This window comes from Erpetoichthys calabaricus, chromosome 1 (assembly GCF_900747795.2).
Source record: "Erpetoichthys calabaricus chromosome 1, fErpCal1.3, whole genome shotgun sequence".
NCBI classification, from domain to species: domain Eukaryota; kingdom Metazoa; phylum Chordata; class Cladistia; order Polypteriformes; family Polypteridae; genus Erpetoichthys; species Erpetoichthys calabaricus.
Genome location: NC_041394.2, coordinates 149996567 through 150068655, shown reverse-complemented (window position 1 = coordinate 150068655; position 72089 = coordinate 149996567). Strand labels below are relative to the sequence as shown.

The following is a 72089-nucleotide window of genomic DNA, read 5'->3' as shown; positions in this document are numbered from 1 at the left end:
GCTGCAGGCCAGTCAGAAAGCCAAAACTGTCCACTGTTGAAAGTACCTTCAATGGGCATGCGAGTGTCAGAACTGGACACTGAATAATGAAAGAAAGTCTTCTGGTGCATTGAATCCTTTTTTCTGTTACATCATGTAGACATGTGGGTATGTCGGCTTCATTTACCTGGGGAAGAGATTGCACCAGCAGGCACTGTGAGAAGTCAAGCTAGGGGAGAGAGAGTGTAATGCTTTGAGCAATGTTCTGCTGGAAAATCCTGGGTCAGGTCTTTCAAATGGATGTTTAATTGATGTGTATCACCTACATAAACATTGCTGCACCATTAATGGCAATGGTATTCCCCATGGCATCTTTTAGCCAGGGCGGCACGGTGGTGCAGTGGTAGCACTGCTGCCTCGCAGTTAGGAGACCCGGGTTCGCTTCCTGGGTCCTCCCTGTGTGGAGTTTGCATGTTCTCCCTGTGTCTGCATGGGTTTCCTCTGCGTGCTCCGGTTTCCTCCCACAGTCCAAAGACATGCAGGTTAGATGCATTGGCGATTCTAAACTGTCCCTAGTGTGTGCTGAGTGTGTGTGCGCCCCGCGGTGGGCTGGCGCCCTGCCTGGGGTTTGTTTCCTGCCTTGCACCCTGTGTTGGCTGGGATTGGCTCCAGCAGACCCCCATGACCCTGTAGTTAGGACATAGCGGGTTGGATAATGGATGGATGGATGGATGGATCTTTTAGCCAGATAATGCATCCTGGCCACACAGTACGAAATGTTTGGGAATGGTTTGAGGAACAAAATTTAGAGTTTAAGGTGTTGCTTTGGCCTCCAACTTCCCTGCATCACAGTCTAATCGAACATCTGTGTAATGTGTTGGAACAATAAAAAAAAGGATCTACTACTAAAGTCCTGGTACCAGACACCACAGGACACCTGCTGAGATCTTATAAAGTCCATGCCTTGTCTAGTCAGAGCTGTTTGGTGGAACAGCAGCAGTAAAAGCATATTAAGCAGGTGTCAATGTTTTGGCTCATCAGTATATATATAAAAACTGTATACAGTACACACACACACACACATACATATACACATACTGTACATATATATCATCTACTTTTTTACATGTACAGTATACATATACTGTATATAGTATGTGTGAGTGTATGTTCTATACACATATGCATAGACAGATATACATAAATAGATAAAACAGTTTATTAAATCATTAAACATTTCCTTCAAAGCTTTTTGAGTCCTCATTAATAACACTCTTTCTGGCCTCAATGTGCTTGTGCTTTCTTCCAGCCATTTTGCTCTTCTGTATATATCAATTTGATCTAATTTCAGTAATGATTACCGCATTTCTGCTTCCCACAACATGATTTTTTCCAAGCTGTTTCTGAACGAGAGCTGAACAGCACTGCTGTTAAGATGACACATCATTCTGTCAAAGAAAGATTTCCTAATATATCTTTTAATCTAGCCTTGTTGAAGAGACACTGGCTGAATTCCTCTGCATAACTCAGCCAGTTTTTCCTTCTTGCCATTTCTCTTTCCTAACCAGCTGATAACCAGCTACTGTATTTGTTTGTATGGATATGTATTTCAGCTCATGTATTTCACTCTCCCATTCAGTTGTTTACTTACTGTTTAAACTAATCAGCTGTTCCATTTCCCAAGATTTCTCCTATTTTCAACATCTACAGAAATGGCAAGTTCACAGGGTCTCAGACTACCACTAGATTCCAGTATGGAGGGGCTGGTCAGGACTGGGGTAAATACTATAGGTTATGTAGGTACTGGACATCACCATTTTTAAACAGGATATATGAGCTTTAATAAAATCTATTGTTGGACGCCCAAGAAGACCGGAGGAGGGCTTGTACCTCCTCCAGACCAGGAGGGGGCGACCGACCTGGTTCCTTTGGGGGCCACGGGTACGGAGCTGGGAAGCTCAACCCTGTAGGGGCCCGTGGTCACTGCCAGGGGGCACCCCAATACCTGGAGGACCCTGGACCTCAGCACTTCCGCCACACCCGGAAGTGCTGGGGGGAAGACGAGCAGGGACAACCGGAGTGCTTCCGGGGATGCAGCCGGCCCTTCCGCCACACTGGGGTGTGTTGGTGGGTGATTGCCGGAACACACCTGGAGCATATCCGGGTGCTTATAAAAAGGGACTGCCTCTCTTCATACAATGACTTGAGTCGGAAGAGAAGAAGGACGAGGTCTCTGGAGGAGAGAAGGAGGCGGCCTGAAGAAAAGGCATTGTGTGTTGGCCCAGAACTTTGGGGTACTGGGGTTTGTGAACATAATTGTATAAATGGAAGACCTCAATAAATGTGTGTGGGGTAATTCAAATGTGTCTGCCTGTCTGTGTCTGGGTCAAGTTCCACACTATCTTCTGTTAGAAAACCTTGCACAATTTTTGTTACTTTTTTCTGCATTCCTCTATGAATTGATTTTTGCTCTTTGATACCAGATAATATTCACCTTCACCACAAAGTAGTTAACCCAGACTGTTACCTGTTTACTCTGGAAAGAAGATTTAGCAGGTTGGCCAGCCAAAACCAGCCTTATAACTGCTAAATCATGTGCTTCAGAATGGTCAGATCAAACTTGTTTTTTTTATGTCCTTGGGGAAAGTGCCATGTTTAGAGTCATTTCACACAAACTGTTGTAACCATTATCTGCCGGTGTTTCTTGAATTACAGTAGTTAATCAGTTTTGGAGACTGTTTCAGACTCATGTGTTTGTTGAGATTTATATGATTGTACAGTATATTTTTGTTTTTATTTTTTCCATCTGTTTTTTATATGTGTATACTGTATATGGTACATTGCATGTTCTGGCAGGAATATTTACAGTGTTAATGGGACTGTAAATGAAGAGGGACATTGTTTTGACAATCCTGAGTTTGTTGCTATTGTCCCATTTGAGAAGTCAAGTGTGTAAGTTTGATTAGAATCTCTCTTATTTCCTATGGCTTATTGCAGTGCTCCCCAACCTTTTTGACAGCAAGGAACACTTAACTAGAAGCAAATTTTTCCAGAGACCGGTTTGGGGTGGAACGGGGGGTTGATTTTGTTGAGGATTCGGGGAGGGGTTATAGGGCAGTTTTATACACAATTTACATTACATTTCTATTATTATTAAGTTATAATATCGTAATAGAAATTATACAACTTACCATAATGCAGAATCAGTGGGAGCCCTGAGCTTGTGTTCCTGCAACCAGACGATCCCATTTGGGGACGATGGATGACAGTGACACACGACGTGTGTTGCTTATGTTCAGTCTACTCTGTAATCTCATTTTGGTTGCTGTCATTGCAGAAAACACTGCCTTACAAAGATAGGATGTTGGAAATGGAAGCAAACTTTTCAGTGCTTTTGTGGCAACCTCAGGATATTCCGCCTTGTCTTTAATCCAAAACGTATAGAGATTTGAAGTTGTCTCAAACATACTTTTAAGACCACCATCATTTGCAACCTCAAGCAGTTGTCCCTCTTCAAGCACAGACAAAGTTGATTCACCGGTCTTATTCACAAATGGGTCACAGATCCATTCCTTCCCATTTCGGGGGTCTTTTGTGATTGGGAATAATGCTCAAACTCTATTGAAAGCTGAGACAGGTGATCATACACCAGCTGGTAGAAAGAAGGCCCTGGCTTGGTATCTTTAACAACCTCTGCTAATGTTTGAAACATACCAAAAATCCCAATGTTCATTTGTCGGCCCCATAAAACAAGTTTGGCTTTGAATGCAGCCACTTTATCTGCCAACTTGAACAATGGGTATCTTCTGCCTCTGCCCCACGTGCTTCCTCAGATTTTTCTCCTCAGGCTCCTCCAGCACTCCTCCAGCCTGGCTGGGTACTGACTCTGCAGAGTGGGTAATGTTGGGGTGCCCTAGTGCCTAAATGCCAGTTCATATTGTGAGATTTCTGAACTCTTTTGGGATCCTCCCCACCCAATGGGAACATCACGCTGAAGTGCGTCCCGAAGCACGATTGCTTCACAGTAGAGCTGTGAGCCTGCTGTTGCCCCGGCAACAGATAAACAGTCTTAAACAGATGTGGTGATCGCACTTCGGGATGCTCTTTGGTGTGTTATCCCGTTTAGAGAGAGAGAGTGAGAGTTTAGAAACCTCACATTTTCTTGAATGAGTGCCGCATTAATAGGAATATTTCTTGAACGAGCATCACTGAACCACATAAAAACTGTCTTCAAATGCAGCAGTTCGCATACGTTTGCAACCCGAGATTTTTCTTCTTTTTTTGCATATAACAAAGACATATGCATTGCATTTGTCATTCCAACAGATTGCACATCACAAACATTAACATTGTTATCGTGTTTTCGTGTTTGCCATTTCTATAGGAGGGTGACAATGAGTTAAATTCCAATGGATGTTTTTCAAATATTGACAAGCAATAAGCAAAAGGTATCACTGAAAACCACCGAAAACAAAAACAGCAAAAAAAAAAAAAAAACAGTACGAGGAAAGTTTGAAGAAAGAAATTTTTTTACAATGTTTCTGTTTGGGGATCGTTGTGCAAATGTGCACAACTGAGCTGCGACCACAGATCTAACTGCTCTGTGGATGATTCATTCAAGCATTTCAAGGTCACTTCGTTGTAATGAAAGTATCTGCTGAATGTACTTCGTAGTAACGAGATTTCTATAGACTCGCGTCATATGAGGAAACTGTCAGGACCATCAAAATACTTTGTTATAATACTCTCTCACCTCGGTCTCTCTCCTCTCTCTGCAAAGCCCCGCCCGCCAAGCGTTCTGTAAAAGTCTGAGTGAGTCTCCATTGCCGGCAGTTCTCTTGCGGCCCGGCTGTCAGACGGCTATGGCCCAGTAGTGGGCCACGGACTGGGGGTTGGGGACTCCTGGCTTTTGTATTTATATTAGTACTGTTTATTGACAGAGCAAACATAATTTGAGACCAACCTTACATAGCTTGGTGATGATCCTCACACATTCCCAGGACATGCAGGTTAGGTGGGTTGGTGATGCTAAATCAGCCCCTGATCATGTTGATATAAAATTGCACTGTTTTTAATAATAAGAAGTTATTTGTTTGTATTTGAGGTCCTGTGCAAACAGGACTTAAGCAAAGGTACTGTGAAGTATAAAGCTAGCAATCTAGAAATTTGGAAGCCATGGCTTTCTTGAATCAAAGTAAAAGGGACAAAGTGTAAATATGACAGTTTTTTACGAAGCAGAATGGAAAGTAACACAGCTACTGTTTCTAGCAGGGATTACAATGAGACATGTAGAGGACAGCTGTGGTGGGCACAGAAGAGGTGGTGTCCCATTTAATTTAAAGAGGTGCAGATAGCAAAAACAATTTTTGCCAGCTAAACCATTTACTGTAAATAGCCATCACAAAACAGGCACATAGAAAAATCAGTGTCTGTTTGGTAGACATCCAAAAGCCAGAAGTAAAGGCTCTAAAAACCAAACCCGAAGATAATGAACAAATGACCAGAATACACTGTGCTTGGAGACAGAAAGCAGGGAGGAAGAGCATAATGCCTAACCAACAGGAATGAAGAATTAAAAGAAGAGAGGATTGTGATCAAATTGTGGGAGTAGGTGGAATAAACGGCAACCTGTCTTCACGCTAGGTAAAGGCTGACAGCGCCAGAAAGGTCAGGCCTAGTGGGTCTGTTGTTCATTTACCCTGCTTGCAACCCTCACTGTTGGGAATAGCAAGTGCCTTAAGTTTTTATAATCATAGGCATTTCTGTTTAAGTAGCAGTGTGATGGTAAATCAGCTTTCGTTCTTTCCATCTCCTTACCCATATACTAACAGCATTAATCATGCTCAAGACATTTCAAGTGGATACTCTACACAAGTAGAACATGACCTGAAAACAGAAATAAAAAAGGGAAAAGGGAGGCCAGAGGATTATACAAAAGCCTGTACATTTTATATCTCATGTGGCCAGGCCTTGCATTAGGCAAAGCCCTCTGAATACAGCTTGGATTTCATTTTATAATGAGATTTTTATTGAATTAAAAAAAGAAAGTTAATCTACAGAATGGAAATTTATTCAATTCTAGCAAAGGGCTTATATAATGCATGAGAGTACACAGAGCACACTCATCTAAGTGTTTTCCATATGAGTTCAGAACTTTGATATTGTTTTGAGTGCTTGTTGTGCGTTTCCCTTTCGCTTGAAGTAGATGTACTCAGCCTATTAGGATGCATTTACAGAACACTTCTACTGCAGATGACTGATATTTATTGCATTTTTCCACTTGCCCATTTATTTTTTATACAGCTTGATATATTCATGTTTCAGCAGCTCATGGGCTGTATCATTCCACTTTCAATGTTGCTAATGTACCCAATATAATAATGTGTATTATTCTATGCAATTGCTTTAATCTATCAGAGAATTATTTGATATTTAAAAATGTAATTAAATTCCTTAAGTTCAATTCAAATTATTCTTATTGAGCATATTTCCACTTATGGGCACTATACAATAATCATTTATATATATACTAGTCATTTAGCCTGTTACAATAACGGGCGCTAGAACAGTAGTGCATAAACATTAGTAGGAACAGTCTATATTAAATGGCAAGGGACTTTGACCTCATTCTTTTTGTTGGTCGTATTTTTCTTTCTTTCAGCCTTTCTTTTGTTGATGTTTACTTGCTGAGCGGACCGTTCTTTGTGGGCTGCCGCCGTGTATTGTGTGTCTTTAATTTTCTGTGACAGTAATACTGTCTTGTACATCCGCTGGCTTGTACGTCCGTAATACACCTTTAATTTTCTCTGGCGGTAATACAGGCGTGCGCGTCGGTACTATGCCTTTAATCTCCTCTGACAGTAATACTGGCTTGTATGTGGCTGTAATATGCGTCACTGTATTGTGTACCTTTAATTTCCTCTCGCAGTAATACTGGTTTGTATTTCCGTAAAACGCCTGTAACTTTCTCTGACAGTAATATCGCGCATCGCACCGTGCCCCGCGCATGCACACTTCACCAGAAGCCCCGCGCATGCGCACATCACCAGAAGACACACACACGGACATCTGGATGCACAAAGGGATTTTATTAAAGAGGATATATATATATATATATATATATATATATATATATATATATATATATATAAATAAAAGTCAGTGTACGTGTGTGTGTATGTATGTATGTATGTATGTATGTTCCAGCATCACATCCGAACGGCTGGAGCGATTTTCATGAAACTTGGTACACATGTTTCTCATTGGTTGACTTAAAATACTATAGGGTGAAATCAACCCTAACCCACCACCTTCTAGGTAGAGTGGGAGGTGATCTTGCGGTCATGTATGCATGTTATCATCCAGTTCACCCTCTGGTGGTTGTTCCGAGTGTCAACTTGGGGTGACTGGCAACATTCTTTATGTTTGAGCACCACCGTGCCCCTAATGCTTTTTAAATTAAATAGAGTTGGCCAGTTCCGAGCGTCAGCTAGATGATAACATACATACAAGATTGCAAGACAAGCACATTAGTGAGTCTTCATTGTTTGTTAATTTATGTTTATTTTTAAAGTTGTGCTTTTTTCAATTATATTTTTCTCAAACAATTAAAAAAAAAAACACTTTATTTTCCTCCCGGGTAACGCTGGGTATTTCAGCTAGTGACAAATACTAAATGAAAAAAATTCAAAATAAATACAAAATACATCACTGAAACAAAAAAGAAAAATATCAAGGTTGTGGCAATGCTGGGTGCAAAACATGAGTCAGATATAAATGTGATGCCCACCAGTCCAAAATCATATGGGATCAAGTCATATTTGCCAATCAATCTGCCTCACAAATCTAACAGATGAGGGAGATAAACAGGAGGAGACCCATAGAGACACAAGGAGAAAATGTAAAATGTATGCTGACAGTGCCTAGGACAGGATTTCACATCCATGCGGCGCTGAGACATAGCAGTGTCACACACTGTACCACCATTACTACACCATTACTACTTTAACTAATGGAATAACTGTATTTATTAAAATAGTATTCCTCATCATTAAAGACTACACGTTTTTTAAAAAATGTACACTTGAGACCATCTTGACATCTCTCTGCTGGTTACATTCCATCGCCTCATTAACTCTGATTGCACCTCAGGACCTGCACAGTTCCAAATCTCTCAAATTCCTAAAGTGTTTTTTGTGGCCATGCCAATGTGTGCTTGATATCTGGGATTTCAGCCATCAAGTTGTGCAGCCATCATGTTACCTGCTAACCTCAGGCACCAGTAAGCTGGAGTCCAAACATAAACTCACTAAGCTGTGATCCTTCTGACAAGCAGCACTGAGCTACTTGACAAATCCTGTAGTGACAGACGATTAAGAGACAGATTGGTATTGAAAGCTGTAGACTCCAACATCTGATGGAAATTTATTATTTATGACAGTAAGAATTTGCAAAGACAGTACAGACTGAAAACACATTTATGCACTTAAGTGCACTTGGATTCTTGTAAGGTAGAAAAAGCCTCAACAGAAGCATTTATATTATAAAGTATGCTAAGTGAAGGCAAGAGAACAATTAACTCCATAATGAAGAGCATAAATAAAATGTAATATTGAGCTGACACAGAAACTACAACTTACAATATCAGCATCACATTATGGAAATCTAGAATATGCTAGAACATGCCAGAAATGACCTCTAAATGACAGGAGACCAGGACCTTGTGAATAAAAGCCAGGTGCATGCTTAAACTCTGTGCTTCTAGCAGAGAAATGTTTGCGGCTCATCCGCATCCACTTTGTGTTGCAAGTTCCACTGTACCAAGATCCAGGCAATGCTGACTCATGTTGTGAAAGGACATGAAAATCCTGTGACTGATGAGAATGGTGTCCTTAGGTGATCTCAGATTAATCACAATGTGTTGCCATGTGCTCTAGCTCTTAAAGTGTCCGTTCCCTCAGATGGTTCTTACATTCTTTTCATTCTGATCTACCTAAAAAATTAGACAGCCTTGTTGTCTCAATCACTCCTAACCCATTAACAGCTGTGTTTGGTGTTCTCCTGGGATGGGCTTAAAGTGGAGAAAGGATACATTGATTGTAATTGCCTTTACTACATTGCTAGCATGTAGGCTTATCTTGCTCAACTGGAAGAATCTCAGCCCACCACTTTTAAGTCAATGGGTAACTGATGTTCTATACTATTTGAAATTGGAAAAATAAACTAATTCTCACTTAGAGGATCTATTCAAAACTTGTAAAATATGGCAAGATCTAACTAATCAAATCTTAGAATAAGCATTTACAGTATATTGGGGAAAAGGACATTCTTCCTTCTCTGTTATTTTTAAAGATTTGCTCTTGCTGTTGGCTCTCCTCTCTTTCTCTCAGGTGGGGGTTGACTTCTGGTTTGTTAAGTTGGCATGAGTATATGGAATGATGTTTTCCTCAAATAAAATCAATAAAAATAAGAGTTACACTTTTAGACTGTTATTATGCTATTTAAGGTCACGTTAAAGCAGGGGTCTCCAACTCCAGTAGAATTCACACTAAAACATGGCATACAGACAAAAAAAATCCAGATGCATAAATCTGTGCGTAAGCCAACTTCCATGTTCTTCTGCTACATAAATCCCGGTCAGCGTGAAAAGTAACGCACATGCACGCGCCTGCCGCCACTCCCCAACTCCTCCCAGAATTACGCCTCTTTGAATATGCAAATCAATATAAATAGCCCTTAAGCTCAGCATTCTGTGAAAAGACAATGGCAAAAGCACAGGGGAAACAGAAGAATTTCAGCGAATACCAAGTGGTGGCAAAGAAAAACGTACTATTTGTTGGTTTAAGCAGTGATATAAACAACAAAAGGAAGTTGATCGAGTGACAGAGTGGTGGAAAAACTCGAAAGTTCAAGTTCAGAAAGTCGCAAAGTGTCCGAAATAAATAAGAAGTGGTCATGCTACAACTTCCAGATAACCAGATAAGATTTTGCACCCTGGCCCCACCATATTGGTCCTCCTTCTTTATCGAATTACCCCACAGCACACAATAAGCTATAAAGATGTATACAAGCTGGATATGGCAGCCTAACAGAAGATATTGTGTCTCAAACACAAAATTTTAAAATAATAGTTGTTTCATATAACACATTACAGATGGCACATTGGACAGTGGGTGGTATGGTGGCGCAGCGATAGTGCTGCTGCCTTGCAGTAAAGAGGCCAGGGTTCGCATGCCAGGTCATACCTGCATGAACTTTGCACATTCTTCCTTTGTCTGTGTGAGCATCCTCTGGGTGCTCCAGCTTGTTTCCACAGTCCCAAGACATGCAGGTTAGGTGAACTGGTGGTCCTAAATTGGCCCTAGTGTGTGTTTGCCCTGCCATAGACTGACACCCTATCCAGGGCTTGTTCCTGCCTTGCACCCTATGCTAGCTGGGATTAGCTCCAGCAGACCCCCGCGACCCTGTTCAGGACTAAGCAGGATAGAAAATGACAGTGCTGCTGCCTCACATCTACAGAATGCTGGGTTTGAATCTTGGCCTGGGTATGACTTTTTATGGAGTTTAAATGTTCTTTCTAAAGATGAACATTTTATATAAATTTTGTGAGTGCTCATGTGCATGAAAGTGGCCTAGATGGATTGTTGCACTCTAAGGAGTCGGTTCTCACATTACATTCAAAGCTTCTATGACTGACACCAGCCTCCAGTGACCTTGAACTTGGATAAGTAGGTTACAAAATGGATAGATACATAATTAAAATCTTACTCACCCTCATACATTAGCAGCCTACTGTTGGTATGAAATTCGAAAGGGCTATTTTGTCCACTTTTCATTCCCTCATTTCAGCTGCAAGCCAAAAACATTACATACTGTATAAGATGACAGTTAGAACTAACAAATCCTTGTTGGGCAGTGTATGAATAAAATTACTTTATTTATTATGTATTTGGCAAGGTGAAGTGGAAGTTTGACTGTATTGCTTCTAGACATCTGCTAAGTAGCAATGGAATCTATTTCTTAACAGTGGTCTCAATGCAATGCAGAAACATTAACCCAGGTTTCTGTTTTTTTTTTTTGTTTATGAATAGTTTATAAAATAACTATTTTATCCTGACATGGAATTTTGATTTATATAAAACTCATGTGGCACTCAGCTACCTGTGACACTGAGACCTCTCTCTTTCATCACCTAATATTGCATGTCAACAGTTATTCAGTATTGCAGCACAAGTATATCTAGCAGTTGTGAATGGGATGATCAGAGATCCAGTAAATTGATATTACACCCATAAATAAAGAGAGCGAGTATGCTTTTTATATTCTGTATATGTGGTATTGAAAAAAAAAACTTTCAATGAATTTACACATTATAGGCAGCCATGAACATGATTTAATCATAACCAGGGGATAAGTGATAAGTATATGTGTTTAAATTCAGAAAAAAACAAAAATTCAAGTATCAAATATTCTTAATTCAAGGACTTGAATGTATATTTAGCTCAATCCATCAGAAATTATTGGCAATCACCTTCAGGCATTCATAGTTCTGCACTTCCTAAAACCAGCTTTCCCCAGCTTAGAAACACTGCAAAACTTGCACAAACCAGTGTGTTTCTTTGTGTCGGTCCCATGCCCAGATAAATGGGGAGGGTTACATCAGGAAGGGCATCCGTTGTAAAATTTTGCCAGATCAATATGCTGACAATAATACAGATTTCCATACCCGATCGGTCAAAGCCCAGGTTAACAACGGCCACCACCTGTACTGTTAGCCAACAGGGTGCTGGCGGAAATTGGGCTGCTGTTGGCTGAAGAAGGAGAAGAAGAGGTGGGAGACGTGTCCGGAGGCAGGAGGAGAGGAAGAAGGTAAAGAGAGTGGAACTTTGAATGTTGGCAATATGACTGGTAAGAGGAGAGAGTTAGCAGATACAGTATGATGGAGAAAAGAAAGGTTGATACATTGTGCGTGCAAGAGACTAAATGGAAGGGGAGTAAGGCCAGGTGGATCAGAGGTGGATTCAAATTGTTCTATCATGGTGTGGATGGTGGTCTGTAGGATGAAGTTGGAGATCAAGAAGAGGAGGAGAGTGAGGGCAGAGCCAAGGATCAAATGGTGGAAGTTGAAAAAGGAAGACTGCAGGGTTGAGTTTAGGGAGGTGGTAAGACAGGCACTGGGTGGCATTGAAGAGTTACAAGACAGCTGGGCAACTACAGCAGAAGTAGTAAGGGTGACAGCAAGAAGGGTGCTTGGTGTGACATCTGTACAGAGGAAGGAGGAAAAGGAAACCTGGTGGTGGAATGGGGAAGTATGGTAGAGTGTACAGAGGAAGAGAATGGCAAAGCAGAAGTGGGATAGTCAGAGAGATGCAGAAAACTGATAAGAGTACTAGGAGATAAGACGTAAGGTGAAGAGAAAGGTGGAAAAGGCTAAAGAAAAGGCGTCAGATGAGCTGTATGAGAGGCTGGACACTAAAAAGGGAGAAAAGGACCTGTACCGATTGGCTAGACAGAGGGACCGAGCTGGGAAAGATATGCAGCAGGTTAGGATGATAAAGGGTAAAGATGGAAGCATACTCACAATTGAGGATGGTGTGTTGAGCAGATGGAAAGAGTACTTTGAGAGGCTGATGAATGAAGAGAATGAGAGAGAAGGTTGGATGACGTGGAGATAATGAATCAGGAAGTGCACCGGATTAGCAGGGAGGAAGTAAGGACAGCTGTGAAGTGGATGAAGAATGGAAAGGGTGTTGGTCCAGATGATATACCTGTGGAAGCATGGAGGTGTTTAGGAGAGATGGCAGTGGAGTTTTTAACCAGATTGTTTAATGGAATTTTGGTAAGTGAGAGGATGTCCGAGGAGTGGAGAAGAAATGTACTGGTACCGATTTTTAACAATAAGGGAGATGTGAAGAGCTGTAGTAACTACAGGGGATAAAATTGATGAGCCACAGCATGAAGTTATGGAAAAGAGTAGTGGAAGCTAGGTTAAGAAGGGAGGTGATGATTAGTGAGCAGCTGTATGGTTTCATGCCAAGAAACAGCACCACAGATGTGGTGTTTGCTCTGAGGCTGTTGATGGAGAAGTATAGAGAAGGCCAGAAGGAGTTGCATTGCATCTTTGTGGACCTGGAGAAAGCATATAACAGGGTGCCTTGAGAGGAGCTGTGGTATTGTATGAGGAAGTCGGGGGTGGCAGAGAAGTACGAAAGAGTTGAACAGGATATGTACGAGGGAAGCGTGACATTGATGAGGTCTGCAGTAGGAGTGACAGATGCATTCAAAGTGGAGGTGGGATTACATCAGGGATTGGCTCTGAGCCATTTCTTATTTGCAATGGTGATGCGCAGAAGTCCCCATGGACTGATGTTTTCTGATGACATTGTGATCTGTATCGAGAGTAGGGAGCAGGTTGAGGAGACCCTGGAGTGGTGGAGATATTCCCTAGAGAGGAGAGGAATGAAGGTCAGAAGGAACAAGACAGAATACATATGTGTGAATGATAGGGAGGTCCATGGAATGGTGAAGATTCAGGGACTAGAGTTGGCAAAGGTGGAGGAGTTTAAATACTCCTCAGTACAGAGTAACAGGGATTGTGGAAGAGAAGTGAAAAAGAGAGTGCAGGCAGGGTGGAATGGGTAGAGAAGAGAGTCAGGAGTAATTTGTGACAGACGGGTATCAGCAAGATTGAAAGGGAAGGTCTACAGGACAGCAGTGAGACCAGCTATGTTATATGGGTTGGAGACGGTGGCACTGACCAGAAAGCAGGAGACAGAGCTTGAGGTAGCAGAGTAAAAGATAAGATTTGCATTGGGGGTGATGAGGATGGACAGGATTAGAAATGAGAACATTAGAGGGTCAACTCCGGTTGGATGGTTGGGAGACAAAGCCAGAGAGGCAAGATTGCATTGGTTTGGACAGGTGCAGAGGAGAGATGCTGAGTATATTGGGAGAAGGATGCTAAGGATAGAGCTGCCAGGCAAAAGGAAAAGAGGAAGGCCTAAGCAAAGGTTTATGGGTGTAGTGAGAGAGGACATGCAGGTGATGAGTGTAACACAGCAAGATGCAGAGGACAGTAAGAAATGGAAAAAGATGATCCGCTGTGGCAACCCCTAACGGGAGCAGCCGAAAGAAGAAGTAGAAGAAGAAATATTGCAAAACTATGAGGGTTTCTTAAGATGCAAGATATTGAAATCTCAATCTTCCTCTCCATTGGTGGTGACTGTTATAATGCTTTCTAGTTAGAACTACTGAATTATTCCCCTGGTGCTCTGCAGCTAATTCAAAACATGGCAGCACAGATGATAACTAGAATTAAAAAGCATTGTAACAGAACTGCAGATCTTAAATCATTCTACTGGCTTCCAGTTAAGTTTAAACCTGATCCTTCTTACATACTGTATAAACCTTTAAATTTTTTAGCTCCTTTTTATCTTTTAGATCTTTTTGTTCCTATATATTGCAAACTCAAAATTTAGGCCTCCTTAATTTTCCATGGATAATGTGGGAGGTAGACCATTTAACTGTAGGAAATGAAAACTCAGGAACAATCTGTCTATCAATATTAGAGGAGCTCCATCAGCCTCAGCATGGATGAAAACTCACTCTTTTAGCATAGCAAGTTCTTGTCAGATCTACAGTTGTTATTTCATATTGCTGTCTTATAATGTTTTGTAGTAATTGTTTTTATTTTTCCATTCTCTGTGTTAATGGTGGTACAGGCATGTATTGAATGTGTAATCACATTTGATGGACCTGTTTTCAAGTGGCTTCCATCCAAATTAAAATAATGCCTATAGAAAAATCATTTCAGAATGCGGCTGAGCTCAGATGGATAAAATTAGTTCTTAAAACTACCCAATAAATTTCTTTGTGCATGTATACACTGATCAGCCACAAACTTTGAAGCCACTGACGGCTGAATTGAATACCATTGATTATCTTATTTAAATGGCACCTGCCAAGGTGTGGGATATATTCAGCAGCAACTGAACAGTCAGTTCTTGAAGGTGATGTGTTGGAAGCAGAATAAATAAACAAATGTAAGGATCTGAGCAACTTTGACAAGGGCCAGAATGTGAAGGCTAAATGACTGGGTCTTCAGGTCTTGTAGGGTCTTCTCAGTATGCAATGGTACCAAATGAGGTCCAGAGAAGAATAACTGGTGAACCAGTGGCAGGGTCATGAGTACCCAAGGTTAACTGATGCACACATGGAGCAAAGGCTAGTTCGTCTGTTCCGTAACCACAGAAGAGCTATTGTACCACAATATTGTACCACAATTGTTGAAAATTTGAATGCTGGCTGTGATATACTGGTTTCAGATCACACAGTGCATTGCAGCTTCCTGCACAGACACAGACTGGTCAGAGTGCCCATGATTGTCCATCCATCCATCCATTTTCCAACCCGCTGAATCCGAACACAGGGTCACGGGGGTCTGCTGGAGCCAATCCCAGCCAACACTGGGCATAAGGCAGGAACCAATCCCGAGCAGGGTGCCAACCCACTGCAGGACACACTCAAACACACCCACACGCCAAGCACACACACTAGGGCCAATTTAGAATCGCCAATCCAACTAACCTGCATGTCTTTGGACTGTGGGAGGAAACCCACGCAGACACGGGGAGAACATGCAAACTCCACGCAGGGAGGACCCGGGAAGCGAACCCGGGTCTCCTAACTGTGAGGCAGCAGCGCTACCACTGCGCCACTGTGCCGCCCCACATGATTGTCCTCTGTGGAAAGTGGACTGGTCTGATAAGTCACATTTTCTTTTAGATCATGTGGATTGCCAGATGCATGTGTATTGTTTACCTGAGGAACAGATGGCAGCAGGATGCACTATGGGATGACGGCAAGCCAATTGAGGTGGTGTGATACTCTGGGCAATGTTGTGCTGAGAAACCTTTGGTCCTTACATTCATGTGGATGTTACTTTGACAGGTATCACCTACCTAAAGATTGTTGTAGACTATGTACAATCCTTCAAGGCAATGGTATTCCCTGATGAGTGTGGCCTCTCTTAGCTGGATAATATTTCCTGCCAAACTGCAAAAGCCTTCAGGAATGGTTTGAGGAACATAAAAAGTGGTACTGGCTTTCTAATTTCCCACATCTCAGTCCAATTGAGCATCAGTGGGAAGTGCTGGAAAAACAAATATGATTCATGGAGACCCACACCTCACAACTTACAGGATTTAAATAATCATCTGCTGCTAAAGACTTGGTGCCAGTTACCACAGGACACATTTGACGGTCTTGTGGAGTACAGTACATGCTTCAAAGGGTCAGATTTGTTTTGGTGGCACTTGGGGAACCTACACAATATTAGGCAGGTGCGTTTACTATTGTGGCTGATCGGTGTATATACAGTATAATATTATATATATATATATATATATATAGGCATTATGTTTCTATGTTTACAGTATGTTTAAATTTTATTCTTTGTGTTTCTGTGGACCAAAAGCAGGGGTGGGCAACGTCGGTCTTGCAGAGCTGCAGTGGCTACAGGTTTTCGTTCCAACCTAATTGCTTAATTAGAAACCAATCTCTTGCCAATTGTAGACCTTATTTAATTTTATGGCTTGTTAGCCTGCAATGTAAGGTCTTATATCATAGATCAGGGGTGGGCAGTTTCAGTCCTGGAGGGCTGAAGTGGCTGCAGGTTTTCATTCCAACGCATTTGCTTAATTAGAAACCAATCCTTTCCAATCTCAGACTCTTATTGAATTTTACGGCATGTTAGTCTTCAATGTTAGCGTCTTATATCGTAGACTTTTTCTCTAAAATGGATCATTTTCAGTCTGTCACATTTTTCTCTTAAGTGTTTTATTAAACCAAACAGTGCAGGATGAATCCACACAGGTGTGAATGAAAACAAGTTAAATGGAGAACTGCTGGCTCTTTTGTCATTTGCATTTTATTGCTAAAAAGGAACCACTAAAAACATAATGAAGCTGATTAAGACTGAAATAAGCAATTATAAGGGTGGGGGGCCTTAACAAATGAGACCACTAAAACGAAGCAGAAAAAAAGTCACTTGAGCAATACGTGCTTCATCAGCAATAATTGGCCTCTTATTACGAAACTGGGCTGGAACAAAAACCTGCAGCCACTGCGGCCATCCAGGACCGATGCTGCCCACCCCGGCGTAGATTTTTTCCTTTCCAAAGATATCATCCAAATGATTTGAAGCCTAAAACGTTTAATTTTCACTCTGTCAAATTTTCTATTAAGTGTTTTATTAAATCAAACTGTGCATGATGAACACACACAGATGTAAATGGAAACAAGTTAGATGGAGATCTGCTGGCTGCTTTGCCATTTACATCTTATTGCTAATAAGAAGCCCTTAAAACACACTGAATGCAGCTGTTTAAGATTGAAACAAGCAATTAAGGGTGGGGAAACTTAGCAAATGAGACCACTAAAATGAAGCATCAAAATGTCACTTAAGTAATAAGTGCTTCATCAGCAATAAATGACTTATCATTAAGAAACTGGGTTGGAACAAATACCTGTTGCCACTGCAACTCTCCAGGACCAACATTGCCCACCCCTGTCCTAAAGTATTCATGCTTTGTATTTGTTGTATAGCACACTAGGCTCACAAGTGAAAGTGTGCTTACCAACTATTGAACGGAATTAAGTATTAAATTAGAAGTAAATCTAGTAGATAAATGTACTTGCTCAGGATAACACAGATTAAACTTGTCCCCTTGTCAACTGAAGACTCGCTTCATAACTGAAAACCCAAACCGGATATCCAAGTCAGAGGCGATTCACATGTCTGACAAAGAGGACTGGTGATGTTGCTGTGGAAAACTGCCTTCTGTTCTCTGTTTAAGAATCTCTTTTAAGGGTGGAGTAAGTACACTTTGACACCCTCCTGTTTATCTGTATAATCTATATAAATAACAGGTTCCTTATGTTTTACAAGACAACAATAACTATGACAATTACATATAATTATAGCTCTGAAGACAGACTGATATCCTTAGATTTACCAGACAATAGGTGTGCATTCCTGATCACTAAGCAAAATAAATTAAATGCTGGCAAATGCTTCCCTGACCTTGTAACCTGTCTCTGTTTATACTTAGATCAAGAGTAAACATATGAAAGGAAAAACTGCTTCCTTGGTTATTTATTGTGTATATAATGTACATACACAAATACAAGGTGGTTAGCCGTACTCCCTCATCACTTCAGCTGAATCTAGGCCCAGCTACTGCAAGTACACAGGTTCACTCACTATGCCTGCCAAATTTTCATACCATATCCCCAAGACGTATGTCTCATGTTGATTGGTAACTCTTTATTAGTCACATGTAAGCGAGTGTGTGCGAGAGAGTCTTGTGACAGAGTTGCATACCATCAAGGTTTGTTTCCGGCCATATACTAAATGATGCTGGAGTATGGTCTAGCCGCTTGTGTGATAGGTATCTCACAAGACAATGGCTTCAAAAGCTGTGCAGTATAGTTATCACCAATTGTTTATTAGTACATTAAGACTGGAGGTGGTTCCTGGCCCAGACAAGTCTGTCAAACCTGCGAAGTTGAAAGTGACACTTAGCTTAATTCAACCACTGTCCAGTGAGGCAACCGTCACGCAAGCTGCTGATTCTCAGAAACATTTCTTCTGATTCTGTTGTGGCTTTGGGTCTACCAGCCCTGATCCTGTCAGAATTTCCTCCAATTTCCAAGTTGCATTTGATGGTGTAAGAAACTGTACTCACTGACACTTTGGCTTTCTTTCCAATGTCTCTAAAAGAAAGACTTACAGCTTTAAGGGTTATAGTGGTCTGTCCGTCTATGTTTAATTGCCCCCTTTCTTGCCATGACAATTGTCATATAAAGTGCAATATTGTCCAAATAATCCTTCAGAAGGTGTTGCAACACAAACAAAGGGTTTGCAAGTAATCACTGAAAGTTGGGACATCTGTAAGAATTGTTAACATCAAGTTTCAAGGCTTAATTAACTTCCAGTGCTGCAGAAATGCTGTAAGCTGTTAACCCTTTACTTGTTCCCAGAAAAAAAAGACTTTTTAAACAACTCTACATATCACATTTTGTAAAAATGAAAAATTGTGTTAATCTAAACTTGATTTTTTAACCTTTGGTAGTTTACAGGTTACCTTTGTATCATTTCAATTTAATAAATGGACTTGAACTGCTTTGATTTCAATAAAATACACCAAAGTAGGAAAAAGGCCCTGGACAAGGCCCCACTCCATTGCACAGCCCACTCACGCACACACTGCCACTGGGCTGAGTTTATAATGGCTAAATAACACACAGCATGAATATAACAGGAGAACTAGTATCTCCAAAGGAACACTCATGCAGACACAGGAATATTGACCAGATGTGGGATTCAAACACAAGATAATGAATCCGTGAAGTTGGAAATCAAAACACTGTGCTGCACATATCAGCAAATTCGGAGGAACAGAAAAAACAAGCCGATTCAATTAAGAGCAATTAGCAATAATGATTCTAGAGTTGAATCTTGTTTTAGTCTTTTTGCTTTCTATTTCACATATTCTTTAAAAGCAGTGCGTAATGGCCATGGCCTTTATAACATCTCAACAAACCATCTAAAATAAAAATGAAATATTTGGAATTACCACTAATTATCTAATTCTTTGTTATCTTCAGTTAACCTTTTGTATAGTCAGTTTGACTACTACGCTACATTTAAGTTCACCACATTTTCGTATCAAGGCCAACTTAATGCTGAAAATGAGGTGACGAAGGCCATATAATGAACCTATGGGAAATCACTAAAGGGGGAAAAAAAGGCACGTGTTCAGTCTTCTCCCAAGGACAAGTTTCCAGAAATGGCTGCCTAGTGAGAAGCACCACAGATTAAGTTCTCTATAAGCAGTAACACATATGTCGCTGTCCAGCAGGACTTCAAATTCCACAGCTCAAAGTTTGTCAATCAAAGCCTTTGCTAATGCAAGAATTCCTGTAAAACCACAACCTGCCCTTAGGCTGTTAAGGAATACAACACAAGCAAGAATGGTTGCCAAACCTGTATAAACAAAGAAACAAATACGGGCAAATACAAAAATCACTGTGGCCAGCAGGTAAACAAACAGCAAATGGCTAGAGGCTCAGGAGGTTTACATAAAGCCCTCTTCACTGATATGATTATACCTTGGGAATGCTTGAATATTATAAAAAGAGCAAATGCTATGCTAGAATTCTATGCTGGAGTCCTTAACATAAACACATTTTCTTATTTTTGCATGAGAAATATTTAGCCTCCAAAATTCAGCACCCCATCCTTGAGCATTATTATCTGTTAATTTTTACACATAAGCAAAGCACACACTTTAAATAATAAAACCATGACAAATTCTCTATTATTAGAGCATGCCAGGGACCTGGGTTTAGTGTCCCCATGTTCGTGAGGGCTCTCTTTAGCCTCCCTCTACCCCCAACTCAGGGTATGTAAGTTAGGTTAATTGGCGACATTAGCTGTTTCAGTGCAAGCTTGTGTGGCAGTGCGCAAATATGCCAAGCAATTATCTGCTGATTCATTCAGCACTGGTTTCTTCCGTGTGGCTGATAATTCCAGCATTTGATCCAGTTCTCATACAGTATACTGTATGTTGATTTAAAATAAGGTTTAAAATATGGTTCAAACATTTCCATTAATAAACTCTATATACCAATTCTTTTTTCTTTATCTGGATTCCAGAAAACCTGACCTGAATGCTAGACCACTACTGGGATTAGTCCTGTAGATATACTGTATGAATTTAGTGGCTTGAAATTACTGAAACTTGGATGAAACTGACCTGGTCAAGGGGAGACGATTCAAAGTTCATGACGAATGTACTCTGGGCCAAAGATGAACTGAAAATGACAGTAATCTGCTTTGTCAATTCCAAGAAGATTGAAACTCTCAGAAAATAGCAAAAAGTGGTGTATCTTGCCTGTTTAAAACCATCAGTCACTAAAACCCAAAGCCAAGCCTCTGTGCTGAATGAATGACACAATACCGTACTTTTGACTATTCTGGTGTGGAAATTAATTTGTCAACTGTAAATATTGGATCTGTTCACTGCACATTTACTGTATAACCATTCCCATAGAATTCCTGGCAAGAGTCACGTGGCCAGCATGGTCTTTAATTAATAGAATTTGGGCTCCCTTCCTTCATATTGCTGGATGAAATGTTTAGATATATTTTGTTTAATGGGCAAAGGAGATTCCAACTCCTAGATGTGCAGCTGAATTTGTTTAAGTCTTAAGAGTGAATTATAAGTGCCTTAAAAGTAAAATAAAAGCATTCAACAATGAATAACAAATTTTGCCAATACAGAAAGGTAGAGGAGGAATAGCCCCTCAGTCGGCAGGAAGTTGCAGAAAATTACCCCACTATCACAGTATTGATAGACTTTTCAGGAAGGAAAGGTTCCATCTATCTAGTAATATGAGCAGGTGCCAGGAATCTGTGTATACAATCTCATGCTTAATACAGGCAAACAAGTTATAATAAAAAAGAAACAGTTAACAGTTTCAGAGGAGGGGGAAATCAATAAAGAACAATGGTGTACTACTTTTGTCATTATACATTACCAATCCACTGAAGAAGCCTATTTGGGGCTTTTTTTTAAACCTGCATTCCCACAATCAACACACTGCAAATGGTGACACTGCTGCAATAATTATAATCCCAAAATACCTGGTCCTCTTTTAAATGATCGAGAAAAAGGGGGAAAAAAAAAAGAGCAGTTTCCAAGCATTGTTACATAAAAGTCAGGTACTTCAGTTTCAAAACTAGGACCATCTCTCTCCTCCAGCTAACAGAAGTGCCGAATTATACCAAATTCGGAAATCTTCTCAAGTCATGAAAATGCAGATTTACATGTTCATGAGAATTTTAAACATACACTAAATGGACTAAGTATTGGGTCCCACCTCTTAATCATTGAAATCCGGTGTTTCAATCTGACCCATTGCCAAAGATGTATATAATCAAACACCTGGCCATACAGTCTTCATTTACAAACATTTGTGAAACAAATTGGGTCGTTCTACAGTGCTCGGAAACTTCAAGCGTGGTACTGTGATAGGATGGCACCTTTGCACTAAGACGGTTTGTGAAATTTCATCCCTGCTGGATATTTCACGGTCAACTGTAAGTGGTATTATTGGAAAGTGGAAGCATTTAGGAACAACAGGAACTCAGCCACGAAGCGGAAGACCACGTAAAGTCACAGAGCAGGGTCAACAACTGCTAAGGTGCATGGTGTGTAAAAGTCAGCAACGCTCTGCTGATTCCATGGCTGAAGAGCTCCAAACCTCCACTGACATTAATGTAACCACAAAAACTGTGCAGCGGGAGGTTTCCATGGCCGAGCAGCTGCATGCAAGCCTCACATCACCAAGTTCAATGCCAAGGGTCAGATAGAGTGGAGTAAAGCATACTACCACTGACCTGTGGAGCAGTGGGAACGTGTCCAATGGAGTGACGAATCACACTTCTCTGTCTGGCAATCAGATGGGCGAGTATGGGTATGATGTATGCCGGGAGAACATTACCTTCCTGACTGCATTGTGCCAACTTCGAAGTTTGGTGGAGGGACAATGGTGTGGGGCTGTTTCCAGGGTTTGGGCTCAGTCCCTTGCTTCCAGTGAAGAGCACTCTCAGTGCTTCAGCATACCAAGACATTCCGGACAATTCTATACTTCCAACTTTGTGGATGCAATTTGGGGAAGGCCCTTTTCTCTTCCAGCATGACTGTGTCCCAGCGCACAAAGCAAGGTCCATAAAAACATGGTTGGATGAGTTTGGTGTGGAAGAACTTGACTGGCACACACACAGCCCTGACCTTAACCCCATCATAAACCTTTGGGATGAACTGGAATGGAGATTGAGAGTCAGGCCTTCTAATCCAACATCGGTGCCTGACCTCATAAATGCTCTACAAAATGAGTGGGCACAAATTCCCGCAGAAACACTCCAAAATCTTGTGGAAAGTCTTCCAAGAAGAGTGGAAGCTGTTACAGGTGCAAAGGGGAGACCAACTCCATATTAAAGTTTATGGATTTGAATACAACATCATTTAAGTCCCTGCTGGTGTAACAGTCAGGCATCCCAATGATTTTGTCTATATAGTGCATGCTTGAATATATTCAATTGATATTTCAATTATTAAATATTCCAATCTTCAGGATTAAGTGACAGCCATCCTACAAGCACAAGGACTTAAAGAGTGCTAAAAATCACCCAGAGCTATGTTTTGACGACATACTGGTGGTCTGTTATACCCTGTATCCGAGTACTAGCAGGTTTACTGTGGATAGATACTTCACATCCACTTATGCAATTAAAAAAAGTAGGATAATTGAAGTCAAGAGTTTTTCAGGAATTGACACATTTTTGCCTATAGAAAACAATTTAAGTTTAACTAAAATACAATAAAAAGTGAATGATACAGCTGTGTAAGTGCATTACAGTGCTTACCATGTACTGCAGTAGTGTGGCCAAAGTGTCATGATATCATCATGTCATGGAATTCTTGGAAACCCCAATTGCTTATTACCGATTTCAACAAAGAACATTACAAATACATGTCCTTTTTGCAAATTTAAACTTAAATGGTCTTTATTAATTTCTATTATCAAAAATGATTAAATTTCCTCTTGTATGTAACAATGCATCAGTTTTTTTGAAATCTGCACATTGATATTCAGGATGGTACATCAGTTTATTACACTGCAGTATATAATAGCCAATCCACAAAATAAAGTCACCAGCCAGGGGAAACCTGAGGCACTGCTCTATATACAAGTACATATATTCTGAATCTTAAATACTGCAGTGTACAAAAAGCTTACCTACACTAAAGCATTTGAGAAAATGCAGGAGGAGAATTATAATACTTTTAAATTTTTACTGTCGCTACACAGAAAACATCCAGACTAGTAGCATCACCCTGCAATATGTTAACAAAGCCACTCATCACAGAAGGCCTGGGCAGAAAGTTATTATCAATACTGAGGAAAACCTGAGAGCAATGTTAACATCATCTGTAGAGATCTGTTCTAGATACAACTTTAATGAAGCCTTTGCCATATTATAAAAACACCAATCACCCAAAGCAAAAAGTGTTTACAAATCTACAGACTGGCAGGCAGCACCAAATTGTCAGGATTCTGAGCAGCAGCTTCAAACTTTTTTTTGTCTGGAAGTCATGTGTGTCAAGAACACTTAGTGCGCAATCACTTAACATCAGGTCAATGCTATATTATACTCATTGCACTGTACATGGCACATTTTTAGCAATTTCTGCATGCAGTTTAATTTTTCTATGTGATTTTTATTTCCATCTTTTTGGTTCATGCCTTATACAACAGTTTCCCTTTATTCTGAATTGCTTACGTTTTTCTACTTAATATTAAAATTTACATGAATGTACCACACACAAATACAGACAGAATTAACTAGAAAATCTTTTAGTTATCATTCTATATTAAAGTAGAACTCTCAAAATCATTACTAACTTTCTCTTTTAAACAAAGAAATCTATATTTTTCTTCAAATGCAAAATCTACTTACTGCAGAAGGCCACCTTTGAGGGGAAAAAGCAGTGAAAGATCCTAGAATTACAGGTTAGCATTCAAAGAAAAATAAAAAAACCTGTTCTTCATTTCAAAAAAGCGCAACAAATCAGTTTAATAAAGATACCAAAGCATTATTTTCTACAAATAACCACAGATTCCCAACCCTCTGAATATTTACACATAATATAAATTCCAACCAATATCTTACCTGCATGATCAGAGGGTCACAGTTTAAGTGACGGTCTTCAAAGAGAACAAGATGCAAGTCTACTGTACAGCGCAAATGCAGGGCAACAAGAGAAAGGATTCGGTAGATTTGAGGTGAATGATGTTCCTATTTTAGATGAGATTTTAAGTTGAACTGAAACGCAATACAGGTTACAAGTTATATATGGGATGAGCCATATCCTTCAGCTTAAGGGGGAATCACATACTCAAGGATACTGATGGAAATTATGGGGAAGTGCATTTAAAGCTGAAGCCAGGAAGCACATTTTTAATGCAGAGTTGTGGGACTCTGTAACAAACTAGCAAAACATGTAGTTGAAGCAGAAACCTTGATAACCTTTAAGAAGATCCTGGATGACAGTTTAGCTATTAGCTAAACAATCAGGCTTGATAGACTGAATGGTCTCCTCTCGTTCGTCAAATTTCTTAATTTCTTATGTTCTATATATAGAAATATACACAGAGAGTCTTATTTATTTTTGATTTTATTTTTAAATTGCTTTTTTCTGGCCACAACAATAAAATTTAACATATAAACACTAAAAAATGTCCATACTTCTATCATCATCTGTACAATAAATACAGTATCATAGAACTGGCCACTATATTTAAAGTCCACTAAAACATAGTCAATGTCAAGTGGAAACAGCAGCAATTTAACTCTCGCCCCTTCAAAAAAAAAAAAAAAAAAAAAAACAAAAACAAAAAAAAATAATACTTACATATTTACACATCCACATTCATTCCATGGTAATTTTCACATCGGTGCACTACACACTGCAGCATTATAAAAACACATCTAATTTGTTGCTCAGTTATAAGAGGAGAATTGCCATCTCCAATTTAGGACTTCACAATTAAAAGCAAAAGGTACAATTTTCCAAAAACAATAAGTCTTGAATTTGTTTAAATTTTTATTTATTTTATTATTTTTTTTACAAAATTTATCATACCACTGTGTAACAGAGGGCAATACCAACTGTAAACATATGGTAGAAGAAAAATCTCAAATACATCCATCCATGTCAAAACATTAGATCCCAGTATTATGCTACATTAATTAATTATTGTGTTTTTGTAACAGTTCACTTTATAAGTGAGAAAACACCCACCCTCACCCCTGTCACTTGAAAAAGGCTCCCATTCATTACGTTAAAAGTAGTTAACCAGATGTTAAGTTTACCCAAATGCACTATTACAAATATCCTGGCATTGTACGTAATTGCCAGAAACAAAAAGGAATGCACTTTGGTATATACCAAATGCCCTGGGGTTGATTTGCTTTATGCCCCTGTCTAATACATTAATTACACAACAAAATGTGAGGTAACTTCTTTTATATTATTTATTTGCGCTGCTGCATTTTTTTTTACATTACTTAGCATCAGCCAAATATTTTAAACAGGATAAGACATTAAAAAAAAGCTTATGAGAAGGCCACCTGATGCCTATAATTAAAAAAGACACCCCTGCAAAAATTCTGCTTTCAAAAAGTGTTTAAGAAAAAAAAACACAAGCAGTAATAGGGGTGCTTATAATTTAAAAAAAAGGTGACACTAAAACTGCATTTAAAAATGCTTGTAATTCAATAATAAACACCAGGGCTTGACACCAAGTAAACAAACAAAACATGGCATTGATAACAAAAGGCACATTGTTTTAACACTAAGGGCACAATTCTATATGGTTAAAGTGAAAAATTTCTCTAGTCATTCCTCAGCTCATTTGTTTGTGCAACAGGACTGTCTCCTGTTACAGATGGATATCCTTGTGGACTGCAAGGTAAGCCCTGTTTGGTTTACACACTCCTAGCAACAAGGAAAATAGCTAGAGGCCCTCGCTACTCCACAAAATTGCCTACTTTTCAGTCAGAGCCCTTGTTCTTAGCACTGGTGGCAGAGCAGAGTGTCATGCGAATTTCCTTCCCTTTTTAATAATTGATGGGATTCCAGAAAGCTGACTAAGTCAGTCTTGTGCAATAGCAACATGAAATGCAAGACTCAAGTTCTGTGGTTGACTAGGCACAATCAAGCCTGAATTGTTTCCAGTAGTGTTTTAAAAAAATACAAGACACCAAACAATGGCCACATGGTACCAGAAAAGTACTGCAGTAATATCTATTATTTAAAAGACAATCAAATTTAGCTAGTTAGAATGTGACTAAACTAGTCACGAAGGTAGCACTGTATTCAATGCATTGTTTTTAACAATAGCCCAGAATAAACAAGCATTTTAGGACCTTACATTAATGTATTCTAAGGGACAGCAAATATCAGTGCATTTAATTTCAGTATTTTCTAACTTACATAAGTTAACACATAGATGAAACATGGTTCTTTAGCTAAAGTGAGTATTTTGCTTAGGTTTTCATATACTATTCAATCTGCACAAAGAACAATAACGAGGATAATGTAAGTCAGCAAAACAGGATAAAAATTGTTATGGCCTCAGAATTCACCCCCAAATAAAAATGGGGCTACAAAATGAGTCGTTTTTATTTTGAAGCATGTTAAATTTGGATGATAAGTAGAAGCATGCTGGCAAGTAGTCCTTTTTTTTTTTTTTTTTAAACCAAAACCTTTCCTTATGCACCCAAACTGTCACTCTGTCACTCTTTAGTAGACTTGTTACAAGCCCCTCCCAACTCTGCAACGATTTACATTCTCTTAATAAAAGCCCTGATTTTTCCACCTTTTTAAATAAACATACGTCTTCAAGCTTCTCTAACCTTGCCAAGTTTGTGTCTATCTTTCTCTGATTGTAAACCTAGGCAAAATCCTTTGTACCATTGTAATCGTAATTTCACCATTTATAAAACACACCAGTAGGCCTGGAGGTTTCTATAGCACTACTTAAAAACAAACCTTCCAGCCATCCTCTCTTACAAAGTCACCTCCCACTAACTACAACCTCAGAGAGATCACAAGAGCTGCTGTCTCCCAGTAGCTTTGTCAGAACTACATCCAAATGATTGCTATAGCAATATCAACAACAAAGACCAAGCAATGCCATGGTGTACAGCTAAGTGCTTAGGCCTCATCTCTACAAATAAGAAAAGTACTCTATGAGCAAGTATATGTGTGCGTACCACCAGCACCACAAAAACCTAGCAAAACACAAGAAGGTCACAAATGAACAGGTAACACTGAAAATATTCTTCACCTGCCGAACTGCCATTAGATTAGGGCTGTCAGTTATTAATATAGAGTTCTAACTTTTCTTCGGATCTTTATTTGTTTTCCTAAGCATTTTCCAAAAAGGTGCAACATGAAAACATATGGTTATATAAAAGTATTATCATTTTAAAAACCTGTAACTGTGTGAAAACACAACCTGGATCCTATATGGCTTGTGGTATTTTTTATTATTTTTTTTTAATTTTTGAAGTTGCCTGATATGCAACACAAAATCGTATCTTATGCTGCTCCTTTGCATATTGCTGCTGAAAGTTCCCTGTAATTTTAATTTCATAATTGTATTTTTTCTTTAAAGAGGAATGTTAAGAATATGAGGCACCTGACATTTCTTTGAAGTAAACACATTTATGACTATATATATTTTTTGCATGATTACCTCATGGTCTTTGCAGTATTTTCTTTATAATCAAGACCATATCAAAGAGGTTTCTCGCAGAGTATCTGCAAAGATTATTTTTAATCACTATGCATCTCTCAAGACATACATAATTTACAGATAGATAGATAGACAGACAGACATATTGATAGATCCAAAAAAGCACATACAGATAAAACCGAGTGCAATATAAAATTTACTTTGCCAATGGAAAACCCACCCATACAGTAACTCGTAAATTTACCTCTCAATGAGTATACCATATTATTATTCAGTATTAACCATTTCCATTTAAATAAATGTAGATATTAATATTTCTAACCAAATATTTACTTAACTCCCACAACAAAGTTTATGTATCATAAATGCATTTATAATCTTTTGACTGTGGTAGACCTTTGGTGTTCCTTAACTTCTAACGGGTGCTGATAATCTCTGCAAGCAATCAGTATACTCAAGGCTCTAGACTAGACTATCTCAATGAAATCCATCAATACTGGTGTGTTAACATCCCTGTGATATGCCCTTGTAACATACAGAAATATATGTATGAACATGCACAAAGAATTTAAGCTTTCATATTTATCTGTCTAAGCACAAATAAACCTGGAGACTAAAACCTTATTTGAACACTACACTATGAAATAATCCATTATTCATGATTGTCTTCTGAGGTCACAACATGTATTAATAATCAGTATCCTCATCTGAACTGACAGAGGCATGTTATTGCATGTCAACTATCACATTACCCACCATCCCCAAATGGTCTTTTCTTTGATTAATTTCCTTTAATAAATGACATGTTGAATTAAAACAAAGGCAAAAAAAAAAGAAAACCAAGCGCTATACTGGCAAAAAAAAAAAAAGACAACACTAAGGAAGATTTTATTCTACGTAATTTAATTACTGTTAAAACCTATAGCAGGTCTAGAGGACAGACTTGAGTTTTACTGTTTTACTTTGACTACCAGAGGGTGATCTGCAGAACATGTACTCCAAAATCTAATTTTCTTGACTCAATGGTGATTTTCTCATCTTGCTTGTTTGTGTTCTGGTAATTAAGTAAGACCTGACCTGTTCATCAATGGGAGATTGTATGGAACAACCTTTTTTGATTTTCATGTCAAGATATTCTGCCTAAACATTTTAACAACAGGAATTCGGTAAACTACAGTGGGGCACGCAATGGAATATTTTTAATAATATACTGCACATCTGCAATGTAATTTTTCTACATTTTATAAGAAACGAATGGACACGAGAAAGACCAGTGCATGTGACTTGAAGAAATTATAACACTGCAATTTCAAAAGATCAATATTATAAAAATGCATCAGGGTTTATTTATTTTTGTTATCTTTTCTTGTTCAATTACATTTGTAATTGAATTTATAATCAGTAATTACAGTCTTCCACTTAATACCATGCTATACACGATTAAACATGGAAACACCTAAAACTACAAACTATGGAACTTTGGTTTCCTTAATTTTTAACCCATTCAAAAACAACATTTTTAACCAGAAATGAAGGAGCGAACAGCAAAAAATAAAAAGTTGGGAAACGAGTAATTTTACGGTTGGATTAAAATGGTATGAAAATGTACATATGAAAGAATGCAGGCAGGTATAAAAGTATGTTTATCTATATGGTTATAAAGGTATGTATGTGTGTGTGTCTATCTATCTATCTGGGATCGAACCTATGGCTGAAGACCTTCTTGAGCCTGACCCCTTTGACCTCACTTCCTGTCTTCCCCATTAAAAGCCTCCACCTTTTCCCTATTCCCTCAGCTCTGTTTTGGACTCGGTTTTGTGCACAGCAGTGCTATCAATAATCTCGATTTGCAGCCAGGAAACCATATACACGGGTGTCTGCCCCAAACCTTGCTATGGCTCTTTGTGGCAATATTATATATATATTTATATATATATATTACACATACACACACACATACATTTATACGTACAATGACTACTAAAACATAACTGCAGAGAAGCTCCTATTGTAATACAATATATTTTATTTAATATAAAGCCCTAGTTTTGTAAATAGGCCAACAAGTTCACAGTATGAAACATGTACAAGCAACTATTAGGGAGAAACAACATATGCATAATGCAGAATTTTACTAAAGGCAAATACACAATCGCACATACTTGCTCAAAGACAACCTTGTCTGATCTTTGTTGCACATGGCAGATCTGAATTGTGTCCTCTATATCCCTATACTGTTTACTGCTAACAAACAGAATACACTACTAAGGCAGAGAATCTAAAGAGAGAAGTGTCAGGAGTATAAATAAAGTTTTCAAATCCTAAAATATTCTAGCGGCCAGCCACTAAATTTTAATGAGGGGATATTTAAAAAATAAAAAAAAAGGTATTGAAAATATACTGATGCCAGCTTTTTGCTTCATTTTAACACAGACCGAATGGCTGTCAACAACCTCAGTCTCAAGCTAGATTTACAGGACTGTCCCCAGCTTATTTTAATAAATATGTATTTGAAAATTTTTTCATAAAAGAAAAAAGTGCTAAAAATGTATCTTATAGTGAATAATTAAACAAATAAGTCCAAAATGTTAACTTCCAATTAAATAAGGCTCAGTGATTCATTATTAAATGTATTCCCTCTTAATTTTCTTTCAGTGTGACGTCTTCATTGACTCCTCATCAACTGATTTTTAATTTCAACTTTTTAAACATTTAGCTGACTAATTTTGGCAACACGGTCCTCTGTTGAATATTCCCATTGGCATCAGTCATCTGTGCCAAGTTAGTTCTTAATTTTGATGCAGAGCCTGAAGTTGGAGGTAATTTGGAAATTGACGTAATAGCACCAGAGCTTTCTGTGATCCGTTTAGAGGAGGTTTTCTCCCCAGTTGGTGGTTTTGGCAAGCGTCTTCGAAGCCAAGGATGTCGTAAGGCCTGACTTGGGGTCATACGCAGGGATGGATCCCACTCCAAACACTGTTTTAGGAAGTCAAGGAAAAGTGGGTCGTCACAGCCCTTTAGAGCTGTCACCCATTCCTTGCTCCCTGGAGGTCCTCTTAGTTTCCCCCTACGAGAACGCCCACCGTTAAGAACCACGGAATTGTCAGGCAAGGTTGTGACAGTGCAATACCGAGGATATCCCTTGGAGCTTACAAAATTTTTGGCTCTTTTTGATGAATCCAACAGTTTTTGTGATGGCATGCCTAAGAGCTCAATCATGCATGCCAATTGGTCCCCTTCATCTTCTCCTGGTAAGAGAGGGTAACCCGTCAACAACTCTGCTAAGATGCAGCCCAAACTCCACATATCAATAGGCATACCATATCTTGAGCCAAGAATGACTTCTGGTGCACGATAAAACCTTGACTGAATATAGGTGTAGACCCGCTGGTGTTCATAGCAGCTTGAGCCAAAATCAATAACCTTAATTCCACTTCTACCTTGCTGCTTTAGCAAAATATTTTCTGGTTTAAGGTCACAGTGGATAATTCGGTTTTTGTGCAAAGCATCCAAGCACTGTAGGATTGAGTGGGCAAATTTACGGACCAGAGGCAGACTGAAGCCCTGAAACTTGTTCTTTTTAATCAGCTCGTAAAGATTCATACTCAGTAGCTCAAATGTCATGCAGATATGGTTGCGGAATGTGAAGCTCTCCAGCATATGGATGACATTCATGGTGTTATCCTTGTCTTGCTTGCGCAGGTGCTCCAAGATGCGGATCTCTTCTGCTGCTTGCCGGTGAAACCTCTTTTCATTGCGAACCATCTTTAGGGCCACATGCTGATGCATCTTGTGGTCATAGGCCTTAACCACTTGGCCAAAGCTACCCTTGCCAATGACTTTCAGCACCTCATAGCGATAAGCAATATGGTCATGGGGTACGTGGATATAGGAGCCCTGGTCGTCATCATACCCACCATTGTTGGAACCCCCAATCACACCTTGGCGTTTCTTTGCATTTGGACCCGTAAAATAGATTTCAGGGTAGTTGAAGACTTCATGGTGCTCAAATGCAGTTAGTTTAGGCATATATTGCTTCATAGCCTGCTCTGGTGACATTGGAGAAGCTTTTGACTTCCCTGTCCCATCTGAAGACTTAAGAGAACTGGAACTTCCTTGGCGCATCTGGGCAATTTCCAATTGCCTTTCCTGGACAGACGGCAAGCTGGATTTACCTACTGGCGTGATTCCATTAGGCTGAGTCGTTAAAACCGTTCTCTTGCTGTTACTGTTGTCTTCAAAAAGTTGCTGAACATGGATCTGCTGGTGGTTACCAATGCGCAGATGGTCATTCATTATGTGCTTATTGCCACTGACCTGAAAATAGTGAAAGAAACACAATGAGCCATGATGCAAAATATTGGTGTTTTAAGAAAAACCCAAGCAAGCTTTGCTATAATTCACCCAAACTAAAAGAAAACATCCGCCCATTTGCTGGAAGCATCCTTAAATTAAAAATGACACTTTCATACCCACTATAATTTTTTTCATATATAAAAAACTTTCCCAATTGGCATATTTATAGTACTATACAAATTTGCAAATGCCACATTTACAAAATTACACAATATGCCATACAATAAAAATAAAAAAAATTAAGAATTCACATTTTTCACAATCTTTCAGTTTCTTGAGGCTATTTCATGATTTTAATGTAATACAAAATTAAGTAAATTAAGTTTAAGCAAAACTATCTGTGAAAACAAGAGATTAAAATATATCTTTATAACAATCTATCTAATTTAGCCCAAATGGTTCTGCCTAGAATTCTGTGAGCATTTTAAAATATGGGCGGCACAGTGCCTCGCAGTTAGGAGACCTGGGGACTTGGGTTCGCTTCCCGGGTCCTCCCTGCATGGAGTTTGCATGTTCTCCCTGTGTCTGCGTGGGTTTCCTCCGGGCGCTCCGGTTTCCTCCCACAGTCCAAAGACATGCTGGTTAGGTGGATTGGCGATTCTAAATTGGCCCTAGTGTGTGCTTGGTGTATGGGTGTGTTTGTATGTGTGCTGCGGTGGGTTGGCACCCTGCCCGGGATTGGTTCCTGCCTTGTGCCCTGTGTTGGCTGGGATTGGCTCCAGCAGACCCCCGTGACCCTGTGTTTGGATTCAGCGGGTTGGAAAATGGATGGATGGATTTTAAAATATAATCATACAACAATATTTCTAATGCTATTTGGTTTATTGATATTTGTATTGCCTTTAGTGGATACTTAATTTCAGAAGATTATATTGTATCTTTATCAAAATACCTTTTTAAAATAGTAGATGGATAAGCTCTTTCACAAATGTATGATATATACTCATAACTATGTTACAAACATCTGTCTATTCGTTTTAATCTCAAAATTACTTTGTTAATGAAAGTAAAGCGATCATTCAAATCATTAGCTATTGAAACTGGAGTAAAAAACACTTGGCAGCACAAATTAATTGGAACAATGCACAGCTCACAAAGACACTTGAGCATTCCCTGCATTTAAGTAATATCAGAATACAGTTAATATTGTGACGAGGAAAAACACAGCTCAGGGAGCAAATTATGTGGATAGCTCCCATATAATAATATGCAATCCAGAAGACAGGCACATACAGTATCTGTACATGTGTTAACAGAGTTGCCTATTAGGATTTTTACTGAAATATCTAAGATAGAATGTTTGTATCTTTCACTTTTTACTTTCTCGTATATGAGGTATAGGGAAAGTATTGTAATCATCCAAAAATTTGATGTCAAGATTTTGATGAATCTCGAGGCTTTAGACCTCCCTGACTTTCTCATATACAAAGGCATAAAACATAGATTTCTATCAACTTCTGATGAATCTCGAGGCTTTAGACCTCCCTGACTTTCTCGTATACAAAGGCATAAAACATAGATTTCTATCAACTTCTGAGGTATTTCCACTAACCAGAAGTGATACTTTACCTTTTATTCATGCAGCTGAATGCTAATTTGATTTCGTTTGTTGTTGATGGTTCTTTAATACACATAATATAAAAATATAATCATTGTCTTGGATTTACTTCTCAAATATCCATCCCCATTTCTGAGTACACAAGAAAGTCTAGGGGAGACCACTCACGATTTTTTTATTTTTTAAATAGTAAAAGTCAATATTTTAAAAGTCCACACAACATTATACAATGTGTGTCAGGGAGTATCACATTTAAAGAGAAAAATGTGCTTGTTGGCACATACACGTTAAACTATTAGACATTATAGAACCAAAGAGTTTTGGTGAAAATGGGGTTCAGTTGACACTGAAGAGTGCAATTTCAAAGATGAAACTGAGCATATATAAACTAATTATCCTACAAAGAAGATTTGGAAGTAAATACTTAAGCAACCTACTGCAGTAACCTGTATTCTGATAGTGTAACTATATTTAACTCATACTCAATTCTCACATTAGAACTGTGCCACCCATGACTTTGACGTTTGTCCCGAAATGGATGATGAGGTGTGGTGAATGGAGAGAATTTCCCATAACTGCTGACTGATGCCTCAAACTAACCCCCTAGTGGCAATCCTGATATCAAAGTTATATACAGTATCTGATTTAGAAGCCCCCCTTAACTACACTGTTCTAATACACCAGAGATTTTTACTTTGGAGTGCTGAAGAAGAAATGTGTCCACATTAACAATAACTCTATGAAAAGAAAATCCCATAGTGCCAGTGTATCTCTACTTTAACGCTTGTAGACTAAAATTTTTATAATGTGTAAAATCAATTTCTGTGTTTCTCTTTGTTTGCAGAAAAGTCTGAAACTTTAAATTAGCTCCTTGTCTAGATTGAACTCTAACGTAATTTTGATGCTTCCCATTTGTTCCTGTGTCTGAACAGGTTGACAGTAGTAAAAAAAAAAAAAAAAATTAATAATTTGTTCTACAGTGGAAATAATGAGGCTAATGCATTCCATCAGTATGTTTGCATTAGTCACTGGTGACATCAGATACCAGCTAAGAAACTGGAATACCACCTTGCTTTGTACAAAGTTATATACAGATTACTGAGCCTTTTTAAAAAAAAAAAAAAAAGTTCTGCAATTAAATATCAAGTGTTATAAACTATCTAACCTAGAATAAGGTGGACACATATCATATACAAATATTTAACAGTGACGCATCAGCTCTTTTCATACTTCAACACTGGTGCAGTGCCCAGAGACTGTAAGTGTTTGTAGTCTGATGTATGTCCTGTTTGTAAAAAAACTCAAATAATTTTGATGTTATAAACATCAAAAAACACTTGGGAATCATGGCCACCGGCACATCTGGATCTAATTAACTAAAGCCGATGTCACATTATGCGACTTTTTGTTGTGGGGTATGTCAGAATTCCCAGTCGCAATTACTGATTAAGTCACTGCACCATGTCATTTTATCCAATTAAATATCTCAGCCAATGTCACATTTACTGACTGACTGCTGACCTTCCAGCACAGTTGTGCTTGTTCCTTATTCTGACAGCCACTAGTGTGGCTGCCTGACAGAGCCGGCACTGTACTAAGGGGTAACAGCTGCAGCAAGTTCAGCCACATTCTCTGCCCTTTATTTTTTAATCATTCTGTTATGTAAAATACAAAATAATTAGACAGGCAAGCTTTTTGTGAGGTTTACAGACTGCATGCTGCCTGACAAAACTGGCGCTGTACAAAGGGTTAATAACAGTCTCTGCCCTTTTGTTCTTTTTTCTACTCTCTTTTAGTACATAAAACATGGGACATCAGACAGACAAGCTTCTCTTCTATTTGGAGGTTCAAAACATGCTTGTCCCTTATTCCTCGCCGCTACATTCTATGCATTATACTTTTGGTTGAACGCTCATTGGTTTTAAACTCTTGCATACTCACAGACCACCCCTCTCACCACAGAGAAACCCTATTTGATTTTATCCTAGCCTGTCACAGACTATTTGGTCTCAGTCATTGCCTCCAAATGGCCAACATATAAATGAAGGCTATCACTGAAAATTCTTAGAAACAACGTCTAATGTGACATAGCTTTAACTGTAGTTCTCAAACTCATTGGTAATAAATGGCCACTTATAAACTACTTAGTCACTAACTGTAAAATAAAAACATAACATCCTACTTGTGGTCCTTTCTTCTCACGTAATATTTGTGACTCTGATCCAGTTTCAACCAAACTTATCAATGAATAAATTATAGGCACAGGAAAACAAAAAAACAAACAAGCACACAAGTAGGCATCTGAGGAGTCATATAGGAATAATACAGGAACATATTATAGAAATAGGAATAATATAGGGTGGCAATGGACATGCAAGCTACAATAGTTAACAGAATTATGCTGTGATAATTATTCGTTCACTACTCACAAGGCAATTGATTTGCTTTGAAATATATAGACTATGCACTTAGGATCAAAACTGTGCTTCCTTAGGAGTATAAAATAGTATTTGATTTTAGTAATAAATAAACAGTGTTTGATTTTATATTTTACAAAAAAGAAACCATTTGTCTTCAAGCAACATTCTGCTTTAAAATGCTCATGTTTTAGTATATCAACGGCTAAATAAATATAGAAAAAGTCCTACATATCAATGCCACTGTCCCCACCTCACAATTCCCACAAGAGTCAGAAATAATGCCGTGCATTACTGATTAAAAGAGTATGTTCAACAGGGTAACAGTTACCAAAAACAACCTGTTCTGTTCCAGTATTTACATGGGAACAGCAGTGAAAAGGGCTGCAAGAGTTGTTTGATCACAGAAATGTTAGTCTTCATTTCTACAATGGCACAAGACCAGATCTGTTCTTTTCCAGCACTTTTGCAGTGTAATGAATTTAACTTTTAGCATTTTTCTCTTAATTCTTTTTTAAACTAAAAAATTTTTCAGCGAACACATTTTCCCTCTGCAAACTGCAAACATAAGGTATGAAAAGACTTTGATAATAATTTTAACCTCAAGACAGACACATATTTTACCTGTTTTCTAAAAAGCACTCAATACTGTGACTGCTAAACCCCCTTTGGACTCTGATCTGATGGTTTAAACAAAGAAGCAAACTACAAGGCTATCTCCTTCTTCATTTTCCATTTGTGATCATTTTTACTGCAGTAGCAATAGCAATATGATGTTTCATTTTTTTGATGCAATGTTCACTTCCTCCATCTCTGTTTCCACAGATCCCCTACAACACAAGTAACACCAGAAATGTTGGTGAACAGTTAAGCTCTAATCTTCACTCTTACCTGGACATACACTCTCTGTAGACCGCTTGTCCACAGCAGTAACTTTCATACTGATATCCTTACTTGCTTCACCTAAACTGCCTGGAGGCCTCTTCTCCCCTTCTTTACATTCGCCTGTGGAGTCAAACTTCTCCAGCAAGGGTTTTCTTCACTAGGCAATATTGCAAAGGCACAACTGATCTCTTTCACACAACACCACAAAACATTTCATAAACTTAGGTGTTGCTTACACAACACAATCAGGTACACCTATTTTGAACTGTGTGAATAGGTTGAGCTGTTTTATAAACAATACATACATATTTATTGATATATATTTTACATATAATTATATATGTTATAATATTTAATTATAACATATAAATATATATTGTTATAATTATAACACACACATACACATTTTTATATTATATATATATATATATATATATATATATATATATATATATATATATATATATACATATACACACACACACACAGTGCATCCAGAAAGTATTCACAGCGCATCACTTTTTCCACATTTTGTTAAGTTACAGCCTTATTCGAAAATGGATTAAATTCATTTTTTTTCCTCAGAATTCTACACACAACACCCCATAATGACAACATGAAAAAAGTTTACTTGAGGTTTTTGCAAATTTATTAAAAAACTGAGAAATCACATGTACATAAGTATTCACAGCCTTTGCTCAATACTTTGTCGATGCACCTTTGGCAGCAATTACAGCCTCAAGTCTTTTTGAATATGATGCCACAAGCTTGGCACACCTATCCTTGGCCAGTTTCGCCCATTCCTCTTTGCAGCACCTCTCAAGCTCAATCAGGTTGGATGGGAAGCGTCGGTGCACAGCCATTTTAAGATCTCTCCAGAGATGTTCAATCGGATTCAAGTCTGGGCTCTGGCTGGGCAACTCAAGGACATTCACAGAGTTGTCCTGAAGCCACTCCTTTGATATCTTGGCTGTGTGCTTAGGGTCGTTGTCCTGCTGAAAGATGAACCGTCGCCCCAGTCTGAGGTCAAGAGCGCTCTGCAGCAGGTTTTAATCCAGGATGTCTCTGTACATTGCTGCAGTCATCTTTCCCTTTATCCTGACTAGTCTCCCAGTTCCTGCCGCTGAAAAACATCCCCACAGCATGATGCTGCCACCACCATGCTTCACTGTAGGGATGGTGCCAGGTTTCCTCCAAATGTGACGCCTGGCATTCACACCAAAGAGTTCAATCTTTGTCTCATCAGACCAGAGAATTTTCTTTCTCATGGTCTGAGAGTCCTTCAGGTGCCTTTTGGCAAACTCCAGGCGGGCTGCCATGTGCCTTTTACTAAGGAATGGCTTCGTCTGGCCACTCTACCATACAGGCCTGATTGGTGGATTGCTGCAGAGATGGTTGTCCTTCTGGAAGGTTCTCTTCTCTCCACAGAGGACCTCTGGAGCTCTGACAGAGTGACCATCGGGTTCTTGGTCACCTCCCTGACTAAGGCCCTTCTCCCCCGATCGCTCAGTTTAGATGGCCGGCCAGCTCTAGGAAGAGTCCTGGTGGTTTCAAACTTCTTCCACTTACAGATGATGGAGGCCACTGTGCTCACTGGGACCTTCAAAGCAGCAGAAATTTTTCTGTAACCTTCCCCAGATTTGTGCCACGAGACAATCCTGTCTCGGAAGGTCTACAGACAATTCCTTTGACTTCATGCTTGGTTTGTGCTCTGACATGAACTGTCAACTGTGGGACCTTATATAGACAGGTGTGTGCCTTTCCAAATCATGTCCAATCAACTGAATTTACCACAGGTGGACTCCAATTAAGCTGCAGAAACATCTCAAGGATGATCAAGGGAAACAGGATGCACCTGAGCTAAATTTTGAGCTTCACGGCAAAGGCTGTGAATACTTATGTACATGTGCTTTCTCAATTTTTTTATTTTTAATAAATTTGCAAAAATCTCAAGTAAACTTTTTTTCACATTGTCATTATTGGGTGTTGTGTGTAGAATTCTGAGGAAAAAAATGAATTTAATCCATTTTGGAATAAGGCTGTAACATAACAAAATGTGGAAAAAGTGATGCGCTGTGAATACTTTCTGGATGCACTGTACATATTATATACTAGGCAAAGAGCCCGTTTCGACAACGTAAGATGAAATGGGCACGAGTTTGTGTCAGCAGTGTATGAAGAACAAATGATTAGTAATGAAGAAGTTGTTTTGTAATGATTGCAGTCTGCTTTACTCATTACTGTACAGGCTTGTACTGTTAGTTAATGAATTTTCCAGGCCTATAGTATAATATTGAATGATGAATGTTCCAGTACAATATGGAATAGTAATAAGTATAAGCACCACAAACCTGATATAGGTGTATTGAATGAATGCGTAATTGAATCAGAATGTGTAATTAGGCCTCGAGCTATAGTCGAAATCACCTTTCAGGCATCTAGAGCTTTAATCGAAGTCGCCTTTCTCTTTAAATTTTTGCAGCCATAAATCCGCCGCCTGCCGCAATGTTGGGGTTGGATGTCGGTCTCGTAAAGTTTTTCAGGCAGCTGTGCAGAAGGCGACTGCGCATTCGGCTTCGGACGGACATGAGTGAGTGAGTGAGGAGGCAGGCGAATTATGTATTAAGAGATAATATATATATATATATATATATATATATATATATATATATATATATATATATATATATACACACACACACACACACACACACACAAAATAGACAAAGTATTTACCTACACTGGAGCCAACAATGGGCAGCTACCTACTACTTAACAGGCCATATCTACTAAACTTAAAATTAAACAATCATGGTTCACCTTACATGATAAACTGATGTAATTTTAACAAAAACAATCATCTCTTCTAACCCTTTAACTGCTGGTTTCCACAGAAAACCAAATCTTTACTAAACAACTAAGGCTGTGGCTGTTTATATAGAGTTATTTGTACATTTGCCAGTTTGCTTCTTTGGTCGTGAATCATTACGTAGTTAGCATATCTTATACAGTACTTTGTTATGATGTTGCAGACTTGGGACACTGTATTATGACATATTGAAAGTAACAATGGGCATCACACATAAGATGGCATGTAATGTCATGACTGCCATTTTTTTTCTAGGAAGACAAGAACTTCACTGTTGTAACTTTGACCAGTCCATTGGAGATGATAATACAAATGCAGAAATTAACAACTTCTTGCTTTCCCTAATAAGAGGCCATTATTTTTAACATTATTTGAAGTTCCATTAACTTAACAGACTTTGGCACTCTCTCTCAGTTTGTATTAAGGATTTTTTTTTAACAAAATCCTCTTTTGTTTATAAATTAACATATCCTAAGTGAAATTGAACACCACTTTCATAAATGAAAAATGCTGACTGTTTATACTCTGTCACTTGAAATACGTGTATATAACTCAGCTATACAGTGCTAAGTGGTGCATCACTAGGAAATAATCGTGTGACAAAGATGACAATTACATACCGTTCAAATTTTTAATTTGTGAAATACATTAACTGGGACAGTGTAAATTTTAATATAAGAAGCCAATATGTTTTACAGTCCCAGGAAGCATACAAAGAAACATAGATGTACTGTAAGTAAAAGAAAGGCACTGGGTGTAATATGTTTGATTAATCACAAGTGATGTCACCTATGGTTCCTCTGCGGTAAATTACCAAAACCACACTGACACTTAAAGAGTATTGCATTCTCTTTAATTACAGCTACGTTACATTGTATAGAATGCCTGTCCATTTCATTGGTAACAACAGAATCTGTTCTACCAAAACTAAGTTGTCCCTGAAAATGATGTGTAAGATGCCAGATTAAATGGAAAAGAAAAAAGTTGAACATCACAAAGCTACATCTTGGAAAACATAAAACTATGTGGACAGAATTGAAATTTTCAGTATTATTTTGAATATTCAAACAGTACACCACTAAATCAATATTTTGCCACATAACACTTTCAAAAATAGCCCAATTTATTGGGAAAACTGCATATCTGTTATGATATTTATTTCTATTAATTTTATGTCCGGTTGGCATGGTGCCACAGTGGTTAGCATTGCTGCTATACAGCTCAGATCGAATTTTTGGCCATAATAATGAGTCCAGCGTAGTTGGTAGATGTTTACCTAATCATCAGGGCCACTTAAAAGGCCATTGCACCATTATAATACACTCAAAACTAGGTTCAGTGCATACTTCCCCATTGACTTCATTCAATTTTGTTGAGTTCAGTGAAATTCCTGAATATTTCCACTAATTGGTGAAGCAAATTTAGTTGGGCTTGCTCATCACTGCTTATTACATACATATTTTTATGCCACATTCCGGTGAATTCATAGTCTTAGTTGTGTTGAAAGTTTGAGGATTTAAAATTTTATTTTATATTTAGTCATGGTTTTCCATTTCACTAGAGTCTAATCAAATGAATAAAAAAAGAAAATAAGGAAAGAAAAATATAGAAGTTGAAATAACCACTCTTGGAGTAATTTTGAAATGACAAACTAATCTGTAATTGAAGTCACACAGAATGTTTCTCTGTTTTAGCTCTCTAATGCTTTTCAAACACTTTTATTGTTTAATTTGAAATTTCAAAAAGAAGTACTACGTGCTCTGTTTGAAATATTCCAAATGGATTATTCCCAAAAAATTAAAATAAAAAGTGTGTCAATGACAGCAGGTGCTTTTTGCATTTTCTGCAAATGCACACAAAAATGGTGGCAATGTAGTGCAATATATTTATTCACTGCCTGCTGAACTCCATTCTAGGTTAATTTTTATGGGCTCAGTTTTGACCTCATTAGCAGACTGTACCCCACCTGAGCAGTCACAAGAAAAACAAATTTTTTTCATTCCATGTCTGAAGAATACCTCTGCTGTATTGTACTGGTTTGACTGAAAATAAACATGTTTCTTAAAGGTGTACAGCCTATCACTTTGTAAGAGATTTATTTAATATCCATCCATTTTCAGCTTTGATTAATTCAAGGTCTAGTCAGGGGTGTAGAACTTTGGGCCTGGAGGGCTGCAGTGGCTACAGGTTTTCATTCTAACCCTTTTCCTAATCAGTTAGTAGTTTTCACTGCTAATTAACTCATTTTCCCTTCATTTCAATTGTCCTGTTTTTTTAAGGATTCAGTCCCCTGAATTGATTTGTTTCTTTATTAAATGGCAGCCAAACAGAAATGAGATGTGAAATGAGCCAACAGATAACCAGCTAAACTGGGATTTCAAACTCCAACCAGTTTCACTCCAAATAGTCTCTTAATGAGAAGCTGATACTTGCTGTTAATTAAGCCGTTATTTAATTCAATGGCTTGTTGCTGCTCTCATTCTGTCACAGCAGACATTTTCAAATCTGTTGATTTTTCTGTTTTTTCTAAGAACACCAAAAAAATGTTTTGATGACCTGAGAGATCAACCTTACTGAGACCTTCACCTTTATTTATTTTCAGATATTGTGTGATGGGCAAAGGTGACCTGGTCATATGGTGGCTTGTTTGATGTTTCATTATTGTTTGGCTACTAATTAACACTAGAATCACCAGAGTCTACGAAAAAACTCGTAGATCCGGCCCACCTTAACTCTTTTAGGGCGGATGTCGACTTTTGTCGACAGGAGGGGTTGAAGGCGAATGTCGACAAAAGTCGACATCCAGGGATAAAGGGCGACAATCAGCTGTTAATGGCGACAAATCTCACTGTCACGTCACAGGCATTCCCTCTGTGCTTGGAGGAATGCTAGACTCGTTGACTCGGCAAATAAACATTGCGTGTGCGTGAGTTGCGAAATGTAAACAAAGGCAAGATGGCACCGACATGTGAAAAGGCAGCGAAGCAAGTGCAGAAAAGAAAAACACTTGGCAGACGTTGTTTTGCGCATTACCGCGGAGTCGGACTCTTGATTTTTCAGAATCGGACTTTATTGGCAGTGATCAGGAGATCGAGCAAGAGAGTTAGAAGCAGGCATCAGCTGATCAGACACCAGCCGATGCCGCGCGAGCGGATCTGCTGCCAGTTGAGTGCCTTCGCGCAGCCGATGCATCTACGGCAAGGTTCGCATGGGATAAATACACATACATTGAACCGTTGAGAGCCGATCTGGCTACCGGAGTTTACAAGATGGCATGGCTTGCTTTTGGACACGACAGATCACCAGCTGCTGTACTTCAGGCTGCTCTCTCCTGATGCTGCTTTTCAGCTACTGTCAGACGAGACAAACAGGTAGGCAGAGATTTTTTTTGAATCGCGGGCTGCGTTTGCATCGCATTCTCGTTTTTCAAAGTGGAAACCCACAACGAAAGACGAGATGAAGCGCGCTGTGGCATTACAAATAGAGATGGGACAGAACTGGTGATATAACTTCAGGGAGCATTGGTCCAAACGTGTTTTGTCCCCTGGTGGCTTAGGTACGTGCTGCTGCAAAGTTTTATTCACTTCTGTAATAAACAGAAGCAAATCCCATGGGGTGAGCCAGGCTATAATGCCATACATAAAGTTCATAAAGTTTCAGAAGATGAAAAGAGGTGACAATACGGTTTTCATGCAGGCAGAAAACTTGGTGGCAGTGGCATGGCACGATGGCAAATGGGTGACTTGTCTCTCTACAGTACACACTAACAATATATGTTAGAAAATGCAGCAACAGACAATTGAAAAATAGGCATCAAAACAACACATATTGTAAGGAGTGCAATGTGGCAATGACTGAAATTGGCTGCTTTGAGCGAGATCAGACTTTGCTGTGTAAAATGTATGTGATATGTATGTGAAATCATAGAGAATTCAGGCTCATACAACATGCAAGACAGTAACATTTGTCAAAAGTAAATATTTTTTGTTGATTTGATATGTTAAACAATTGCTTTGTGTTCTTTTTTAAAAAATGTTAGTTTTTGGAAAAATATTCAGCCCTGGGAGAAAAGAAACAAAAAAAAAATTAGCCCTAAAAGAGTTAAAACCGTTCTCACCTCTCTTTTGTCTTCTAAATGTGCCGATTAAGAGGAGCAGCGAGCAGCCGGCTATTCCATCCCCCACCGTCGCAGAACGTTCACTAAGTTTTCCCAGCTCATGCCTTGTTTGATTACCTGGGAGTGACTGAACTGCTGGAGTTTTAGAATAGAAATAATAGATCGCTATTTGGAATACATGCATTTCATGCGTGTTCCGTTTCTACAGTAATCTGTGTAAACACATTGCTAAAACAGAAACTTTTTCATATTTTAGTAATAAATGTTACAAAATGTAGGCATAAACTATAGAATGTGTAAAGCCCGAGTTCCTAAGATCAAATAAACACTTCCACAAAAGCTTCACACACCATATAACAGCTTCTGTGGCGTAGCGTGCTAAGATTTGCCTCTCAGACCGAGTAGCTTTTCTCTGCCTCACAAACATGAGTTCAATTCCCCGCTGGGGATAAAGTGTTACTTCTTTTTTTTCTTTTTAACCTCAAACGGACATAAAATTTGTAAATTGGTATGCACTGTCAGTTAATGAGATCGTTATATTTTCATGTGGGATGCTCCTTTTAAAATATTTTTTTAACAATTGAGACTGCAATTAACATGAACAACTGTCCTTATAACTTATTTTTTTCAAGATCCATAACACACAGACAGACAGAGCACTGCGTAATACAGAGACAGACAGGCAGAGATATACAAACAAACAGGGAAGGCACATGTACTGAAAGAAAAAAAAATCAACATGCGTGTTGTTTCTGCAGCACTGAATAAGCTCACCCGCTCTAACATCACCCCTCCCCCGATCTGGTTCTCTAAGTAACAGCTCAAGTACAGACGCAAACCAAGTGTAATCAAGAGTCCTGGTTCGATCCCCACTCACTCCTATATTTGCCGTTTTCAGTAGTAAGCTGCTCTTTTTGTTAATATTATACAGTACACACATGCACTTGATTTGTGTCTGTACTTGCGCTGTTACTTAGAGAGTCAGATCGGGGGAGGGGTGATGTTAGAGCGGGTGAGCTTATTCAGTGCTGCAGAAACAACGCACATGTTGATTTTTTTTTTCTTTCAGTACATGTGCCTTCCCTGTTTATTTGTATATCTCTGCCTGTCTGTCTCTGTATTACGCAGTGCTCTGTCTGTCTGTGTGTTATGGATCTTGAAAAAATAAGTTATAAGGACGGTTTGCTGACTTGGAGCACCACTGCCTTACTGTGCCACAGAGACGCGAGTTCGATTCCCAGCTTTGAAGAAAGTGTTTTTTTTTTCCTCAAACGGACATTGAATTTATAAATTGGTATGCACTGTAAATCGTTAACTTTAAAATGTTAATCGCGGTTATTTCTGTTGATTAATTCATGCTTTTTTACTTAGAGTCAGAACAGGAGCTTTTTCAGCTTATTCAGCTTCTGATCTGACTCAAACAGCGCCAGTATAACTTCATATCCAACCTGACGCTGTTCGTTTTCAAATAATATTGCATTACTTCGACGATGTTTTCTGATTGGTACTATCCGCGTCATAAAATGATTTCTTCAAAACGTCACATATATTTGTCTCTTTCTTTTTTTAAAATGTGCGTTGTAGCACTCAGCAACTGGCCACCTGCATGTTCTTGCGCACACTAAATCAGACAGCGCTATATGCAATCATCAGATTCAAATGTTAACAGTTATATAGCACAGAATGGAAATCAGCAGTTCTTAGCATTCCACCACGCAAGCTGTCATATCAACCGCCTACTGTAACTTGCTTTCTTTTTTCTTCGGTTATAGTCTTGAATAAAAGTGCGCTTGTTTTGTTATACTTTTACATCAACATATGTTCCTGTGTTTGAGCTACATGGGCATGCTCAAAAAATACACGTATAATGCCACGAAAAGTGCATGCAGACACTTCAGTTCGCAAGCATTGGTACGACAATGCAGTCACAAGTACACTGCAGAGCTTTAGCGCGTCTTTATGTGAAAACAGCATCAGATGGGGAGTGTCTGATGATTGCATATAGCGCTGAAGTTACTGCTCTTTACTATGCTTTCCTCTGCATGTCCTGGAGTACAAAAGAAACAGCATACAGCAACACGTGGGGACTGGCAATACTGGGGGAAAAAAACACGCGGTCATATGTATCGTGATACACTGCAGAACTATAGCGCGTCTTTATGTAAAAACAGCAGTGTCAGGTGGGGGGGCGGTAGGGATGGATCCTGAACGCGACTGAGACAATGAAAAGTGAATTTAAAAAAAAATAAAGCTAACCTTTACAAATATCATAAATTACACCGGCTGTTACAGACTGAAATCAAATGTATCATTTTATTCTAAAATAGTAAAAATAAGAACACTTCTCAAATGGGAGTTGTGCAGGATCAAACTCATGACCTTCTGATTCCCAGTCAGCGACTGATATTGTTACGCCACGGAAGCAGTGATAGTTAAGTTATGTCAATGTCTCACACTAAGACGGGTTTTTTTGGCGGTGGCTTTTTTTTGTACCTTTTGTGAAAGTGTTTCTTTGATATTTGGACTTCAGACTTCATACATTATATAGTTTATGCCTACATTTTGTCATTTGCTACTCGAATATTGTAAACCGTTTCTGTTTTAACAATGTGTTTACACAGATTACTGTAGAAATGCAACACATATGAAATGCGTGTGTTCCAAATAACAATCTTATTATTTCTACTCTAAAACTCCACTTCACTCCCAGATAATCAATCAAGGCATTAGCTGGGAAAAGCTTGTTTACGTTCTAAGTCGTTGTGGGGATGGAATAGCCGGCTGCTGGCAGCTTGTCTTTATCAGTACATTTAGATGACAAAAGACGCTGGCGGACAGGTGAGAAAGGTTTTAAGAAGCGATTTAAGGCGGGCCGGATATACGAGTTTTTTCGTAGGCTCTGGTAATTCTAGTGTTAAGGAAAAAGAGACAATTAAGAGGCCTGAGTCAAGTTAATAAGAACTAAAGCAAAAGAAGTTAATTAGCAGTAAAAACGGCTCACTAATGAAGAAGATGGTTAGAATGAAAACATGCAGCCACTACAGCCCTCGAGGACCGGAGTTGGACACCTGTGGTCTAAGTGAACACTAAATGTGTAAAAAGGAAATATATAGAGAAAAATATGTATCTATAATTACAATGAGAGATAGGTCAGTCCACAGACTTGTTCAAGGCTATACTAAGAATCACTGTTTGAATCTGAATATGCTTAAAACAATTATATATTTAAATAACAAGGGTTGAAAGCATACAGCAAATCATTTGTATTTCTCAGGATGTCAAGACAGACAATCATTAGAAACAAAGAAATAATACAAATATTAATAAATAAATAATGTCAGCTCAAGTACATTTTGCTTTAACTGAAAGCTTATAAAGAGAAGATAACTTTTGTTTAGTCCTAAATGTTATTCCTTGGCGGGCTATGCCTGTCCAGAACACTCAACTGACATTCCACACTGCATAGTATCAATTTATCTTCTACTAGCTGCATTTCTTTTTCAGATTTTTATTTTTCTAAAGACTAATGGAAAAAAAACAGAATTGATTAATGACTCTACTTAATTTGCTTCAGCAATCATGAGCAATTTCATATGGGTTTTTAATGTGCATGACAATAACAAAGAGATGGTATAAACTTTTTCCAAATTCTCCCGTCTTTGATTAAATCAGTTTATGGGTGCAGAGAATCCTATTTTTATGCAGGTCTGTGTTTTAAAATGTCACAGTCATTTGAAATCTACAGTTTTCACATGCACAGGTCACCAACACTTCATGCTTTGCAGACAAAAATAATTCATAAAAAGTATAATAATAATAATAATGTACAACACACACACACAGTACAAACTTACATCTAACACCCAGAATATTAAACAATTGCTAGAATATATTCATATACACTGCTCAATTAAGCTTCAGGGATATCAATCTGTCCAGTTAGGTAGCATAAGTGATTGTGAATCAACTTCACCTGCTTAGGTGCAAATGAAAGTTACAACAGGTGCACTGGAGAGGCAACAGCAAGACAAACTCCAAAAAGGGAATGGTTTTGCAGGTGGTGGACACAGACAATTGCTCTGTCCTTATCCTTCCTGACCAATTCTTCACTAGTTTTGCTAATGTCCTTGTCACTCCGGGTAGCATGAGGCGGTACTTGCAGCCAATTCAGGTTGCACAGGTAGTCCAGCTGCTCCAGGATGGCACATCCATATGTGTCTATGCAATGTTTGCGTGGAAGCGATAAAAAAAAAACAAAAAAACAACAAAAAGAGATGGGCCATCACACCAGGAGAGTTGGGCAGGACAATAGAAGAGTATCAACCCAGCAACCAGACCGGTAGCCGCTCCACTGTTTCAGGAGAAAAAGGAGGAGTACTACCAAAGCCCTACAAAATGACCTCCAGCTGACCTCCATACACACTACTGAGTCACATTATGAGTTTCTGTGAAGAAATTCACGCAAGTTGGATCAGCCTGTGATTTAAATTTTTGATTTTCGGTGCAATGTTGAATCCAGCTCTCAATGGGTGATTTTGGTTTCCATTGACTGCTCTTACAACATTTTGTTCTCAACGAATTACACAGTATTACTCAGTAAAGATTTTGTATTTGAATATTAAATTCATTTAGATCCCTTAAGCGTTCCCTTAATTTTTACTGCGGATTATTCAAATCTTAATTTTTGCTAATCTTACAGGCCTAAAGGCTTCGAAGTATTGGGCAACATGACAAACTTTAGAAATAACATCAAAATCTATAAAATCAAAAGGCAGCATAATATAATAATATATTATTAATTTTATAAAAGGCTCCAATATAGTTTACTTGGGCTGTGTGAAATGCAGAGGGTAAAATACATTGGTTAAACAGGAAATGCAAACATTAAACCGATCACTCTCCCACTTGGACAGAGGTAGTGGTGCTGTAAGAATTATGTTTTTAGACTTCTCTAGCGCCTTCAACACCATCCACCATCCAACCTCTGCTCCTTAGGGACAAGCTGACAGAGATGGGAGTAGATTCATACCTAGTGGCATGGATTGTGGACTATCTTACAAACAGACCTCAGTATGTGTATCTCGGGAACTGCAGGTCTGACATTGTGGTCAGCAACACAGGAGCGCCACAGGGGACTGTACTTTCTCCGGTCCTGTTCAGCCTATATACATCGGACTTCCAATATAACTCGGAGTCCTGCCACGTGCAAAAGTTCGCTGACGACACTGCTATAATGGGCTGCATCAGGAGTGGGCAGGAGGAGGAGTATAGGAACCTCATCAAGGACTTTGTTAAATGGTGCGACTCAAACCACCTACATCTGAACACCAGCAAAACCAAGGAGCTGGTGGTGGATTTTAGGAGGCCCAGGCCCCTCATGGACCCCGTGATCATCAGAGGTGACTGTGAGCAGAGGGTACAGACCTATAAATACCTGGGAGTGCAGTTGGATGATAAATTGGATTGGATTGCCAATACTAATTCTCTGTGCAAGAGAGGACAGAGCCGGCTATACTTCCTTAGAAGACTGGCGTCCTTCAACATCTGCAATAAGATGCTGCAGATGTTCTATCAGACGGTTGTGGCGAATGCCCTCTTCTACGCAGTGGTGTGCTGGGAAGGCAGCATAAAGAAGAAGGACGCCTCATGCCTGGATAAACTGGTGAGGTAGGCAGGCTCTATTGTAGGTATGGAGCTGGACAGTTTGACATCCGTGGCAGAGTGACGGGCGCTCAGCAGGCTCCTATCAATGATGGAGAATCCACTGCATCCACTAAACAGTGTCATCTCCAGACAGAGGTGCAGCTTCAGCGACAGACTGCTGTCACTGTCCTGCTCCACTGACAGACTGAGGAGATCGTTCCTCCCCCAAACTATGGGACTCTTTAATTCCACCTGGGAGGGTAAACGTTAACATTATTCAAAGTTATTGTCTGTTTTTACCTACATTTTTATTACTCATTAATTTAATATATTGTTTTTTTGTATCAGTATGCTGCTGCTGGAGTATGTGAATTTCCCCTTGGGACTAATAAAGTATCTATCTATCTATCTATCTATCTATCTATCTATCTATCTATCTATCTATCTATCTATCTATCTATCTATCTATCTAAACGAAACAGACAGAATAACTGCTGGAAATACCCTGCAAACTCAAAATGATAAATACACAATGTTTAAATAGGTTACCATTGATCTATTTAAGCAATTACCTGTTAATTATTTGATTAATATATTACAATCATTTCTGTTAGTATTGTTATTTATTTTTTGTCTAATTAGGTTTTCCCTGTCAATTTTAATTACTTATTTTGCTTTAATGCTTTTTTTATTGTTATACTATGTTCCTTGTATTTTGTCCAAAAAAATAAGGCTGGGAAGTGATTCCAGGTGAATTTCACAAATGATCATTTATTAAGTTATGACAGTAACTGTTCTCAAATTTATAAGTGTATTTTTCAATATTTACATATTATATAACTAATTTTATCTACTATGGCAGAAAGTCAACTTTTTAATTTTTTTTTTTAGTTCTGGGTGGTTCATTGAGTGAGTTTCTTTGGAGACATTTCTGAGTACTATTTTGTTCACTGGATTTACTGCTTTTCGTTGAGTTTTTTCTTCTAATCATTGGAATTCGTTTCCAACCAAAGACGTACATGTCAAGTTAAATATGAGTGATTGCAGTGAAGAGACCCTGCAATTGCCTGGCTTTCCACTTCGGTTTGAGTCTCAGGTTTGATTCTTGCCAAAAGGAGCTCTTGTTCTCCAAGAAGTATAATACAGTTTTGCAATAAAGGTGGATGGATGTAACTCACAATCAGCATCTATTTAAATATTTAGCCTACTAAAGTGAAGCTGTTTGGATCCTGACTATATCAGATGAGGTGTGTATTCTATCAGGTTCAGTAAACTGGACAAAAAAGTGGCATAATCTCCACAGCAGTTTAATAAGACAAGAATGCAAATATGGAACAGAAAATATTTTTATGCTTTTATGGTGTATTGATGAATTCCATAGGAAGATGGATTCTGACTGCTCGATTATGTAAACCAAATATCCTTTTCCTTGAAAAAAAAATTCTTGTATGTCCAATATGGAGGTAAATATTCACACTTTAAAACTGGATAGTGACATCTATTGTATATAAAACTATCCCAGAGTAGAAATATTAATAAAAATTTAAAAAAACACACACACATACACACTCAAATGTCAATGAACAATAATGTCAAGTTCTACTCAAAGAAGTGCCTGTTTCTATGGAATGTCTATACTTATTTATTTATTTATTTATTTATTTATTTTTTTAAACTCTCCAAGCCAAATAGCCACCTTGATTAAATGATAAGTCTGTGTGTCCGTCCATTTGCTATGTCTCTGTCATTCCAAAATATTGTGCATCACAAACATTAACACTGCTTTCACAAATCCCATACCAAAATGTACATAACAGTGACATATTAATTGAATGGCACACCTCAACCATTAACACCGAGGTCAATGTTGAAACCCATCTTAGACGGGTAGCACAGCTAGTGCCATACAAAAAGGTACTGGCAAAATACTTCTAATCCTGTTCAATAACAGACTTCAGCATTGCAGAAATATGTTATGCAGTCAGGTCAAATGTCTGTTTAATGCAGAATTAATATAAACCTTGATATACTACAGTATAATTAAACTATGCTTTAAACTGTACTCTGATCCAATAGGGGATTGCATGTTTGCTTCTAGCACTTTTTTCCCTTTCGAAGGTTTTTTCCCTTGGAGAACCTTATTTAGCAACTGCACCTCCAAGGCATTTGCAGGACTCGGCACAGGTATGCAAACATATTTCCACTGTGTGTTTAGTCTGTGAAATGTTGGTTTGGGGCCAACATTTTTCCCTCGGGGGATTTTATTTAGTAACTGCACCAGCACTTTATTCTACCTAGGGTCAGTGCAAGGTAACCCTGCTAGTTTTAAAAATAACTGTACTTTTTATCATTGAGAATAATATATCAATATACTTACAAGAAGGGAACACATAGGTCAGTGGGATAAAGCCAAGTTATTCTTTGCACAACCTTAATATTAAAAAGTAAACTGGGTCAAAGATGAAATTGGCTATGCCACATTTAGCTTTCAGCTCCATTTATGTGTAGAAATACTTTTTATTATGATGCAGAACAATGGGGTTTATAGTATAAAGGCATGTCTAACAGCTGCCAATATTTACATACTGCACAACATACAAACTACTTAAATGTTAGTACTCTATACCTATAACATACCACTCTTGCTTTCCTAAGCTATAGGGCCTCTCATTCGAGGTTGTTTGCAACTTCATATATTTCATTGCATTTGAAATTTCCTCTAAAGAGAGGAAATTCAACTACTGAAGGTCTGTAAAGGTCATTGTAAAACTTTTATATTTTCAGAGCTTCTCACTACAAGGAGGAGTTTATAGACAACAGTGATTATTCTATGTAGGCTTGCTTGGAGCTGATTTTTATAAAAATATCTTAATTAAAAGTTGATTATGTGCTAAATGTTACAGTTGTACATGTTTTATCTTCTGAGGTAAAAATGAAATTTTTTTATAAATAAAAATGAATACTCTTTATCATTTGGTTTTTTTTGTCTTTATTTCAAACAAACTTTAGGATGCACAATAACACAAGTGAAAATATGACCAAAAATGAATTTTTGTCTTAAATTCAAATAAAGTTACACTTCTACATTATAAATAATTCATAGCATATGTATGTGAAATATTCGCTTAACAGCAAGAACTGACTTACAAGAACTGGCCAACATACAGTAGATATCTAGGAATAGTCTGAGAATTCTGACTTGGGCAAATCTTCTTTTCAGACTTTAACATATTTCATTGATCTTGTTTGACATTATCAAATAAACATGTTATTTGAACACTTTATTGTTTCTGATTTATCTTTTAAAACATTTAAATATTCTTTTAAACTGAAAAAAACTTTGACTGGGAATTTTACTGAACAACTTTTAGCTATGATAACATAAGTGTAATCACAGTAAACATTATGATTAACATTTTTTTTTGTTGTTATCTGACAACACTAATCAAAACTGTGATGAGATGTCTAGTTGGTGATAAGTTGCCATGGAGGAGAGGGTGGAATAGGGTACAGAACCTAGTGAAGCCCTAGGATGAATAGAAAATCTCTCAGTGGTTGGAAAAAGGATATTGGCAGGTTGTGGTAACTAACCAGTGCAGTAAGGGTTCTGAAAACAAAATGCCTAAAGGCCCCAGGTATAGACTTGACATGACCAAGATAAAGCAATAGGATTGAATACCTGCAAATCAACAATCCTGAATCATATGGCCCTTTTAAGTATGACAGCGGGGGTGTGACAGTATTGAGGTTCATGACAGGAGGGCAGTCACTGCAATTTGTTGACCCTTTCGGAGATGCAGTTTGATTCAATACTATACACAATATACTATACATACTACATATTTACTTCAAGTAAAACATCAGTATTTAATACTGATAGTGCACAAAAGGAGTTTTTTAGATTTCAGCTAAATAAGTTGAAGTTGCGTATTTTTGAAATTTTAGCCATATTAAATTCAATGAGTTTTGGTCAATGAAGTACACAATAGATGGATCCAATAAGGCTAGAAAATTAAATTAATAAAAATTAAAACAGTAAGATGCCTCCTGCAAATTGTCATTAAAATCTAAAAATTATAATAAGAACAGCTAAAATAGACCCTGTAAACTTTGTTGTTGGAAGCTTTATCACTGATTTTTAGTATGTACAAATCCTTCAGTCTGCACCTGAAAATACTCTAAACTGAAGGTCTTTCACTATTTTATTTGTTTAACTTTCTTTATTTCTGTGATTTTTAACTGTAGGAAGGTGGAAAAAGTATAGCTAATCAGTAACTTTTTTTTTTTTTTTTAACTTACCACCCACCTTGAAATCTTTGCATTCCTTCACCTTATAGCCATCTTGAAAATGTATTTGAGGTGCTTGGTTTAATGGTATGTGTACAATAATCAGGTAATTTTGAGTGTACCAGTTAAAGATAGCTATGGATGGTTAATGAGTATATTGCTAGCCAATAAAAGAATCTGGGTCCCATATCAAACCTCAACATTCAAAGCTGGCAGAAAACAATGTACTTATTATTCTCATGATTATACACTAATATGCTGTTATCATTCATTGTTCTGTTAGATTTTATTGTATCTTTCTTATATTTTATGCTAAATTATATCAATGCTTTTCTCTGTAAAGTGTATGATGATATTGTTTCCTGTGAAAGATAATAATATTAGTTCATTATATGTTGATTTAATGAACAAAGGTCAACAAAGGGACATGTAAGCAAATATACTAACTCAATCATGGGATTTATTAAAATGAAAAATGATCAGTAGTCATGTTAATGTATATTTTCATATTCAATCAGTGACATTGAAATGATTTACACTGGCTTAATATACATTTGTCAACATACTTTTCTCTCTATAATACTTTTATAATGCAAAACACCATTATTTCATCATTGCTGCAAAAATCAAACTAAATGTACCTTTTTAAATACAACAAGATACAAAACTCATTTGTCAGCTTATCACAATTTACAGGACCACAACACTAAAAATGCCCAAGTGAATATTATGTGTTTTGGTTACAATAAGTAAATGACTTGGTTAAAGCATATTACCAAGTGAAAATGAAATTTACATCCCAAACATTTTAAAAATATGTGCTAAGAAATCGATAATGTAAAATCCATCTTTAAAAGCGGGTAATATTACAAATGTCATATTTATCACTGTTTAAAACGGTAAAAAAAATTAAGTGCATTATCTGTGTTTTTAACCAGATAGTTTGTTATGCCTCCTACTGATCCACAAATTGCACTAATACCCAGACAGTACAAATGTGGCAACTTGAAACTGAGAGTAAAAAAGTCAAGGTCAACCAAGGAATATAGTCACATCTCCTGTACTACTTCATGAGCACATACTTGGCAAGGAATGTCACTTGCCAATACCTCATAATGTTGTCACATTCCAAAGAACCTAAGCACAGAGCTGCCTCTCATTCATGAAACAGGTCTCCACAAGATACCACATATATCATCGAATGTAAACCAAAAACATCCTTTAATTTCAAAAAAGATTCACGCAAGATTGAATAGTTACTAAAATATAAAATGTAGTATAGCAAGCTGGATGGAGTGGAAATGACAAGTTTAAGCATTATAATCTAGTCACTTCCATTTGCTAAGATATCAAGTACAAACGATGCATCAAAGAGACAGATTCTAATGCCAGACAAAGTATCTGAACAATTGTTTATTAAATATAATAATATTACATTAATTAATATTTGCAGGCTGAAGGCAAGAAAGTCACACATAAACAGCCGAGCATTAATATCCATTCCACTCACACATGAAAAACTTACAGCGCACTACTAACTTTGTGAGTCATTGTGTTAACACAATGAGTAAAAACAAATAAATAAATAAACCAAGCTGTGTCTGGAACAGTAAAAAATAATCCATTGCTCCACAAAATGCTTAGGAATATGTTGCTTCTATCTGACCACTATGCACCTAAATAACTGCCAGCTATCCGCCTACTCAGCAAGCCTGGCACATTTGGTGCCTCTGCTAAATATGATACATGTACAATTCTCATACAGTGAACATAACTGATAAACTTAGCATTATGTATATTAGGTGTTAACAAAATGGCACATTTACTTTGCTGAAGCTTTGTTTAAATAGCAAGACATGCATTTATCACAAAGACATGAACACTGTACATACTAATAAATAATGAAATAGTCACAAATTCAGAGCAAATCCCAGACTTAAATAAAAAAGTGCCTTCCTCACAGTGTGAGAAAATGAAACCAACCAATGCATTTAATTTTATATATCGTCTGCAAGTCAGTTTTATCACTGAATGGAATATACCTGCTTTCAGTTCATGCTTTTATGTGTTCAGCTGCCCCTTACCGAGTGCGTGTTGATATTCCTGAGGGTGGCAGTGAGATGGGGGATGGAGGGTCAGTCTGAGTGGTGGCCAGGAGATCCCCCGCACCAACCCCAGGGGAAGACTGTAGTGGGCGGGGCTCCTCTCCGGCTGTAAGAAGACAGAGGGAGAAAAAGACAGAGGAATTAGCATCTTATTCCAAACAAAAATCTCCTACTACAGAAATTGGTTGCAAGCTTTGAGTGAAGTGACAAAAACATACAGAACAGTTTTAATTATATAAGACATAAATAATTATTCATACCATGGCGCTGCCCATTATCACTGTCTATAAAACTACTGTAGACCAACAATTACCCTTGGGCATACAACTCCATTTGTTTTACTGCAACACAAATATTTTGTTTGTTTTTTAATACAACTTGATTTCTTTTTCACATAAATTTTGATACATTCTTTGAAAACGGCTTATAAACAAAATTTACACTGTAAGGAGCTATACTAAGGTAGCCCAAAGTTCTATCCCTAGAACCTAAAACTGAAAATGCCCATGAAAAACGATAAGGGATCCCCACTTCTATTAGAGAAAGAGTGAAAAAACAAACTTTTAAAAAAATGTACTCTCCAAATTACACAAAACAAATTGTAAGACACAATTTTACAAAGGAAACCATACAAAAATAACTAGCTTAACTGTGTTGAGTAAAGGGAACATCAATCAAAAACTATAAAGCTCACAATAACCATGAAAAACAATATAACATGGTAGGGCAATAAAATCCAGCGATTAAAAGAACACTGCAGTAGAGTTATCACCCACTTGAAAGAAACAGATCTGAGCATTTGGGCAATGTAACTACAGCATACAGTATATAGAGTTATTTAGAGTAAGTCATCTTTACACGTTTCTTCATGGTGTCATTAACAAATAATAAGTCCTAACTGAAAATGGCTTGGAAAACAGTCATGACAGAATTAATGCACTTAACAAATTATTATTTACACATATTAATATACACACAAACGATTTATATGTATATCTGTATAGGGTTCTGTATTAGATATTATATAAAAAATATGCAAATACAGCACATATGCATATCAATATACATATATTGTACATAAACCAAACACAAATTCTTTTTAGTTATTTCTCTAAATTGGGCTACCACAGACCCATTTGCAGCATTCGATTCATCGGATGCCACAACAGAAAAAATGTAAAAATCTAATATTGAGTTTCAGGTATGGTTATGTAAATGCATTAACAAAAAAGAAAAAAAAATGTTCAAAACGAAAACGTGAAAATGAGAATCGAACGTCCCCCAAAATAAAGAATATTTGAAAAAAGCCACAAATTTAATACTAATAATGTGTACAAGAACACAGGCAACGAAGAGACTGGGAGGCTAGAAATTCATATTACAAAAATATTAGTTCATATCCTGAAAATACGGTGTAAATAAAATATACCTTGCAACAAGTAACACGACTAATCAAGAAATCCAAAAAATACAAATTCTAATAGCGCAAACTTGACATTTTCGGAAAACCAATTAAAATCGTAATTGTGATGACCACTACCATCACTAGAAAGCGGCCAGTGAATCACTGGTCGCCGCTAAGGCGAAATCTTTCAAAAACGATATGCTTACACAAAACAGTGACGGTGAATAAAAGTACATCATCTGCAGCTTGAGTAAAATACAAAAGTGGTGAGACAAAAGCCCGATGTCAGTATTGCATTAAAGAAATATGCCAATATAACAAAAAGTGAAAAGCATCAGAAGACGATGCCGAATGTGACAGCAACGCTTGTTCCACACCAGATGACACCTACCTCGCAAATAAAAATGCAAATTGATCAACAAAAGCTGGCCGAGCTGCCATGGCTGCACAAAACAAAGGTGAGTGAACAATTCATTCACCCCCACCCCCCCTTGCGATTAGCGCACCTCAGAGAAATGTTCCATATATGCGTGGCTCCTCGCGGCCAGCCGTGCGCGAGTGTGCGAGTGACACCCTGGTGGCTCGAAGCTTTATCACTCTGATTGCTATTTGTGGACCTCACACCCTCCTGGGACACAGTGAGCAGAAAGACCCCTCCCCTGCTCTGTGAAATCAACTCTCTTGGCTGTCTCTGCAACCAGATGATTTGTAAAATAAATGTTAAAAAGGAGGAGCAAGGGGGATGGGGAGATCCACACAAAACACCTCTCGAAATTAGCTCCTGAGCGAGCTCCATCGGTTCTGTAGCGCCCTGATGTGGCGTGAAACAAGCAGCACATTGCATTCTTGTTTTAAAGAGGGAGGCAGAAATCGCGCACACACCGTTGACTTGCTTTACGTGACGTTACGTCACTCCTTTCAATCCCCCCATGGTCCCCTCCAAAAGTTTGCAGCGTACAGTTCAAGCCGTACACTGTCACTACTCAAAAATGGAATAGTACATGCCTTGCCTAGCATAAGCAGTCGTTCTTAGCGGCGAACAAGGATGCAGAGTGCCTGCAGGGACATGTTACTCCTTACCAGTCGGGTAGACGGTAGCGGCGGCGGCGCCGAGTTTCTTAGTTAACATGGCCGCTTAGACAGAGAGAGAACCCCCACGCTCAGTCACGCTTCAGGATATCTCCACCTTTCTCCACTCGCTCACTCCAGTCAGCCACATTTAGGCAGGCATCCTCCGGGCAAAGAAGTGCATTGGATCGCGAGGTCATCACCATGGCCCGCGAATGAAGAACGCCGGTGGCGATCCCTCCTTCGCTGCTTCGTTTTTCCTCGATTTAAGAGGGTTACTACGCATAATCTCTCGAGCTCTGTAATCTCTGCGTGCTTCAAATGCCGCTCATCCGGTTGCTAAGCGAAACCAAACTCGACGCGCCCCGCACATGCGCGTCTGCCACTCCTCGCTGACCGCGAAGTGCAGAGGAAAGGAGATGATAAACTATTTGGAAAATCGTGAATGTTTGTCTGGATTTGTACCTGCCTTAAAGCAGTACGAGTTTATCTGAGCCCTCATTGAAAATTGACGTGAAATGTGTAATGCATTTCCCGAGTGGAGGTAAAACAAAACTGAGGATTATATTTAAAAGATGAATACACACATAAACACACACGCACCCCCCCCCCCCCACACACACACACATATATATATATATATATATATATATATATATATATATATATATATATATATATATATATATATATAATGTGCATTTTGATCTGACAAAACGCCTGAAAGTCAATTAAGCGTGTACAGTGTAAAAATTTAGCAGCTCAACATGTGAATGTTCTGCAGGTGATGGGTGTAACAGAACAAGATGCAGAGGACAGAAAGATATGGAAGAAGATAATCCGCTGTGGCAACCCCTAACGGGAGCAGCTGAAAGAAGAAGAAGAAGAACATGTGGATGTTCTGCTAGCAAATGACAAGTCATTTGTGTTTAAAAAAAGAAAAACAGCTACGTGTAAATACCAGTTAATATGAAATCGGACATATGGAAAGTTTTCCAGATTCATTATTAGAGTAGTGGGTCCCCAGTATCACTTCCAGCAGTTTTCTCCAGAGATTTTTCCCCCTATAGCCTGCAAAATATACTGTCAATATTGACGAAATGGCCAGTGTCCTTAAATTGCATTTGTTGGGAGCTTATGTGTTCCTTGAAGATCCTGTAATGTCACAGTGCAAAAACAGATTATGAAATAAATATATGTACATTTACACTGAATGTGCAAGACATATGCAGTATTTCTACATAGAATATTGTTAGTATTATTTATGTTATCCAAGCCATAATACACCATATAGCCATATAGTTTATGAGCTAAATAAAAGGATGTTAATATGTGAGTCAGTGTATTGCTGGTTGTTTTATGCAGTATATATACATAAATTTACACACACGTACTGTATATATATATATATATAGTATATATAAAAATTTTGGGTTGAGATGAGATCATCTCGGAGAGACACTTTGAAGTCCCGCGAGACTTCTTGCACGTCACGCCCTACTTACAAACAATTTCTCAGAGACACTTTAACGTCACACGAGCTAGCAAGAAGTGCGCCCCCGGGGTGGGAGTTGTGGGGTGGGCGAACGAAGCGAGTAGGGGGCACAGCTCCTATTATATATATATAGTAAGCACAAGGGGGCACCACAGAGCCCCAAACTACAAACACAGTAAAACATTACACGTTATTAGGATAAAATAAAAGATTTTTTTCCTTTCCCAGACACCTCTTCACAATCCTTCCAATAACAAACCACAATTATACAATAAATCACAGTAAATCAACAATTCTTCCTCCTTCTTCACCTCCACTGAGTTTTGTCCTCTGACTCATCTATGTGTGGCAGTGGGCTTTCGTTTATGCCATATCCAGGAATGCTTCTGTGGTCATGCCATGTCTTCTGGGATGCACTTCTGTGCCATAAAGGAAGTAGGGAGGTCCTCCCCTGACAGCCCCATCTACTGAGACCCAGGGACCTTGATAGAGTTGGACTTCTGGACTCCAATTCTCATGCCCCCCTGTGGGTGTCTCAGCTGGGTTGCCATATGAGGAACACTGCCACCTGGTGTATGGGAAATGGAACATGTACTGAATCTCAGCTTCCAACGGTTCGTTCAAAGTATCAGTCCGGCTGGGCATAAAGTTATTTCCCCGTCTGGGTAATAGCACATCATCCTTCCCAGCCGGGATGACTGTTCTCCTCCTACTATATATATAGAGAGAGAAATTAATGACTGGGCAAAAGCCAAAACTCATCAAGACAGCAACCAAGAGATCAATGAGAACTTTATAGGAGCAGTAACATTACATCTTGCCTGAAGAAGGGGCCTGAGTTGCCTTGAAAGCTTGCATATTGTAATCTTTTTAGTTAGGCAATAAAAGGTGTCATTTTGCTTGGCTTTTCTCTACATTCATAATGGCTAACACGGTACAACACCCTAGTACTACTAGGAGCAGTAAGAAATTATAGTAATAACTGCCCTCTCCCTGCGTCTTATAAAATTTTACATATTTTGTATGTATTTCAGCTGTGAGGTATAGTAGCAAAACTGAAGTCATTTCACACAAAATTGAAAATCCAAACCCATATGAAGTTTGGAAGAAGAAATATTTATTATCCTTAAACAATGTAGAAAAATATTTTCTGGTCTGGTAACAAAAAAGTTCAAGTTCTTGGCCTTAATACTAAAGAAATGTTTGTTGCAAAGCCAATACCACTTACCAGCTAAACTACACTGTGCCCACTATTAAGCATGGTGTTGTCAGCATCATTGTATGGACTGTATATAAACCTACCCTTCTGTCAGCCATTCATGGCTTCTCTTTCCCTTAGTCTGTGCATCTGGTATCATTTGCAGATGCTGAGTTAGCTGCAATCAAACATCCCTGGGGAACATAAAAAGTTTCCTCAGAGGTCAGTACTCCCTATCACCTGTACTGGTATCTTTCTCTCTTATATTTTTGAGCACTCATTACATTTACAATATTTGCATTCCATAGTAGTGGCATTCTTCCATTACTAGTAAGTCAGTTTAAATTCCTGCTGACACTGTAGGTTTTCATCTCTAATTTATAAGCATTGTCCCTACCTCATGTCACGTTTCCCTCTGACTGGGCAACTTATCACAGTATGTATAGCCATATTATGTATTTGATTGTATTAATTACTAATTTACTTAAACATGAACATATGTTAATGTTGTTGAAAACATTTGTTAATATAGAAGACTGCACTCATTTATCTGGGGATGTCAACAGTATGACAATTTATTTGTTTTGGTTATATGTTTTTGTTTCAAAAGACTGGGTTAAAAATGGTCATAGGGTGAGCCCAGCTAGCTCTTGTTGCGTGATCAATGGGCTATGGCCAGTAGTGTCATGGAGAAATGGATAATGGAGAATGTAATGAATAGTGATATCCTGGATAAAAGAATAATTATTCAGTTGCTGAAGATGGTAGCCCATCATCTATTCAACAAAGTTCAGTGCATGAATTACTATTCAAATAAATTACACACAAAATAGTATTTTGGCATAAACAAAAACATGTGGAAATCCAATAAACACATTTTTTTTGTAAAAATAGTTCTAATAATTAAAGTGCATTACAGATGGAACTTGGGCCATCAATTGTGAGATTTTTGTATGTATCACAATAACATTGAATGCAAAAAATGCATCATATAGTTAATATGTTCATTATATTTGTATATATTATATTTATATGAAATGATTGGTGAATTATATGTAAGGCCATTCAAAAATAATTGTACTGTAACTGAAATTATGTATTTTTAAATTTCAGGAGAGTGCTGAAAGTGAAAGAGCAGGGAGGACTGGGCTTCTTGAAGTTGTAAAAGAGATTATAAACATGTATTTCACACATTCATATAAAAGATTATGAGGGTTTAGCAAATACAAATACAGAGTGCAGTCAGTTAGCTGGCTGGAAGTTAAAGCAGAGCATAAACAACAGGATCTCACAGCAATAAAATCCACCCAGTTGTACAACCTGTACATCATTTGGAGATGTTTGCTGTCATCTACAACATGGTCAATAAGTCTTAAATGGATTTGGTACTAAATTTAAGTCCAGTTTATTCTCTGTCAGCTGAGGACACCTTTTAACATTGTTCTCTGTACTCTATGTTCAACATAGCTTTTCCTAGCAACAGTAAAGATAGATTTACTTGCTTAGTTAACTTAGTTAATGTACACTTTGGACTGTAGTGTGGCGGTGTACACTTTGGTAGAGAGCATTAAGAAATTGATGATGGTATGGCAAAAATAAAATGGGATTGGTTCAATTTCATTACATAATTCAGATAGTACGTGGGCAAAATCATGAAAAAAAGTTTGCCACAGAGTGATTGAGTAACTTTGAGATGGCTGTAAGTATTCCAAATTTAGAAACTTAGATCCCAGGTCACCAGTTCATTAATTTAGTGTAGCATACCGTAATAAGTAGCACTGATTAGCTGTATACTGTATATTACACTTCAGTTTCTTAATTGTTTGAACATTAATAAAAGTCTTGCAACTAATCTGAAATGTTACTGACTCTCCTCTATACTTTATCAGTTCCTAGTATCCTTCTGTGGCACTTGGTACTCCTGCTACATTGCCAAGATGTTGCTTCTGGCCATGGAAGGTGACACCAAACATATAGAGAGCCTTGGGATTCAACATCAAAAAGATTTAATCTGCTTCTTAACTTTTTCTGTTATCTGTTCCCATGGGCTGCCAGAGGTTTATTTTCCCCAGAATGTTTTTGTCTTGTTTATGTTTTTCATTGCCATTTCTCATTTATAATGTTAATGAACTTTAAATTGTCTTGATTTGTTTGTTAATTATTGATGTTTTACTGTCTGTTCCATGTAATTTGTAGACTTATGTATGTAAATGTTGTATGGTTTGTAATGTTAACATAAAATTTTATAAACCACTTAATTCATTTCAGGATTGTGGTGGGCCAGAGCCTAGGCAGGCAATGGCCTAGGCCAAGACACTGCTCTACTGTGTAACCCACTCATACATTCACCCATACTCACAAAGGGACAATATGGAATAGCACAGTCACCTAAGATTCATGTCTTTCAGGGAGTGGCAGAGAAATCCACACATATATGTAGTGAATTTATAGGCTTCGCACAGACATTGAACATTGAAAGTGGGATTTAAACCCATGGGACTGGAAATATGAGGCAACAGAGCTGACAGTGCCAAATCATGTAGGTATGGTTGGCAATTTAATGTTAATATATTATATATATATATATATATATATATATATATATATATATATATATATATATTATACAGTATATATATTGTGGCATGCGGCTGTGGGGACGGAGCTTTAAAGCTCAACCCTGTAGGGGCCCGTGGTCACCACCAGGGGGCGTCCCAATGCCTGGAGAGCCCTGGACCTCAGCACTTCCGCCACACCAGGAAGTGCTGGGGGGAAGAGGAGCAGGGACACCTGGAGTGCTTCCGGGGATGCAGCCAGCACTTCCGCCACATGGGCGTGTCGGTGGAAGATTGCCGGGAAACACCTAGAGCACATCCAGGGGACAATAAAAGGGGCCGCATCCCTTCATTGAAGGCTGGAGTCGGGTGGAAGATGACGAGGTCTGGGAGAGGAAAGAGGTGGCTTGAAGAGAGGAAAGGCAGTGTGTGTTGGCCTGGACTTGTGGGGTGATTGGTGCTGCAGCACTGGGTTGTCCACTTCATATTCTAAATAGTGTAAATAAATAGTGTAAATAGTGTAAATAAATGTGTGTTGGGTGACATGAACGTGTCCGTCCGGGCTGCTTCCCACAATATATATATACTGTATATATAAATAAGTCTAAGCTCCCAGAGCTTGTACACAGTAAACAGTGCTATACAAAACAACCTGAATTAAATTGGAAAGATATGTTTGCAGGGCTGCACAGTGGCGCAGTGGTAACACTGCTACCTCGAAGTAAGGAGACCTGGGTTCACTTCTTGGGTCCTCCCTGCATTGAGTTTGCATGTTCTCCCCGTGTCTGCATGGGTTTCCTCCGGGTGCTCTGGTTTTCTACCATAGTCCAAAGACATGTAGGTTAGGTGCATTGGCGATCCTAAATTGTCCCTAGTGTGTGCTTGGTGTGTGGGTGTGTGTGTGTGTGTGTGTGTGTGCCCTGTGGTGGGCTGGCTCACTGCCCAGGGATTTGTTCCTGCCTTGTGCCCTGTGTTGGCTGGGATTGGCTCCAGCAGATCCCCGTGACCCTGTGTTAGAAAATAGCAGGTTGGAGAATGACTAATAACTGACTGTTTGCACTTAGAGTGACAAGAAGCTGCTGGGGCAAAACCAGGATGGCACACAGTGAGACTTTCCCACAGAAAGCCTCTAGAGAGCCACACCAGTAGTAGGAGTGGTTCTTCAGATGCCAGCATGGGAAACAAGAAGCAATATGCCATGTACACATACTGTCTAATGACCCAATAAGGTAACAGTTAGGAGCTCCAGCATCAAAGTAAGAGAGGGAGCCAGAGAGAGAGAGAAAGTGAGATGGAAAATTGCAGCTTGCTTGAAAGCACAACACTAGAGGGTATGTGACCCATCAGGTCATAGGGGTTGTTTGACCTTCTAAGAAGTCTGACAGAGAAGCTGAGGAGGCAGGTAAAAAGTGTCCAGCAAGAGGGAATTTTAGCCTGGTGTTGTTCTAGAAATGTGAGATATCCATTGACTTCAGAGGTGATTTTGGAATTTGGATACAAGAGACCGTGTAATGGTGTTTAAAGTTGTCTCATGGCCAAAGGTTTATTGAGTTTAAAGCTGCATTTGTGGCAGTAGATCAGTTGGCAGGAGTTAGACAAAAAGGCTGCAGAAAAGTGAAAATTGTCATTTTTACATGCGACAGACTTTGGCATCACGAGGAAGAGAAAGATGAATGTTAATTTGTGCCTCCTTAAGTGTTTTCTTTTTTTCTAAGTGAAAAGGACTGTAACAAGAACCCCCTCTTATCATAGCACCTTTACATCAAGTGTCATTTGGATTATTTAGACTTAGAAAACTTAGTCTGAGTTATATCAGAAGTGCTGGGGGACAATTTTCTGCAAGTGTTTATAACTTTCGGATGAAAGACAACATAACATGATGTGCACATCACAGGTCATACAACATGAACACTGCAGCAGCAGGTAATAATAATAATAATAATAATAATAATAATAATAATAATAATAATAATAATAATAATGATGAATTTATATGCTCAAGGTGTCATTAAACATCCAGTCACTGAAACCGTTCTACTTCTCAAAATTACTCAACTGGGAAGTGATGCAAATAGGTTTTGGAAAAAAGATCATCCACTAAACAGTATCATCTCCAGACAGAGGAGCAGCTTCAACGACAGACTGCTGTCACTGTCCTGCTCCACTGACAGACTGAGGAGATTGTTCCTCCCTCACACTATGCGACTCTTCAGTTCCACCCGGGGTGGGGGGGTCAGGGGAGTCAGGTAAACGTTAACATTATACAAAGTTGCTTTCTGTTATACCTGCATTTTTATCACTCTTCAATTTAATATTGTTTTTTTATCAGTATGCTGCTGCTGGAATATGTGAATTTCCCCTTGGGATTAATAAAGTATCTATCTATCTATCTATCTATCTATCTATCTATCTATCTATCTATCTATCTATCTATCTATCTATCTATCTATCTATCTATCTATCTATCTATCTATCTATCTATCTATCTATCTATCTATCTATCTATCTATCTATCTATCTATCTATCTATCTATATTCAATATAGTGATGTGCTGCACAGTTCTTTGTATATGTAGTGTGGATGATGTAGTTATCAGGAGCAAATCTGTACTTTCTGATTTATATCTGATTTACAGATGTAAGACTGACAGATTGTATTGCCTATACAATAAATATAGTTAGATTCAGGTCAGTGAATAGGGATAGCAGGTTTATCTATACTTCGTCTATTCCAAGATCATACTTTTCACTACCACAGTCCAGAGCTAAGACTACAAAAAATGTGAACTTAAAAATTACAGCATTTTAATTTCATTTCACTTTTTGACCTCACGCACAAAGATCATGGGTTATTCCTCTAGATTGCTCACTTTCCAGTTTTTTGTCACATGTATGTAGTACAATTAGATTGTTACTTGCATGGCTTCTCAGAATGGTGACAGTGATACCATTCCAATCAAAAGACACACACACAAATAATATGAAGTTAACAGAAAATAAAACATTGTTCAATCTGAACAAAAGGTGCAAAAAATTTATTTTTAAATTAGAACATTCGATATTTCAGTACAACAATGTAATTTTATAATGCATATTGTATACCACAATAAGGATATTGTTGTGAATTTAGAAAATTGTTAATTTTTTTTTAAATGCATTAGGATTTTTTCCACTGCTTTATTTTTGAACTCACTGAATTTGAATATCTGAATATTTCCGCAAATAGTAATGGTTCATCAGCCATCTGCCATTATCACTGATGTGTTGGATATCTAGCAGTGCAGTATGAACCACATCATTCATAGTGTGTGGGGAGCAAAAATTCTTTTGATTCTAGGTATGTATTTGTTTGGTAGTTATTATCAACATTATCCTCTTTTTGGCTGAAGGCAGAGAAAATTATTACAGGTTAAGTGTTACATTATCTCTTGTTTTAACACACAGTTTATCATATTAGGTTGCACTAGACGCCAATCCCTGTTATGAACTGGCATCCTGTCCTGGGCTGTTTCCGGCTTTGTGCCCAGTGCTACTAGGTCAGGCTATGACCCCCCCCCATGACACTGAAAAATATTAAGTAGGTTTGTTGCTTGAATACAAAATAGATAAATGATTTAGTTGAAGCTACAAAAAAGCCACCAATCACTGCAAATCTAAGTAAACCCAATTACATAAACTCCTGTTCATTAACAAGCACTCCTTAAGTGCAATATGGTCATCTCCAACAACTAGCCACAGGAAAGTGATGAGCTATCCTGTAAATGTAAACAGATTAAAAGCTTACTCTACATGACGCTGTTTTTCAGCAAGGTCTAAGTAATCTATATATTGATTAGTCAAGGCTGACAACATGGTCTGGAGAGTATACCCTACAGAGGAAAACACTCAGAGTATAAGTCAAAAGAGATAGTATGTCATTTGTAAAATACTCTTGTCCCCTAGGATAAAAGAAAGATTTGGTCATATTTCCTTACGTGAACCACTTTTGACAGCTACAGCCTCTCTACTTAACTTTCTTTAAAAGAGAAAAATGTAGTCAACAGCATACAATGTTTGTATATGCAGCACTTTTTTGTTGTCCACATCCCTAATAATGCGAAGAAGGTCAGATATTAAAAAAAATGCTTCATTTACAGAAATAATAATTAGAGGGAATAGAAAAGGGACAGCACAGTAAATAAAACAACAACAGACCACAATATTTTTCTAATGCCACTCTGGGTTTTTCTTATATCAGTTCAACTCCCTGACTATTAACTGTGCTGGTCTGTCCACTTCCTACTGTCTTTACACTGTTCCTTAAAACATCCCTTTGCACTCCCAACACTTCTTTTATGCTTTGTCTGTGGCTTTGGTCCATCCTCCTTCCACACATTAAGTACATGCCACTACATTTTGTCCTATTTCTATTCACAATGAAACACTGACAGATCTAAGTCATCTCCAGACTCATTTCCGATATAACCGCAGGATTACTTCTGGGGTCAGGGGTGACCCTACAACTGCTCCAGGGAGACCTTGTTACCTGGCAACAATACAAAATCAACATATGTCAATCCTTGCATGAAAAGGCACACAAATCATAAAATAATCATAAATAAGTCATATCAGTATTTTGAATAAATTACATGACTCTTGACAGTTTCAAACCAAGCTATTGAATTATTTTCAATTATAAAATAGTATATATAATATTAAAACTCTCAGAGATTCTACATTTAATATATGGGTCGTGGAGGGATGGAGTAATTGGTTTTACTATGACCTCCAAAATTATTAAGAACATTCATTTAACCCAGTAGAACCAAACTAAGTATCAACAAAACTATAGTCCAGCCAATAGTAATGTATGGAGTGAAGACCTGGGTCCTTAGAGCAGGTGACAATAAGGATGTCAGAATCTGGGAAACAAACATATTAAGGAAAAAGTATGGACCAATACAGGAAACAGGAGAATGGTGAATTAAAGCTAATAAGGCGTTATATGACCTATATCGACAAACAGATCTGCTCATAGAAATAAAACAATTTAGACTGTGGTGGCTAGAGCATGTAGACAGAATGCCTGATGCAAGAAAACCCAAAGTACTCATTCAGACATAACAAGAATATGCAGGATGCTGCATTGGGTGCAAAAAAGAATGTACAAGAGCACCAGACTAAAGGGCTCAGTCACATTCACTCACATACTGTGAAAATATAGAATCACCAGTTAACCTTACATGAATGTCTTTGGGATGTGGGGGAAAAGCCCATACCAACACAGGGAGAACATGCAAGCGCCACACAAACTGGGGCTGAGTATGGTATTCAAACCCAGGATGTTGGATCTGTGAGGAAAAGTGGTTAGCCATTTTTAATTATTTTGCTGAAAAGTTGCCAGTGTGTTTTTCACTGACATGCTGTCCATTATAAGAGGTTTCACACAATTTTACTTTATTTCAGTCTTTCTAAAATTAAAGAGTGTTGCAGGTGGCTGGGGGGAAGACCTGGCAGGGACGCCCTGGAGGATCGGAAGAGGGCTTACGTCCTCCTCAGACCACATGGGGGCGACCATCCTGGTTTCTTTGGGGGCCACGGGTACAGAGCACAGAAGCTCATCCCTGTAGAGGCCTGTGGTCACCGCCAGGGGAATCCGGATGCCTTGGGAGCCCTGGACCTCAGCACTTCCACCACACCCAGAAGTGCTGGGGGGAAGAAGAGCAGGGACACCTGGAGTGCTTCTGGGGATGCAACCGGCACTTCCGCCACACTGGGGCGTGTCGATGGAAGATTGCCGGGAAACACCTGGAGCACATCCGGGTGATTATAAAAGGGACCGCCTCCCTTCACTCAGTGCCAGAATCGGGAGGAAGAGGATGAGGTTGCCTGGAAGGAGTGTTGGTGGTACCAGAGGAATAGTGTGGTCTGTGACTAAAAGTGTTTTGGGGACTGTGTTGGGACTGTGTTGGACCTGTGGGACACGGGGAAGGCATGCCCCACGGCTGAAGAAAAATAAAAAGATTTCTGTTCCTTTGACACGTGCCTCTGTGTAAGTCTGTGCAGGGTCAGGAGCTATATAGCCCAATACCACAAGGGAAAGATTTCTATACGGGTGTATAGATTATCGATATCCACTATATTTTATACATACCAAGTTGCCTCACAAAATAACTTTCAAGGATGGCAAATATATATGTAGAAGAATGGAGGACATCAGCCAGTAAAAGGTCACACAATAACTTCACCATACATAGGATATGCATCCACAGCTGCACATTATTTATCTTGAGAAAGAGATATGATTAGTATTTTATTCATTAATTTATTTTTGTTGTTGTTGTTTTATTTGTTTTTTGAGCAGCCTTTTCTGAGGAGTTTAGCAGGAACTGTAGTTAAAGGATTGAAAGATTGGTCTTTGATCCCTATAATCTCTATGCAAAGAATTTAGCCCTATTACTATACTTTGCAAGTTACTGACTTTCCACCAAAAAGGGCACTAACTTTAAACAATAGATAAAACCAAGGGATCCATAAACTGTTAGAAACCATATGTGAACTCATAATAAGATCACAGGAAATTATTCAAAACATCTTAATATACAGTAATAGTTATGATGTATAGAGAAACCGATTCGAAATACAGGTAACAGTAGTGTGGCAATTTACGGCCAACCAAGTTCAGGCTATTCGTACTGTACAGCCGAAAGTCATAGGAAAGCAATAGCTTAATAATGGCTGAGAAATTGCCAAAACCAGCCGCTAGAGGCCACAAAGGTCATATTTCTTTTGTGTATCATGCAAGCTGCCAGCCATAGAATGAGACACTCTGCATAGAAACAGTGAGAGAAGTGGTGGTGGAGCTGCAGAGGTAGCAGTTGCTCTGCTGTCTGTCTTCCTGCACTTCCTGCAAATATAAAAAGATAACGCCCTTTACATTGGTATGACTGGACTTTTGAAATGTTTTTTAAACAGAATGCACATATATTACATAGTAATAAAAATAACATTAGGCCCTGTGAGAAACTCTGTCCTGAATAATCTTAAATTATAGCATTGTATTGTCTTATCATGTTTAGTGTTCTATTTTGTCCTTGTGCGCTTGCCATAGTTTGTAACAGCAGTTTGCTGCCTTACGGTGTTTTCACTTGTGACATTTCCCATGTTGTGTGTGTTAATAATTAAACATAAGTATATACAGAGTTAAAAAAACTATTCTAAAAGATTAGTTAATGTCAACTGAACATTTATCATTTATATATTGTCTTTCTAGTCAATGTTTGTTCACAGATTAAACTATGGTATGTGGCATCAATTGAGATACAATGCATCTTTATGCTTCATGAGCACTGCATGCCTTTAATAAAGCAAATTATCTTACTTCAGGTACTGTTAATTATTAGATTTGTTTTTTGTTCCTTATTCAACAACTAGCCGCTAACTTTTTCTAAACTAGTTTAACTTCAGCTGTCAAAAGCACTGTAAAAATATTGTATTTTATTCACCATTAGGTGTAATTTTTAAAAAATGTATTTTAATTAAAAGCAAATAACAACACATCAAATTTGGCTTAACAAAACCAAAATTCAGCCCCTCCCCCAATAAGAAAGAAAGGAGAGCCAGCCGACAAAGCAAATCTTTGAAGCAGCAAGGAAGAAAAGGTATCCTTTTCCCCGATATAGAAGCTTATACTAAAATGTTACTGATTAGATCCTGACATATTTTTAAAAAGTTTTAAACAGTGAGTGAGAATTTGATTTTTTCCAATTTCTAATAGT

General features: G+C 38.3%; 1 protein-coding gene across 3 annotated transcripts; it reads right to left on the bottom strand.

Moving 5' to 3' along the window:
• Positions 1–25268: 25268 nt before the first annotated feature.
• On the bottom strand, positions 25269–59434 carry dyrk2 (dual-specificity tyrosine-(Y)-phosphorylation regulated kinase 2). Of its 3 annotated transcripts, none has more exons than XM_028807226.2 (3): positions 59097–59434; positions 56591–56717; positions 25269–32691 (listed from the first exon to the last, which is right to left on the bottom strand). In XM_028807226.2, exon 3 carries the CDS (start codon positions 32668–32670, stop codon positions 31087–31089), a length of 1584 nt encoding a protein of 527 aa, XP_028663059.2. In that variant the 5' UTR covers positions 32671–32691; positions 56591–56717; positions 59097–59434; the 3' UTR covers positions 25269–31086. The 3 variants fall into 3 exon arrangements, with proteins under 3 accessions (XP_028663059.2, XP_028663085.1, XP_028663068.1); XM_028807252.2 differs by lacking the exon at positions 59097–59434 and adding an exon at positions 58408–58732; XM_028807235.2 differs by lacking the exon at positions 59097–59434 and adding an exon at positions 58523–58731.
• Between the last annotated feature and the right edge of the window lie 12655 nt (positions 59435–72089).

What these genes read in the sequence shown, in the direction of transcription:
- dyrk2 (XM_028807226.2), bottom strand. Translation starts at nt 32,670, where the DNA reads ATGAATGACCATCTGCGCATTGGTAACCACCAGCAGATCCATGTTCAG.